Source organism: Oncorhynchus kisutch, linkage group LG5 (assembly GCF_002021735.2).
Source record: "Oncorhynchus kisutch isolate 150728-3 linkage group LG5, Okis_V2, whole genome shotgun sequence".
NCBI classification, from domain to species: domain Eukaryota; kingdom Metazoa; phylum Chordata; class Actinopteri; order Salmoniformes; family Salmonidae; genus Oncorhynchus; species Oncorhynchus kisutch.
In genome coordinates, this window is record NC_034178.2 from 874,527 (window position 1) to 946,615 (window position 72,089).

Below are 72,089 nucleotides of genomic sequence, written 5' to 3' on the forward strand. Positions count from 1 at the left end.
ACACTTAAATCACACCCCGACCTAAACAACATAGAGAATAAAAGCTCTCTCAGGTCAGGGCGTGACAGTACTCCACCCCCCAAAGATGCGGAAACCGCAAAATCTGACTCATTAGGGGAGAGTCTGGGTGGGCATCTACCATCGGGGGCATCTCCGGTGCGGGGCAAAGTACCCACTCCGTTCGTGGACCCGTCATCGGAGGAACCAGACCGTGGCTCGTTGCCGGAAGAACCGGACCATGGGTCATCACCGGATGCTCCTGACCGTGGATCGTCGCCGGGGGCTCTGGGCTGTAGATTGTCGCCGGAGGAACCGGACCGTGAATCGCCGCCAGAAGCTCCGGACCGTGGATCGTCGCCGGAGGCTCCGGACTTGGAACCTCGCAGGAGGCTCCGGACTGAGAACCCCCGCTGGAGGCTCTGGACCGCAGACCGTCGCTGGAGGCTCTGGACCGCAGACTGTCCCTGGAGGCTCTGGACTGTGGAGGCGCACTGGAGGCCTGATGCGTGGTACAGGTGGCACCGGGCTGATGACACACACCTCTGGGCGAGTGCGGGGGAAGAGGAACAGGACGTACTGGACTGTGGAGGCGCACTTGAGGCCTGATGCGTGGGACCGGTACAGGTGGCACCAGGCTGATGACACGCACCCCAGAGCGAGTGTGAGGAGCAGGCAAGGACGTACTGGGCTGTGGAGGCGCACTGGAGGTCTGGAGCGTAGAGCTGGCACAACATGTCCTGGACAGATGACAACCCTCGCACAGCAAGTGCGGGGAGCTAGCACAGGATGCACTGGACTGTGAAGGCGCACTGGGTACACAGCGCGTAGAACCGGCGCAGGATGTACTGGACCCTGGGGCGCACTGTAGACCAGGAGCTGGCACGGCACAACCCGTCCTGGACAGATACCCACTTTAGCGCGACAAGTGCGAGGAGCTGACACAGGACGTACTGGGCTGTGAAGGCGCACTGGAGACCTGGTGCGCATAGTCGGCATCAATTGTACCGGAACTTTAACACACTCATCAGAACAAGTGCGAGGAACTGGCACAGGTGGCATCGGACTGCTAACACGCTCTTCAGGACGAATGCCGTGCATACTACGCCAAACCAACAGCGCTCTCTCTTCACTCTCCTCCAATTTGTCCAACAACTCCTCGAAGGTCTCTAACTCTCCCCTCCGTTCACTCCCCTCCAATTTGTCCAATAACTCCTTGACAGTCTCTGACCCCTCAACTTCGCCGACCACTCCGTGTGTCCCCCCCCCAAAATGTTTTGGGGCTGTCTTTTGGGCTTGCGTCGTGGCCGCGAACCCTGGCCTCATCGCTGTCCTACCCTCGCTGCGTCCGCCTGCTTCCATGGCAGGCTTTCGTCTCCTGCCATTATCTCCTCCCATGTCCAGGATGTCTTCTCCTCCTGGCCACACTGCTTGGTCTGTTTGTGGTGGGATCTTCTGTCACGATCATCATAAGGAGTGGACCAAAATACAGCACGGTATGTTTCCATCCTTTTTATTAGGGTGAGACAACTCAAATAACAAAAACAATAGCGCGAACAAACGAAATGTGAAGCTCAGAGTAGTGCTCACATGCAACTATACCTAGACAAGATCCCACAAAGCACAATGGGAAAATGGCTACCTAAATATGATCCCCAATCAGAGACAACGATAAACAGCTGCCTCTGATTGGGAACCATACTAGGCCAACATAGAAATACAATTCACCTTGATAACCCACCCTTAAATCACACCCCGACCTAACCAACATATAGAATAAAAGCTCTCTCTGGTCAGGGTGTGACATGATGTAAGAAGGGCTTTAAAAATACATTTGATTGATACTGGAATGAATCCAATGCTCTATTCCAAACACTTGCCTAATTACAGATGTCAATTGTCTGCCACAACAATGTTACACATTGTGAATACAATAGACAGATGGACAATTCCGTTTGCTGTTCTGTTCTGATTTCCTCTGTCCTGAAGGGAATAAGCACATTTACTGTCAGAAAGGATAAGTAGCATCTAGTCACCTGGGTCTACCCCCTTGAGCTGCACTGTCCTGCTACAGGTCAGACGAGCTTATTGGCAGCAATGTTCATTACTCACCACCAAATCAGCCTCCCGGGAAGATTGCATGTCTGTGCTGTGGTACAGCAGGTTCCACAAACACTGACCTCTACTGACTCACCTACAGATACAGATGTAATATCTTAATTTGAGCCAGTTTACTACAGCAAGAAAATAATCCTGGAGAAACAGGACATTTTAATTATGTGGATTATAATGAATGGACATTTGTTGTAGAGTTCGATACATTTTAAAGTGGAATTACGAGCTTTAGAAGACTTTTTAAAACTTGAATACACTACAAGTTTGCATTCCCTGCCGTGCGGGAAAATTCTCAGCAACAAAAGAGTGATCAAATTAAGATCCTACATCTGTACTCACCTGAATTTATACTGACCTACCTATACTTACTGCTGTTTGTAATGGCATTGGGCAGAGAGGTTTCAAGATTGCCCTGTTAGACAGAGACAAAGGACACATTCACATACTCTCTCTAGCTTAAATGAAGGCCACAATCAATTTGTGGTGATTTTGAATGCATTTCACATCTGTTGATAATGTCACCGTGAGAATCACATTTCACATTGTGAATCTCTGCAATACTGTAAATATAAAAGGAATGAGTAAGTAATGAATTAATGTAAGCAGACCAAGCCAATAGAATAAGTAGGATAAGTTGTTATTGCATGTTTTGCAGTTGTGAAAATATGCAATTATGTAAAAAAAAAATGACCATCACTATCCCTATTCCCCACATTGGCCAACAGATTATTCACAAGTTAAACAACCATACACGGTTAGACTAAAGTCTTGCAGAGGCACCACTAAAGCTTATCAAATAGGATTAGGAAGCAGAAAGAAATCTCCTGCCAAAGTCCCATCTGCTTACCTGAGTAAGGCTGGGGAGCTGTCTTCAGCACTGTAACCACATCCCGTTACACTGGGGGGATAGCCTAGCCCACGAAGAATAACCAGAGGAATAGCCCTATTTTTACACAATGCTATCAAGTGGATGGACAGTAAACAAAACCCTCTTGTTGATGAACTGAGAAGGATTGAGAAGATTTACTCTAGACTGGGGCTGCATCTTGGATCTTGGTTCGTTGAGAAATGCCGGGGCTAACGAGGAACTGTGTTTTTTGGGTTGTGTCTGCCATCCTTCTGACAGGATACTTTGACACGGGTAGGTACAGTAGAGGATTTAATGATGACTGTTTGACTTCTGGTCACATGTATAACTGTCTCATGTACTTTTACAGATGCTTTGCATGGGGTTGCTATGGATAGAGGTTTGGTAGTGAAACACTTGAAATCTCAAGACCCCTCTGGGATTTCAAGACAACTGGAGTCAGATGAAGGTCTGGAGGCCTTGACCCACAAGACATACAAAGGAAAGGGTGCTATTTCTAGACAAAAGCGGAATATTCTTTTCCCCAGTGGAGTGAAGCTTTGTTCTCAAGAGACTGTAGACCAGGCGATAGAAAACCATCTGAAGTACTTTCACCAGCGAGGTAAGCTTTTTCACTACTGTATCTCATGGGCCCTGGGGATTCATTATGACCTGGAGTCTATTCATCTACAATCTTTGTTCTTCAGCCAGATTAATTGAATTCCTGTGGTGCATGCACTCTTATGCAAAAGGTTTTCAAAAGGGTTCTTCGGCTGTCCCCATAGAATAACCCTTTTGGTTCCAGGTAAAACCCTTTTGGGTTCCATGTAGAACCCTCTGTGGAAAGGGTTTTACGTGGAACCCAAAAGGGTTCTACCCGGAAACAAAAGGGGTCTACCTGGAACCAAGAAGGGTTCCTCAAAAGGTTCTCCTATGGGGAGAGCCGAAGAACCCTTTTAGCTTCTAGATAGCGCCTTTTTTTCTTAGAGTGTATGTGCCAGAAGGCTAATCTCACTCCTTTTATCATAAGGCCGTCTATGACTTATTACGGATTTAATATGCTTTTATTGTAATAACACAACCATTATATACCATCAAAATGAGTACAACTTTCTGTGATGATCTTATATTTAATTGGGAATGGACAGGTGGGGAAGATAAATATATGTTTGTCATGTAAACGTGTGCTCTTTAATCACCTCCAACATGAACCATGCAGTAACCAGTACTTTTCCAGCCTCTTTATTAAAGCCCTATGGTCATCCACGTGCATGGCTTCAGCCGCTGAAATACAGCCCGGTGTTACCATTCTCTATCAGTCGTTTGTTTGGAACAATGGTTCAGAGCCTTGTTGGAACTCAAGGGAAATTACTAGAAGTCAATCAACGACAGTAACTAATCTATCATGATTCCAGGGCTATAGTTATGGTAGTCAGTCATGGAGGCTGAGAAACGCTCCACGTTTAAGATCAAACGTTCAACCTCATTTTGGTATAGACTGATTGATACTGGTAAGGACCAGATTTCAGGTGAGGCCAGGCAGAGAGCCTGGCACCAGACAGCCTTGCACCAGGGTGCCCTTCTGTCAGGTGCTCCACCTGGTGAAGCTTAGAGAGAAAGCCCCAGTCCTCGGTCTGAACCCTGCCTCGCTACCGAAATAGTAGTCCTCTAGACATTGATCAGATGAGCCATGCTGCCAGGAAAATATGAGAGCCCTCAGGCCTGCTCCTGCTAGCTCCTCTACCAAGGGCTTTCTGGTTGTCCTCAGCCTCCAAACCTGAAATGTAGCCTACAGATGTGGCTGCAGATTGAGAGAAACAGAAAGGGGGTTAACGTTTTTTGCTAGCTTTTTTGTTCCAAAGCAGAGGTACTGGTACATTGTGAAAACCACGTCTTGAGCTGAGAAGTAATTTCAATGTCAGCAGTGGTGGTGAAATGGTGATGCTGTCTGGAACCTGGGAGTATATGTGTGTATGGATCAAAAAATGACCTCACATTTCCCTGATTGCCTTCATTTTTCAAAGCTGTCCATTGGAGAGATTTTTCCTGTCAGGATCGCTGGCTAAATGTCAGCTAAATGTCAATGTTTGTTTTGGTTTCCATATCCTTGTACTACACAGTATTATTTAAATCTAGATTGAATATTCATATACGTAAAGCGGGTCTTCTTCTACATCCATCTGTGTCACAGAGTGTGACCTCTGTGTCACATGTCTCTGTGTCAATCAAGGTTGGGGTCAATTCCATTTCAATTCTGTCCAATCAGGAAGTACACAACAAATTCTGGGTGTGAAAGCTAGTCTCTGACCCAGTCCTGTGTCTGTGTGCTGCCCAGTGTGTCAGGAGACGGTGTGGGAGGCGTTCAAGATCTTCTGGGACCGTCTACCTGAGAGAGATGAGTACCAGGCCTGGGTTAACTTATGTCAGGATGGAACTGTCAGCGTGATGGAGATTGGCAGCAACTTCAGCCGATCAGAGGAGCACGTCTCTCTTGTTAGGGCTGTGAGTGAGAATTTTGTACAATTTGATACGTAAAACATTATGGATATTGATGTGTGTGAGTATGCGTGTGTGTGTCCAAGTGTGTGTAGTTTCTTGGTATGTGATTGAGAAGCTTTATTTATCAATGGATTCTGTTTTAATTTCAGAGAGTGGTGATGACTGCTGCTCCAAATAGGTGAGTTCCAAACGTTCCAATGTCTGAGATACCAGCACTTGCATTCGGTCACAAGGAAAAATACAGTGGGGAGAACAAGTATTTGATACACTGTTGATTTTGCAGGTTTACCTACTTACAAAGCATGTAGAGGTCTGTAATTTTTTATCATAGGTACACTTCAACTGTGACAGACGGAATCTAAAACAAAAATCCAGAAAATCACATTGTATGATTTTTAAGTAATTAATTTGCATTTTCTTGCATGACATAAGTATTTGATCACCTACCAACCAGTAAGAATTCCGGCTCTCACAGACCTGTTAATTTTTCTTGAAGAAGCCCTCCTGTTCTCCACTCATTACCTGTATTAACTGCACCTGTTTTAACTCATTACCTGTATAAAAGACACCTGTCCACACACTCAATAAAACAGACTCCAACCTCTCCACAATGGCCAAGACCAGAGAGCTGTGTCAGGACATCAGGGATAAAATTGTAGACCTGCACAAGGCTGGGATGGGCTACAGAACAATAGGCAAGCAGCTTGGTGGGAAGGCAACAACTGTTGGCGCAAGTTCAAGATAACGGTCAATCACCCTCGGCCTGGGGCTCCATGCAAGATCTCACCTCGTGGGGCATCAATGATCATGAGGAAGGTGAGGGATCAGCCCAGAACTACACGGCAGGACCTGATCAATGACCTGAAGAGAGCTGGGACCACAGTCTCAAAGAAAACCATTAGTAACACACCCCGCCGTCATATATTAAAATCCTGCAGCGCACGCAAGGTCCCCCTGCTCAAGCCAGCGCATGTCCAGGCCAGTCTGTTTGCCAATGACCATCTGGATGATCCAGAGGAGGAACGGGAGAAGGTCATGTGGTCTGATGAGACAAAAATAGAGCTTTGTGGTCTAAACTCCACTTGCCGTGTTTGGAGGAAGAAGAAGGATGAGTACAACCCCTAGAACACCATCCCATGGAGGTGGAAACATGGAAGCATGGAGGTGGAAACATCATTCTTTGGGGATGCTTTTCTGCAAAGGGGACAGGACGACTGCACCGTATTGAGGGGAGGATGGATGGGGCCATGTATCGCGAGATCTTGGCCAACAACCTCCTTCCCTCAGTAAGAGCATTGAAGATGGGTCGTGGCTGGGTCTTCCAGCATGACAACGACCCGAAACACACAGCCAGGGCAACTAAGGAGTGGCTCCGTAAGAAGCATCTCAAGATCCTGGAGTGGCCTAGCCAGTCTCCAGACCTGAACCCAATAGAAAATCTTTGGAGGGAGCTGAAAGTCCGTATTTCCCAGCGACAGCCCCGAAACCTGAAGGATCTGGAGAAGGTCTGTATGGAGGAGTGGGCCAAAATCCCTGCTGCAGTGTGTGCAAACCTGGTTAAGAACTACAGGAAACGTATGATCTCTGTAATTGCAAACGAAGGTTTCTGTACCAAATATTAAGTTCTGCTTTTCTGATGTATCAAATACTTATGTCATGCAATAAAATGCAAATTAATTACTTAAAAATCATACAATGTGATTTTCTGGACTTTTGTGTTAGATTCCGTCTCTCACAGTTGAAGTGTACCTATGATAAAAATTACAGACCTCTACATGCTTTCTAAGTAGGAAAACCTGCAAAATTGGCAGTGTATCAAATACTTGTTCTCCCCACTGTAGGTACATGCCTGTGTCACGTTCAGCAGGTTGCAACGTTACACAACGTTCAGGTCACTTAGAGCAGACGTACAGAATGTTGCATCCCGCTGAACGTCACACACGTTACTCAACCTCAACCCCTCATCAACCACATTGTATTTACACCACTTCCATGTTCTCCTCATCCCCGTCCCATCCACGTCAGCGAGCCCACAAGCTCAGGGTCCAAAGTGTGCAGGTAGGCCTGTTCCCAACACTAAAGCCTACTGTCTTGGTGCCCACACAGCTCTATAGAAACACTGCTGTGTTGTATGCTATCCATAACAGTGATGTAGTCCCGTGTAGCTCAGTTGGTAGAGCATGGCGCTTGCAACACCAGGGTTGTGGGTTCGATTCCTACGAGGACTAGTATAAAAAAAAGTATGAAAATGTATATAAGTCGCTCTGGATAAGAGTCTGCTAAATGATGAAAATGTAACATGTAAATGTGCCTCCGTGCACCACACAGCTCTGCAGCCTGCTCAACCTTTCCCCCCTCGCTTCAACCAAATTCATACAACTACTACATTGTTGTATGATCATAGCCACTGCTGTAGACAGCTTGCGGTGCCTGTAAGCTACACTCATGTAGACACAAACAGGAAAGTATTATAGCAGGTCTACTTTTGTAATACCTGGTAGTTACATACAGGGGTACAGTGTAATATCTGGTAGTTACATACAGGGTTACAGTGTAACAACATGTAATACCTGGTAGTTACATACAGGGGTACAGTGTAATATCTGGTAGTTACATACAGGGTTACAGTGTAACAACATGTAATACCTGGTAGTTACATACAGGGGTACAGTGTAACAACATGTAATACCTGGTCATTACATACAGGGCTACAGTGTAATACCTGGTAGTTACATACAGGGGTACAGTGTAATACCTGGTAGTTACATACAGGGCTACAGTGTAACAACATGTAATACCTGGTAGTTACGTACAGGGCTACAGTGTAACAACATGTAATACCTGGTTTTGATTTACAAAATGTTAAAGATTTGCTAATGACATCACAATAGCATGAAAGCCATTTGAACAGGTATACCAGTTTGAATTACTATGTAATTATTGTAATGACGCTGTACATTCCTGCGTAACTGCCATTTTATTACACAGGTATGAGGGGTGCTTATTGTAAAGTGGGAGCTTTACAACCTAGAATCTTTTGTATCACATGTGGAAGTTACTGATTGATTGTCTTTCTTTCACACAGTCCAACATGTTGAAGTTACTGATTGATTGTCTCTCTTTCACACAGTCCAACTGCGGCAACTCCACCAGAATTGGCCACCACCCAAAAAGGTTGACCTCTTAACCTCAATTCAGTGTCTGGGCAAAATGCATCTGTCTTTTATGCCATATGTTGATCAGTGACAGTATAGCTAGACTATTAGCCCCTGTCTGTAGTCTAGTACTGTCTTGAGGTTATTGTGGGTGCTGCATAGGACTACTGTAGCCTGATCAAGACATCTCCCAGAATAGGCCTTTAATCCTTCTTAATGACACACCACGTTGTCAATGGACAGTGGATAGAGGGACCGCTAGACTTTCCTAAGAGATTGTCTGAACCGCTTGTCTGAACACACTGCTTTTCAATTTTAGTGCCAGACATGTTCAGGAGCAATTCATTGATGTCATGTAGAATGTTTTCTTATATAATTGTATTCTGTGTCACGTATAATAAACCCTCTTTTTATTCATACTTATATATTCTTTGTTTCTGGGTCCCTTCTTGTTTTCTTCTGTAGATAATGAAGTCATTGTCATACAGCCAGACACCTTCCCAACCTTGCGAGGAGATGTTGACATCATTCCTGTCATTACTGCAGAGCCAGTTGAGGAGGTCACAGAGATGGTCCCGCCAGAAACTACTGACTCTGTGACGGAAGATGCTGACATCGACGTCACCTCAGAGACCGACGAGACAATACAGGAGATAGGAGAGGACGCCACTACCGAAGCTGCCTTTGATGTCAACTCCGAAAAAGCAGTTGAAGTCATTGCTGAGACTAGTGATGAGGTTAATATGGCTGCTTTTGAGGAATCATCCGATGCTACCTCAGATGACACTGTGGAGATCACATCTGAACCTATTGTCACTGTCGTCCACGAGCCCATTAATGAGGTAATTGGGAAAATGTATGAGGAAGTAATCTCAGATACCACACACAATACAGTGGAGGAGGCAGAAGAGGCCGCTGCAGAGGTCCCACCAGAAGCTGCCATTGTGATCCCTGCAGAGGTCCCATCAGAGGCTGCCATTGAGATCCCTGCAGAGGTCCCTTCAGAAGCTGCCATCGATATGCCTGTTGGGTCCACAGACAAGGATATCCCAGAACCTGAAATAACATTTATTCCAGAAACTTCTTTGGAGGCCATTTCTGAAACCCCTTCTGAAGCGCCTTCGGAGGCTGCCACAGAAATCACTTCAGATACCATAGACAAGGAGATCACAGAGGGTACTACAGAAATCACTTCAGATACCATAGACAAGGAGATCACAGAGGGTGCCACAGAAATCACTTCAGATACCATAGACAAGGAGATCACAGAGGGTGCCACAGAAATCACTTCAGATACCATAGACAAGGAGATCACAGAGGGTGCCACAGAAATCACTTCAGATACCATAGACAAGGAGATCACAGAGGGTGCTACAGAAATCACATCAGATACCATAGACAAGGAGATCACAGAGGGTACTACAGAAATCACTTCAGACACCATAGACAATGATATCACAGAGGGTGCTACAGAAATCACTTCAGATACCATAGACAAGGAGATCACAGAGGGTACTACCGAAATCACTTCAGATACCATAGACAAGGAGATCACAGGGGGTACTACAGAAATCACTTCAGATACCATAGACAAGGAGATCACAGAGGCTACTACAGAAATCACATCTGATACCATAGACAAGGAGATCACAGAGGGCGCCACAGAAATCACATCAGATACCATAGACAAGGAGATCACAGAGGGTGCCACAGAAATCACTTCAGACACCATAGATGAGGAGATTAAAGAGGCTGCTATAGAGGTCACTTCAGATACCACAGATGAGGAGATCACAGAAGCTGCGGTAGAAGAAAACGTCACTTTGGAGACCACTTCAGACATTGCTACCAAGGCAACGTCAGAAGATACTACAGATGAGGATATTCCAGAGGATGCAGCAGAATTAACTCCAGAGGTTTCTCCAGGGGACACTTCAGAGCCTGAAGCTGCCATGGAGATCCCTTCAGAGGGTTCAGATGGAGGTGTTCAGGAGTTCCCTGTGGAGACCACCTCAGAGGCTACAGTAAATGTTGCCCCAGAAGACACTGAAGAGGAGACCCCTGAGATTTTAGAGGAAGTTATCTCAGTTGCCACAACGCATTTGATACTCGAGGCTACGGAGGAGATCACTCCAGAGACTGTACTAGAGGATACTGTAGCCACGACTACTAATGAAGTGGTAATAGAAATTGGTCCTGAGGAAGAAGTCACTCCAGAAACTTCAGTAAAGGCCATTCCAGAGGATGTAACAGGGATCACTGAAGAAGCAACAATAAAGGCTGAAGTCACTCCTGAGGCTGAAGTAGAGATGAAGGAAGTTACGATGGAGGTCACCTCAGAAGCCACTTTGGAGGTCACTCCTGAAGTTGAAGTAGAGTTAACTCCAGAAACTGCAGTAGAGGACAATCCCGAGGTGGAGATAGAGGTAACTCCAGAGTCTACTGAAGAAGTTCCTGAGGAAGCAGAAGAGGTCCTTTTGGAGACTGCAGTGGAAGACACTCCAGAGGCTGTAGAAGAAATTCCCCCAGAGACTGTAGAGATAACTCTGGAAGCTGCTGAAGAAGACTCAACAGAAACTGTAGAAGAAATAGTTTCAGTGACTCCAGAAGAGATAACACCAGAACCTTCAGAGGAGGAAATTCCAGAACCTTCAGAGGAGGAAACTCCAGAGGCTTCAGAAGAGGTCCCATCTGAGGCAGTAGACGAGATCATTCCAGAAGCTACAGAAGAGGCTTCCAAAAAGACAATTACTGAAACTACAGAAGAAGCTTCCGAAGAGATCATTCTAGAGCCTTCAGAAGCTGCAGCGGAGATAACCACAGAGGCTGCAGGTGAGTCCACTCCAGAGGCGACACAGGAGGCTGATGTGGAGATTACTCATGAGGTTACCACAGAAACTGGAATTTTGACGGACACAGAGGAGAACAATAATGGCGATCGTTATAAGGATGCAGACGAGAACAATAATGGCGATCGTTATATGGATGCAGAGGAGAACAATAACGGTGATCGTTATAGGGTCACCGAAGAATCAAATGATGACTTCCTAGGGATCCAAGATATCATAACAGAGGTGGAAAACACGGTAAGGAAATGACGAGGTTATTATTATTGCAATCAATGAAACACAGAATCAATAATCAAATTGTTACTTCATAAAGGATAGAAGCCTTCTTAAACACACAATAAGAGAGGTGCATCAGCTATAGATTAAAGACACTGTCTACTGAAATGAATGAGAGTGAGGTGATATTGTAATGATGTGATCTGTTTTTGTGTCCTGTGTTTAGCTGGGCAATGAGATCGAGGACATCATGACGAGGCCGTCCACACCCATGAAGGAGCAGGTGGTAGAACTCAGCATCCAGCTGAAGGGAGAGAACTACAACGACGCCCTGAGAGACCCCTCTAGCTTCTACTACCAACGCGTAGCCAAACATTTCACCCATAAGGTACAGTAGAGTTGGTATACTGCTGTCCCCATGCAGGCTCTTGGTAAAAACAATTGTTTGGTCCCGTCCTTTTTGACACCCGCTTTTGTTTTTGTTTCCTTCTTTTCACATACAGGATGTACACTGAATGTACAAAACATTAGGAACACCTTCCTAATATTGAGTTGCACCTCCGTTTGCCCTCAGAACAGCCTCAATTCGTCAGGGCATGGACTTTACAAGGTGTCGAAAGCGTTCCACAGGGATGCTGGCCCATGTTGACTCCAATACTTTCCGGTTGTGTCAAGTTGGCTGGATGTCCTTTGGGTGATGGACAATTCTAGATACACACTGGAAACTGTTGCATTGCAGTTTTTGAAACACTCAAACCGGTGTGCCTGGCACCTGCTTTCATACCCCGTTCAAAGACACTCAAATAATTTGTCTTGCGCATTCACCTTCTGAATGGCACACATACCCACTCCATGTCTCAATTGTCTCTGGGCTTAAAAATCCCGTTTAACCCGTCTTCTCCCCTTCATCTACACTGTCTGAAGTGGATTTAACAGGTGACATCAATAAGGGATCCATCTGTCATGGAAAGCAGGTGTTCCTAATGTTTTGGACAGTGTATTTTACATGATTAACTCTTGCGTGTACAGAGTAGAAACAGAAAGTTCGGAAGAGGTTGAAAGATATCTATATATATTCTACTGTATCTATTTACTGTAAACAGCTTTTGAATGTTGTACTGGTTGTCCGGGCTTGCCAGCTACATGTATTCACTGAAGAACAGGAAGAAAGCTGCCTGTAAAAATCAGAGGTCCACCAGTCAGTGTGACAGCTCTGGAAACATGTCCTCTGCTTGGAACCCACAGGGACGAACGGTGTATTCCCATCGCTGGATGTTGCCACCTCACATTTTGTCCTTTTCTCCGGCAGAGCCAGAGTTTATGTCAGAGCAGAGGCCATTAGTTATAGACGTGTACCAAATGGCCGCCTATTTCCCAATATAGTGCAGTGCTTTTGACCAGGGCCTGATCAGAGCAGAATAGGGTGCCATTTGAGATGCAGCCATACAGAGAGGATGAATAAGTAAACAACAGGACAGAGCCTTACTGCTGCTGGCCAAGAGGGGAAAGAAGGGAGGCTGGCACAGATCCTAGAGGACAGCTTTAGCACACCGACAGCCACTACACCGACTTGGACAGGGGACTGACTTGATTTTTGTCTATACTGCAGTAACTGATCATACTATGTGGTCCTGGACTGAGAATGATATCGCTAACTGGTGGCGTAAGGGATTCACAGTACTGGTGTAGACGCAGGCATGTCTGGCGAACAGGGTGGATCTTTTACATTCTCCTGAGAAAAGCTCCAACTTGACGTGGTAATTAACTAAGTGTGTTTTCTTTTCATCGTTCTCATCTAGATTGAAGATGCATTTGAAAGGTTACCAGGATTCAAGAAGGTCTTTGTAGTTGAATTCAGGTAAGCGTCATTAACAGCTATAAATCCATTGATCTACTACCTATAAAGCATCATATTTAATTGAACAGGCAATATGCTATTTCAATATCAAGTTCTAATATTTCTTTGTCTTTTCCAAATGTGTCCAGGCCTCAGAAGGACCTCCAAAGGTAAGCATGTTTTCTTTCTTCTGACCCAAATAACTGTCTCACAAGGTTTACATCCAATTGGCTACGAATATTCTAAAATCTGCATAAAACCACATGCTTGGTTGTACAAAGTGGGATATCTTCACTTTGCCAAAGCACAGCCCCCACACCACTAGAGGGATATCTTCAACCACCAACTTACCATCCTGAGACAAGGCCGAGTAGAGCCCACAAAGATCTCCGCCACGGCACAACCCAAGGGGGGGCGCCAACCCGGACAGGAAGATCACATCAGTGATTGTTATGGATAATCATTTTTATTTGTCAAATGGCAGCCAGCCAAGCATCGATCATCATGTCACCAGAATAAGACCCTCAATATTTATCAATGTATGCACATGAATGCGTTTCCACCGCCATATCTCTCATAATTAATTCCCACCTTGTCTAGCGGATTTGTTTGTCGACAGATTTACCGACAGATTTGCTGTTCCCATCAGGCCTGTCGTGACATTTTTTATCCAACATGTACTTTACTTTACATAAAAAGGATGGCTGGAAACCTGGTTACTGTTAATGGATTCACATGTCAGGATTTATGGCTCCTAAATCCATGACAACGACCACTGACACACACATTACAGTTGATGACGTCCTGGAGAGTGCTGTAATAACAGGCTAGATACCTGTGTGAAAGTGCACTGGAGCGTGATAAATCCATCTCATTGCAATGCTATCACTCCCAGTTCAACCATTATGACTACACAGTTGAGCTAACCCAAATCCCACTGAGTCTATCTCACATGTATATCTACTAATGGGATATGCATGTGCATCTGTGTCTGGCTGAGCCAACGAACCAAGCCTTTACCGTAACTACTGCATGGTTAGATGTTTTCTGCTTACTTGCCACAGTCTTCAGATCAGTTGTTCCAGCCTATGTTTACCAGCATTACAAGCATACTTCCAATGCCTGTCAATCATTATAGCTCAGTGCATCGGCAGCATTGCAGACACGAAAAGCACAAAAAACGAAGCTAAAACGTGATTCCTTTTGGCTACATGTCACATTGGACTTCTATGTGTTTTCTGTTAGTTGGCGTATTACACGAGTTCTGCAATGCTCCAGTTTACAGTTAATGGCCTTGCAATGGTCAATCACCCCCGAAGTGGGGTAAGCCCCATCGCTCACCCCGCTGGCCATCTGCCAGTCATGATGATGAGATTAAAGGCAGAGTTTTATGACAAGATCACTTTCCTCCTGATTGTCAACCAGTATGGAGGCTCCAGGCCAGATTCCCCCGCGGGTTTAGCCCCTCACTGGTTTCCCCTACAAACTGGCATCGTGGAAAACTAAATGTTGCGAGCACAGTGAGGCCTTTAAACCACCTTCGGCTCTTCACAGTTTGTTCTGCAGGTCATATAAATCCCTGTTAGCATGCAACCTTTAAACGGAGCTGCCAGGGAATTAGAGCTGAATGAGAATTGGGCTGTCTGGGGGGGAGAAAGGGAAGATGGTCATAAACTGACCAGGAACACAGTATCTAGATTAGGATATAGCTTCTCCAAGCTAGGACCACTTTAAAGTTCCAATGCAGCCGTTTTATCTCAATATCAAATCATTTCTGGGTAACAATTAAGTATCTTACTGTCATTGATTTCAGTTAAAATAGTCAACAAGAAACAGAAATATCTTCTTAGCAATGAAAACTTTCTCAAGCGAGAATTTCCCTCGGACTGTCTGGGAGTGGTCTGAGTTAGGAGGGGAAAACTGAAAACTAGCTGGTATTGGCAGAGAGGTTTGAAACTCTCTTTCTAATTGTTGTATTAAATAACTGACCGCATGGTGATGAAAAGGCATAAGCTCCATACCACCAAAACAGGCAGAAGTCTTTTTAAACAGCTCTTTTACTTAAAGGGGATTATCATAGTTTTCACAATTTCACAGTAAAGTTCCAACCTCATTGTGTGGAAATATCTATATAACACAGGAAAATCACGTATTTGACTGCACTGTGCCTAAACTAGGACCTCTTTAAGCTAGGACCTCTGTAATAATTAAGCTAGGACCTCTTTAAGCTAGGACCTCTTTAAGCTAGGACCTCTTTAAGCTAGGACCTCTGTAATAATTAAGCTAGGACCTCTGTCTCTCTCTGTTCCTCAATGTGTCTCTCTGTTCCTCAATGTCTCTCTGTTCCTCAATGTGTCTCTCTGTCCCTCAATGTGTCTCTCTGTTCCTCAATGTGTCTCTCTGTTACTCAATGTGTCTCCCTCGGTTACTCAATGTGTCTCTCTCTGTTCCTCAATGTCTCTCTGTTCCTCAATGTGTCTCTCTCTGTTCCTCAATGTGTGCCTCTGTTCCTCAATGTGTCTCTCTGTTACTCAATGTGTCTCTCTCTGTTCCTCAATGTGTGCCTCTGTTCCTCAATGTGTCTCTCTGTTCCTCAATATGTCTCTCTGTTCCTCAATGTCTCTCTGTTCCTCAATGTATCTCTCTCTGTTCCTCAATATGTCTCTGTTCCTCAATGTGTCTCTCTGTTCCTCAATATGTCTCTCTGTTCCTCATTGTGTCTCTCTGTTCCTCAATGTGTCTCTCTGTTACTCAATGTGTCTCTCTCTGTTCCTCAATGTGTGTCTCTGTTCCTCAATGTGTCTCTGTTCCTCAATGTGTCTCTGTTCCTCAATGTGTCTCTGTTCCTCAATGTGTCTCTGTTCCTCAATGTGTCTCTGTTCCTCAATGTGTCTCTCTGTTCCTCAATATGTCTCTCTGTTCCTCAATGTGTCTCTCTGTTCCTCAATGTGTCTCTCTGTTTCTCAATGTGTCTCTCTGTTACTCAATGTGTCTCTCTCTGTTCCTCAATGTGTGTCTCTGTTCCTCAATGTGTCTCTGTTCCTCAATATGTCTCTCTGTTCCTCAATATGTATCTCTGTTCCTCAATATGTCTCTCTCTGTTCCTCAATGTGTCTCTCTGTTACTCGATGTGTCTCTCTGTCCCTCAATGTGTCTCTCTGTTCCTCAATGTGTCTCTCTGTTCCTCAATATGTTTCTCTCTCTCTATCAAATGAATATTGCTCCTCTAGGGGTATGTTGTCTGTGGTAGTCCATTACGCAGTGACTCTGGAAGTGGACGGGGCAGGCATCAGTAACGAGACCATGGACTACATCAACCTCCAGTCCAACGTGGTGGAGAAGTCTTACCGTGACGCTGTTGAACGCCCCACTGTGGTCTACACCATAACAGACTTCCGAAACTACATCACTGAAGCCCTGCACAAGGAGAACTTCATGAGCAACACCACTCTGGATGTAGACCCTGACTCACTGCAGCTAGAGCGAGGTAGGTCTACAGACCGGCTAAACTGTACAACAGGTGGTCATGAACTCTGGTCCTAGAGAGCTACATTATGAGAAGGCTTTTATTCCAGCCCAGAACTAACACACCTAACCAGACTAATAATAGTATTGAGGATTAGTTGATCTAGTACAATTAAGTGTGTTAGTGCTGACACAAAAGCTTGCTCATTGAGCAGTCCTCCAGGAACAGGGTTGGCGACCACTGCTAAATAAGGGTTTAGTCCTGGGATTTGTGTGACAAGGTAAAACGGTTCTCCAGTTGATTTGTGTACGACTGTTTTATTTTCCAGTTGATAACTTGTTTATGGGAGGGAGACCCACCACCAAACCAGAAGAGTCCAATGACATGATGGTGAGTGAGTGTCAGTTCACTGCTCCACATTGTCCAGAGGAAAATTGTGTATTGCATCCTTTAAGCAATATAGTCAACTGAATATGTAGTTGATGATATTGCTAGTTCAATGTGTGTTGGTGTGTAGGCTACACTAAAATGAATGCAATGAAAGTCATTTGTTGCTAAAGTTGCTTTGGAAAATGGAATTCATACCCAGCTGTCTCAGTTCAGTAAAAGTCTGTAAAAATAGTCAAGTCCATTTTCCACCAAACTATTCTCAAGACGCAAGTCAGCATGCCATATTAAGCAAACAGTTGTGTTCAATCACTAAGAAATATAGAAAGAAATCTGCTTTGAGTGGAAATATGGCAAGAATTTATTACGCCGAATGATTAGCTTTTCTCATAGACGGCACTGTAATTACAAAGACACATTTGACTGGGAACAAATTTAATAATCTCAGAATTTACTCCCTCAATTTTTTCCTATTTTTTCTCATCCCTTTATTAAACTGATTTACAATCTTGTTTAGGCTGAATGGCGTTGTCCAATTCGTCTTGACTACCATGTGTTCTCTCTCATTCTCTCATGTAATGGCAAGCTTCCTAGGGTCTAACACAGGCACAAGGCAGTTACTGGTAGTTAAAGATAAGCACATCTGAAGTCCATTTGTTATTAAATGAGTCCACTTTGACCAAACAGAACTTTATTGTTGTCCTCAGGGCATAACACAACTTTTTGTTTATCCTGTGGTGAAAGACAATGACGCTCTGCTCATTTGTGTGAACACAACCTGGTTTGACGGTCTCTCTGAGTCACATGGCTGTTTGCAGGAAGCCCATTTTCATTGTGGAAGATGAAGTGTGTGTGTGTGTGTGTTTCTCTGTCCCTTGAGCAGGACATACTAATACAGAACATATGTTGAGGTTAAAAGGCCTGTGTTGTTGCATTCATTCATATAGGGCATCCGTTGCTGGGATGTATATGTGAATTTCACTCAGATTTTGTTTATCGTGAGGTATTTTGTGTTTCTGAATATTTACTTTGTGAAGCACACATATCAAGGGCTACATCTGTATCTGTTACAACTCAACCTTGTGAGAGAGAAACACTGCTACAACTCAACCTTGTGAGAGAGAAACACTCTGCTACAACTCAACCTTGTGAGAGAGAAACACTCTGCTACAACTCAACCTTGTGAGAGAGAAACACTCTGCTACAACTCAACCTTGTGAGAGAGAAACACTCTGCTACAACTCAACCTTGTGAGAGAGAAACACTCTGCTACAACTCAACCTTGTGAGAGAGAAACACTCTGCTACAACTCAACCTTGTGAGAGAGAAACACTCTGCTACAACTCAACCTTGTGAGAGAGAAACACTCTGCTACAACTCAACCTTGTGAGAGAGAAACACTCTGCTACAACTCAACCTTGTGAGAGAGAAACACTCTGCTACAACTCAACCTTGTGAGAGAGAAACACTCTGCTACAACTCAACCTTGTGAGAGAGAAACACTCTGCTACAACTCAACCTTGTGAGAGAGAAACACTCTGCTACAACTCAACCTTGTGAGAGAGAAACACTCTGCTACAACTCAACCTTGTGAGAGAGAAACACTCTGCTACAACTCAACCTTGTGAGAGAGAAACACTCTGCTACAACTCAACCTTGTGAGAGAGAAACACTCTGCTACAACTCAACCTTGTGAGAGAGAAACACTCTGCTACAACTCAACCTTGTGAGAGAGAAACACTCTGCTACAACTCAACCTTGTGAGAGAGAAACACTCTGCTACAACTCAACCTTGTGAGAGAGAAACACTGCTACAACTCAACCTTGTGAGAGAGAAACACTCTGCTACAACTCAACCTTGAGAGAGAGAAACACTGCTACAACTCAACCTTGTGAGAGAGAAACACTCTGCTACAACTCAACCTTGTAAGAGAGAAAAACACAACTAATCTGCAGCTGCAGCTAGGGAGGCACAGAGGGCCGGCTTTTGTGTCCAAATGTATCTTCTGCGTGCCAGTGCAATTTCTTTCCATTGAAGTTAGTCTGGATAGAAGGATGAATTTCCACTGTAATTCATTGAAGATGTTGAGGATCATTTCCCCCCCACTTTGACTTCTATAAGGGCTGTTGAATGTATACGTGATCATATCTGTCATCCTATGCATGTGTTTTTTGATCTGTGCATGGGAAAATGTAGGTATTTTTGCATTTATGTATGCATGGGTGGTGTAAGTCTATGTAAGTCTATGTAGTGTAGTTGCGTGTGTCCATCCTTGGGGCATGGCCAGCCCAGGTGTATCGCCCGGGAAACTCCCGTATACATAGAGGAATTAGGATTATCTTTCCTCTAGCCAGCCTAATCTAGGTATATTCTTGGCATTTTCTATGTTTGTCGTGTCTGCCAGCCTCCCGTTTGGGCTACAGGCAGACAACAATACACACGGACGTTCATTTAAGTGTGAGTTACTAGACGTACATTTCTCTAACGTTAGTAGAATGTAAGAATAATGTCAGTGCACTTTTATCAACCTTTGTCTTTTCTTCCTGGTGTGTCAGGACAATGTTCTGGCTGCTGAGAAACCACCAGATGCTCCTGGCCAAGACTTGGATGTCAGCGACATCTTCCTGAAGAAGGATGATTTCCTGTTTCCTGTGGACCCTTTGAAAGGCTCCGGGAGCGTTGTGGCCAGTGAAAATGATGTGTTCGTTCTGGATGAAACCACCTTGCCACCCAGCACCACTGCTGTCCCTGCAGAGAGTGAGCAGTCCTGTTTCTACTTCCTAAATCACAAGACCACATTCACATCACCTTGTATACTGTCAACCACACAGTAACACACAACACAAAAAAACACATTCAAATCTGATTTAATAGAGTTTTGAAACCATTTATCCATTGTTAATATCATGGATTCTCCTCTATTCTGTTTTCACTCTGTTTCCCTTCACTGAAGAGAAGGGAGATTCCATGTTCCAGTAACAAAGCATGTGTTTTCCTGTTTTTCTAGATAATGGAAATATTGAAGAAGAGGGATTTCTTCTCAGCAACACTCAGCAAGACTCTGATACTCCCGATGGGGATGGTGTGGTCGGTGCTGGAGGCTCCTCTACCTCCTCCCCTTCACAACCACAGACCACAGAGGCCCCTGTCCCGGCACCTCCCAGAGTAGACCCAGATTTGGATGCTGGCTCTGGCTCCGGCTTCTCTGGGGATGACCAAGGGGCTGACGTCTTCCCATGGTTTCCCGTGACAACTGAGGAGACAGACTACATAGAGGAGGATGAGGAGGATTATGTGGTGGGGGAGGTGCATTTTCCAGATCCAGAAGTGGAACCAAAGGAGGAAGAGAAGAAGGATGAGGAGAAGGGGGAAGAGATCACCGAATCTGTCCTGACTGAAACTCCAGAGGATATGGGTCCTTTTGAGTCCCATCCAGAATCTGCCCCAGTTGAGGAAGAGCCACAACAGCCTTTCTTGGACAAGCTGCCTGTGACCCAAGACATTAGTACCCGACCTGACTACACGACCACCGCTGAAGTCCCTGTGTTCTGGACCGCAGAGACCCTGACCGTGGAGCTTTCCATACAGACGCTGGAGGCCTCTGGGATTTATGACGATTATTACCCAAGCGAACCATTCACCATCATAGCACCAGTCACTGATTATCCCTATCCTCAGTTTTACACCACTGAGGCCCTGGTGTTGGAAGGGCCAGCAGCTGAGACCCATGGTTGTGTTGAAGAGCTGTCGGAGCCAACTAGTCCAATAGAGGTTGAACTCCCCACAGTTACTGAGTCACCTACCTTCATAGACATGGAGCTGTTCACAGTCAAGGAGTCCATCTTCGATATGATCACCTCCGAACCACCAGAAATCGAAGCCTTCACTGACAGACCTTTACTCTTGGTGCCCGATCCTGAGGATGAAGATGGAGAGGTGGAGATCTTGGAGGAACAGGGGGCGGAGGTCGCAGGGCCCTTGGCCACACTACTCCCAGCCCTTGACATATCAGAGGAGGACCTAGCTGAAGATCAAATCTTTGTTGTGGCTGCAGGTACAGCAGCCCTGGAAGTCATAGAGTCTCATAGCATCTTATCCCCCGAGAAGGAATCTCCCTTCTCTCGTATATCTGACTCTGTACCAGAAGAGGAGGAAGCCACACACCACCCAGCCACCACAGAAATAGCACCACATGGTGACATTGAAATCTCTGAGACACCTGCAATTGCCCCAACAATCCCACCTCCATTCTTCCAGCCCACATTCAGACCCACAGAAAACCTGCTTGAGGCAGCAGAAGAGTCAGATGTTAGCATTGAAGAAGGAGATGTTAGCATGGCGCTAGCACCCCCTTCCCCAGCTCACGACACATACGAACTAGAAGTCGGCACTTCAATCCAAGCGGTTGGAGACTACGCACCAGACTCCCCCATGTCGGAAATTGACCTCACCTTCAACGTGTATGACGGAACGAGTCACATGGACGGGGACAGCAGCGGGTACTCCAGCATCGCCCACGGATCAGACGTGGGCAGCATCGCCATGGCGAAAAGCCCTGGCAAGGATCTGATGGTGTTCTTCAGCCTGAGGGTGACCAACATGATGTTCTCTGAGGATCTCTTCAACAAGAATTCCACAGAGTACAAAGCCCTGGAGCAGAGGTTCCTCGAACTGGTAAAGGATATATGGGATTATCTGCAATAACATTGGGGTATGGGGGCCATGAACGAATGTTCAGTATGCGTAGAGTTGGCCTTCTCAAGTTCATTTGACCATTTTCATTGCTGTGAATGTTGTAATATGTTGCATATAATGGATTCTGTAGTATAACTTTCTAATGAACTGTTTCCATGGTTATTGGATTTGTCACAAGTCATACAGTACCTGTGGAATACAGTATATCTTGGTGTTTTGGGAAGCATAAAGTAACAATGTCTCTTTCTCGTCTGTAGCTCATCCCTTACCTGCAGTCCAACCTCAGCAACTTCCAGAACCTGGAGATCCTGAATTTCCGTAACGGCAGCATCGTGGTGAACAGCAGGATGAAGTTTGGGAAGCCCGTCTCTCGGGGGGTCACCAATACTGTGTACCTTATCCTAGAGGACTTTGCTAACTCAGCCTTCCAAACCATGAACCTCGCCATAGACAAATACTCACTGGATGTGGAATCAGGTAAACCTCAGCTGCAAACAAGTGATTCTTGAGTCTTGAGTGATGTTATTCTGCAGTGAGAGTAGGAAATGTATGAAATCATGTCAACAAGGACTCATTGTTGTGAAGCATTTCCTGACAGTAATGTCCTTTTGGTGGCTGATCTTCTGTAGCTGAGGTTTCATTATTGGATCTTGAAAGATGTGAAAGTCGACAACAGAAGCAATGGCATGCTGACCTAATCCAAACTTCTCACATTAACACATCAGCAGGAGATTGCTGTATTGAGTCATTGAAGTGAGATGACTCTCTAGTTATGAATCAAGTTGTTTTCTCAACACTTTGTAACTCAAAAAGCCCATGAAAATAACATAACGATCTCAATGTGTCAATGGCTTTGATACTGTGGCCCCGGGGATGGTGATCTCATGTGGTTGACACTTCTGTTTGGGCGAGGGTTGCAAAATTCCGGGAACTTTCAATAAGTTCCCTGGATTTACCAAAATCCCGGTTGGAGGATTCCAGGAATCAGGAGGGATTAAGCAGGAAATCCAGAATCCTCCAACCGGGTCTTCTGGAAAACCTGGGAATTTTGCAACCCTCGTCTGGGCAGATGTACAATGTGACCAGCAACAGTACTGTACAGTATGTGTCATAATGAGGATGAGTCACCATGGTGTTATTCTATAAGGCCGGCTGGGTCGTTATAGTATAATCTGTGTTGTAATCTGTCTGAGCCAATCATAATCATCTACTGTAACACTGATGCTTAATCATGTCACATCATGTAAGGTCTCCACAGGGCATTGGATTAGGAAAAGACAAGGTATTTGTTAAGGGTTAAGGTTAGAGGTAGAGAGTTAAGGTTGGAGTCAGAGTTAGGGTTAGAATACTTCGCTCTTTTCTAGAATGTTCCGATAGTGACAACTAAAGTACTCTGGGCACGTCATCATCAGCCAATTTACGACTAAAGTCTGAAACATTCTAAAATATATTTTCTGTGGTGTATTTATGTGTTATTTTAGAATTAGTGGGCTTTAACCACCATCACCAGCACAGTCAAACCCCCATCCCTGAGTCACCAGGTTCTCAGATGGTAGAACTGAGGTCACACAAAACACATTTCTTTATGTTTTCTTTGCCGTTGTCAGGCAACCAGGCAAACCCCTGCAAGTTCCAAGCGTGTAATGAGTATTCGATGTGCACGGTGAACCGCTGGTCCGGGGAGGCGGAGTGTGTGTGTGACGCTGGTTACTTCAGTGTGGATGGACTGCCGTGCCAGAGTATCTGTGACCTGCAGGAGGACTTCTGTCTCAACGATGGGAAGTGTGATGTCATCCCTGGCAAGGGAGCCATCTGCAGGTGGGTGGGAGTTTAGTTAAGGACACTGACATGATGAATTCACTATAGGGTTGTGTATGTGTATGTGTGTGTTTGAGATGCATATGGTTCTAATGCTGTTCTGTGTGGTTCTAGATGTCGTGTTGGAGAGAATTGGTGGTACCGCGGTGAACACTGTGAGGAGTATGTGTCAGAACCTCTGGTGGTGGGCATCGCCATAGCGTCGGTGGCTGGATTCCTATTGGTGGCCTCTGGGGCAATCTTCTTCCTGGCCAGGACTCTGAGGGACGGTTATGACAAGGAGGATTCAGAGGATCCTCTACGGTAAGCAGCAGACTCATAAACCCAGAGGGAGAAGGAGTAAATCAGATTATTTACCTGTCATGTGTAATGGTTATTTAAGATATCACTGCAGTGTTGCTTGTAGAGTAATGTCATCTGATAATATTTTGGCTTATCTTGCCTAATAACTGCAGTACCAGTCAAAAGTTTGGACACACCTACTTAGTGTTTTTCTTTTCTTTTTTACTATTTTCTACATTGAAGAATAGTAGTGAAGATATCAACACTATGAAATAACACATATGGAATCATGTAGTAACCAAAAAAGTGTTAAACAAATCAAAATATATTTTATATTTGAGATTCTTCAAATAGCCACCCTTTGCCTCGATAACAGCTTTGCACACTCTTGGCATTCTCTCAACCAGCTTCACCTAGAATGCTTTTCCAACAGTCTTGAAGGAGTTCACCACATGTGCTGTGCACTTGTTGGCTGCTTTTCCTTCACTCTGCGGTCCAACTCATCCAAAACCATCTCAATTGGGTTGAGGTTGGGTGATTGTGGAGGCCAGGTCATCTGATGCTGCACTCCATCACTCTCCTTCTGGTCAAATAGCCCTTACACAGCCTGTCGATGTGTTGGGTCATTGTCCTGTTGAAAAACAAATGATAGTCCCACTAAGCGCAAACCAGATGGGATGGCGTATCACTGCAGAATGCTGTGGTAGCCGGTTAAGTCTGCCTTGAATTCGAAATAAATCACTGACAGTGTCACCAGCAAAGCACCCCTACACCATCACACCTCCTCCTCCATGCTTCACGGTGGGAACCACACATGCGGAGATCATCCGTTCACCTACTCTGCGTCTCACGAAGACACGGCGGTTGGAACCAAAAATCTCAAATTTGGACTCATCAGATCTAAGGACAGGTTTCCACCGGTCTAATGTTCATTGCTCGTGCCTCTTCTTATTATTGGTGTCTTTAGTAGTGGTTTCTTTGCAGAAATTCGACCATGAAGGCCTTATTCAGATAGTCTCCTCTGAACAGTTGACGTTGAGATGTGTCTGTTACTTGAAATCTGTGAAGCATTTATTTGGGCTGCAATTTCTGAGGCTGGTAACTCTAATGAACTTATCCTCTGCAGCAGAGGTAACTCTGGGTCTTCCTTTCCTGTGGCGGTCATCATGAGAACCAGTTTCATCATAGCGCTTGATGGTTTTTGCGACTGCACTTGAAGAAACTTTCAAAGTTCTTGAAATGTTGCATTTTGACTGACCTTCATGTCTTATAGTAATGATGGACTGTTGTTTATTGTTGCTTAATTGAGCTGTTCTTGCCATAATATGGACTTGGTCTTTTACCAAATAGGGCTGTCCTATGTATACCAACCCTACCTTGTCACAACACAACTGATTGTCTCAAACACATGATGAATGAAAGAAATTCCACAAATTAACTTTTAAGAAGGCACACCTGTTAATTGAAATGCATTCCAGGTGACTATGTCATGAAGCTGGTTGAGAGAATCCTAAGCGTGTGAAAAGCTATCATCAATTCAAAGGGTGGCTACTTTGAAGAACCTCAAATATAAAATATATTTTGATTTATTTAAAAACGTTTTTTGGTTACTACATGATCCCATAGGTGTTATTTCAAAGTTTTGATGTCTTCACTATTATTCTACAATGTTGAAAATAGTACAAATAAAGAAAAACCTTTGAATGAGTAGGTGTGTCCAAACTTTTGACTGGTACTGTATGTAGTAGTACAGTTAAGAAGGTTAAGAAATACTATACTGGTGTGTAGACAGACAATAAATGTAGATGGTTGTCCTAAAATGTTTTGGTTAATTGAAGCTTTGTGCATTGTTAACGGGGTGCTTGACCGAGAATCTCTCCGAGAGAAAGAACTATGAGAGCGTGATTAGCGTCTCAGACTTCCTTGGCAGCCATGTTGTTTTTGATTAACCAATCAGGACATGTTTATTGAGAAGTATCAAAACAGTGCTGATTGTATTTAGAAGCCCTGAGTTGCAGGATCAACAGTATACAGTGGGGCAAAAAAGTATTTAGTCAGCCACCAATTGTGCAAGTTCTCCCACTTAAAGAGATGAGAGAGGCCTGTAATTTTCATCATAGGTACACTTCAACTATGACAGACAAAATGAAGGGAAAAAATCCAGAAAATCACATTGTAGGATTTTTAATGAACTTATTTGCAAATTATGGTGGAAAATAAGTATTTGGTCAATAACAAAAGTTTATCTCAGTACTTTGTTATATACCCTTTGTTGGCAATGACAGAGGATAAATGTTTTCTATAAGTCTTCACAAGGTTTTCACACACTTTTGCTGGTATTTTGGCCCATTCCTCCATGCAGATCTCCTCTAGAGCAGTGATGTTTTGGGGCTGTTGCTGGGCAACACGGATTTTCAACTCCCTCCAAAGATTTTCTATGGGGTTGAGATCTGGAGACTGGCTAGGCCACTCTGGGACCTTGAAATGCTTCTTACGAAGCCACTCCTTCGTTGCCCGGGCGGTGTGTTTGGGATCATTGTCATGCTGAAAGACCCAGCCATGTTTCATCTTCAATGCCCTTGCTGATGGTAGGCTTTGTTACTTTGGTCCCAGCTCTCTGAAGGTCATTCACTAGGTCCCCCCGTGTGGTTCTGTGATTTTTGCTCACCGTTCTTGTGATCATTTTGACCCCACGGGGTGAGATCTTGGGTGGAGCCCCAGATCGAGGGAGATTATCAGTGGTCTTGTATGTCTTCCATTTCCTAATAATTACTCCCACAGTTGATTTCTTCAAACCAAGCTGCTTACCTATTGCAGATTCAGTCTTCCCAGTCTGGTACAGGTCTACAATTCTGTTTCTAGTGTCCTTTGACAGCTCTTTGGTCTTGGCCATAGTGGAGTTTGGAGTGTGACTGTTTGAGGTTGTGGACAGGTGTCTTTTATACTGATAGCAAGTTCAAACAGGTGCTATTAATACAGGTAACGAGTGGAGGACAGAGGAGCCTCTTAAAGAAGAAGTTAATCTTGCTTGTTTGTAGGTGACCAAATACTTATTTTCCACCATAATTTGCTAATAAATTCATAAAAAATCCTACAATGTGATTTTCTGGATTTCTTCCCCCTCATTTTTTCTGTCATCGTTGAAGTGTACCTATGATGAAAATTACAGGCCTCTCTCATCTTTTTAAGTGGGAGAACTTGCACAATTGGTGGCTGACTAAATACTTTTGTGCCCCACTGTATGTGTGTGTGTGTGTGTGTGTGTGTGCGTGCATGTGTGCATGCATCCATGTGTAGGCGTGTGTGAATGTGTGTGTGATTGTTTTATGAATCAGTGTGTGCCTCGGCAGCTGCCCTGAGTTTAGCCTGCCTGCTTCTAGTGACACAAGGCCTGGCCTCGACAGATAGACCTTGGGCCAATGCCCATGTTAGCACCATGGGCCCTTCTAACAGTCCCGCCCTGCAGTCTCCCACTGTTACCAATAAACTGTCCACAGACTGCTAGATTGGACTCCTGACCAGTTCAGTGTGTTTCTCATATGAGTGTTTAGCTCATGGAACATGGCGTACTGTATAATGTAAAGACTGTATCTGATGGAGCTGCAGTCCACAACACTTCCTGTTCAAAGGTTGGAATGTATAGTTAACAAAACATTTCCAAAGGGGAAATTACATTCGTTTGTGCCGAAGGTTTTTTATTTAGTACAGCGTAGCTTGTCAGATGTTGTTTATTACAGATATGGAGCAGCAGCTGGAGCTACAGGCAGCGGGGAACTCACAATGAAACTTAATCTGTGGTAGGAATGGGAGAGAGGGAGAGAGAAATACAGAGAAATAAAGAGAGAAAGGGAGGGAGAGAGAAATACAGAGAAATAAAGACAGAGAGAAATAAAGAGAGAGGGAGAGAAAGAGAGAAAGGGAGAGAGGGAGAGAGAAATAAAGAGAAATAAAGACAGAGAGAAATAAAGTGAGAGAGGGAGAAATAAAGAGAAATAAAGAGAGAGAGAAATAAAGAGAGAGAGAGAGAAATAAAGAGAGAGGGAGAGAAAAAAATATATAGAGAGAAATGAAGAGAGAGGGAGAGAAATAGAGAGAGAGTGGGAGAGAGAGAGAAAGAGAGAGAGTGGGAGAGAGAGAGATAAAGAGAGAAAGGGAGAGAGAGAAATTAAGAGAGAGGGAGAGAAATAGAGAGAGAGTGGGAGAGAGAGAAATAAAGAGAGAGGGAGAGAAATAGAGAGAGAGTGGGAGAGAGAGAGAAATAAAGAGAGAGGGAGAGAAATAGAGAGAGAGTGGGAGAGAGTGAAATAAAGAGAGAGGGAGAGAAATAGAGAGAGAGAGAGAGAGAGAAATAAAGAGAGAGGGAGAGAAATAGAGAGAGAGAGAGAGAGAAATAAAGACAGAGGGAGAGAAATAAAGACAGAGGGAGAGAAATAGAGAGTGGGAGAGAGAGAGAAATAAATAGAGAGAGAGAAATAAATAGAGAGAGAGAGAAATAAAGAGAGAGGGAGAGAAATAAAGAGAGAGTGGGAGAGAGAGAGAAATAAAGAGAGAAAGGGAGAGAGAGAGAGAAAGAAAGAGAGAGGGAGCGAAATAGAGAGAGTGGGAGAGAGAGAAATAAAGAGAGAGGGAGAGAAATAGAGAGAGAGTGGGAGAGAGAGAGAAATAAAGAGAGGGAGAGAAATAGAGAGAGAGTGGGAGAGAGAGAGAAATAAAGACAGAGGGTTGAGAGAAAGAGAGAGGGAAAGAGAGGGAAATAAAGAGGGAGAGAGAGATAAATAAAGAGACACCGAGAGAGAGAGAAATAAAGAGAGAGAGAGAGAAAAAGAAAGATAGAGAGAAATAAAGAGAGAGGGAGAGAGACATATAGAGAAATAAAGAGAGAAAGGGAAATAAAGAGAGAGAGAAATAAAGAGAGAGAGAGAGAAATAAAGAGAGAGAGAGAGAAATAAAGAGAGGGAGGAAGAAATAGAGAGAGGGAGAGAGAAATAGAGAGAGAGAAATAAAGAGAGAGAGAGAGAAATAAAGAGAGAGAGAAATAAAGAGAGAGAAATCAAGAGAGAGAGAGAGAGAAATAAAGAGAGAGGGAGAGAGAAATAAAGAGAGAGGGAGAGAGAAATAAAGAGAGAGGGAGAGAGAAATAAAGAGAGAGAGAAATAAAGAGAGAGAGAAATAAAGAGAGAGAGAAATAAAGAGAGAGGGAGACAGAAAGAAAGAAAGAGCGCAAGGGAGAGAAAGAGAGAGTCCAAGACAGAGGGTGAATGAGTGAGAGAGCGAGAGAGAGAGAGAGCGATGTCATTAGGTACAGGCCAGTACAACAAAATAACATCATGTGTCTGTGTGTTGCATGCCAACGTAGGTTGATATCAGGTTGACATCCTGTTTAGAGTGGACAGGACACAATGTCACTTTCCACCCACATGCATAGGTCATCACGTATCATGCCAACCCCATACGGCTGTGGGTGTGTTTGTGTTTGTATGTGTGCCTCACTTGGCCGCACCGCACGTACAGGCTGAAATGTTATTGCTCATCATTATTACAGGTAAGTAGACAGAACACATCATTCTCAGTGGTGTGACATCAGCCACCTTTCTATTGCACCAGAAAAAATGTTCCTGCTTCCATCGTTTTCAACAAACATTTTTTTAAATGCATTTTATTTCACCTTTATTTAACCAGGTAGGCCAGTTGAGAACAAGTTCTCATTTACAACTACGACCTGGCCAAGACCTGGCCAAGATAAAGCAGTGTGACAAAAACAACAACGCAGTGCTAAACATGGGAAAAACAAACGTGCAGTCAATAACACAATAGAAAAATCTGTATACAGTGTGTGGAAATGTAGTAAGGTTATAAGACAATAAATAGGCCAATAGAGGCGAAGTAATTACAATTTAGCAATTTACACTGGAATGATAAATGTGCAGATGAGGATCTGCAAGTAGAAATACTAGTGTGCAAAAGAGCAGATAAACACAAATATGGGGATGAGGTAGGTAGTTGGGCTATGTACAGCTGCAGCGATCGTTAAGCTGCTCTGACAGCCGATACTTGAAGTTAGTGAGGGAGATATAAGTCTCCAACTTCAGTGATTTGTTCAATTCATTCCAGTCATTGGCAGCAGAGAACTGGAAGGAAAAGCGGCCAAAGGAGATGTTGGCTTTGGGGAAGACCAGTGAAATATACCTGCTGGAGCGCATGCTACTATGGTGACCAGTGAGCTGAGACAAGGCGGAGCTTTACCTAGCAAAGACTTATAGATGATCTGGAGCCAGTGGGTTTGGTGACGAATATGTAGCGAGGACCAGCTAACGAGAGCATACAGGTCACAATGATGGGCAGATATGGGGCTTTGGTGACAAAACGGATGGCACTGTGATAGACTGCATCCAATTTGCTTAGTAGAGTTTTGGAGGCCGGATAGTCAGTTTTACGAGGGTATGTTTGGCAGCATGAGTGAAGGAGGCTTTGTTGCAAAATAGGGAGTCGATTCTAGATTTAATTTTGGATTGGAGATGCTTAATATGAGTCTGGAAGGAGAATTTAGTCTTGCCAGACACTTAGGTATTTATAGTTGTCCACATATTCTAAGTCAGAACCGTCCAGAATAGTGATGCTAGGCAGGCGGGCAGGTGCGGGCAGCGATCGGTTGAAGAGTATGCATTTAGTTTTACTAGAGTTTAAGAGCAGTTGGAGGCCACGGAAGGAGTGCTGAATGGCATTGAAGCTCATTTGGAGGTTTGTTAACACAGTGTCAAAAGAAGGGCCAGATGTATACAGAATGGTGTCGTCTGCATAGAGGTGGATCAAAGAATCACCCGCAGCAAGAGCGACATCACTGATATACAGTGCCTTGCGAAAGTATTCGGCCCCCTTGAACTTTGCGACCTTTTGCCACATTTCAGGCTTCAAACATAAAGATATAAAACTGTATTTTTTTGTGAAGAATCAACAACAAGTGGGACACAATCTTGAAGTGGAACGACATTTATTGGATATTTCAAACTTTTTTAACAAATCAAAAACTGAAAAATTGGGCGTGCAAAATTATTCAGCCCCTTTACTTTCAGTGCAGCAAACTCTCTCCAGAAGTTCAGTGAGGATCTCTGAATGATCCAATGTTGACCTAAATGACTAATGATGATAAATACAATCCACCTTTGTGTAATCAAGTCTCCGTATAAATGCACCTGCACTGTGATAGTCTCAGAGGTCCGTTAAAAGCGCAGAGAGCATCATGAAGAACAAGGAACACACCAGGCAGGTCCGAGATACTGTTGTGAAGAAGTTTAAAGCCGGATTTGGATACAAAAAGATTTCCCAAGCTTTAAACATCCCAAGGAGCACTGTGCAAGCGATAATATTGAAATGGAAGCAGTATCAGACCACTGCAAATCTACCAAGACCTGGCCGTCCCTCTAAACTTTCAGCTCATACAAGGAGAAGACTGATCAGAGATGCAGCCAAGAGGCCCATGATCACTCTGGATGAACTGCAGAGATCTACAGCTGAGGTGGGAGACTCTGTCCATAGGACAACAATCAGTCGTATATTGCACAAATCTGGCCTTTATGGAAGAGTGGCAAGAAGAAAGCCATTTCTTAAAGATATCCATAAAAAGTGTCGTTTAAAGTTTGCCACAAGCCACCTGGGAGGCACACCAAACATGTGGAAGAAGGTGCTCTGGTCAGATGAAACCAAAATTGAACTTTTTGGCAACAATGCAAAACGTTATGTTTGGCGTAAAAGCAACACAGCTCATCACCCTGAACACACCATCCCCACTGTCAAACATGGTGGTGGCAGCATCATGGTTTGGGCCTGCTTTTCTTCAGCAAGGACAGGGAAGATGGTTAAAATTGATGGGAAGATGGATGTAGCCAAATACATTCTGGAAGAAAACCTGATGGAGTCTGCAAAAGACCTGAGACTGGGACGGAGATTTGTCTTCCAACAAGACAATGATCCAAAACATAAAGCAAAATCTACAATGGAATGGTTCAAAAATAAACATATCCAGGTGTTAGAATGGCCAAGTCAAAGTCCAGACCTGAATCCAATCGAGAATCTGTGGAAAGAACTGAAAACTGCTGTTCACAAATGCTCTCCATCCAACCTCACTGAGCTCGAGCTGTTTTGCAAGGATGAATGGGAAAACATTTCAGTCTCTCGATGTGCAAAACTGATAGAGACATACCCCAAGCGACTTACAGCTGTAATCGCAGCAAAAGGTGGCGCTACAAAGTATTAACTTAAGGGGGCTGAATAATTTTGCACGCCCAATTTTTCAGTTTTTGATTTGTTAAAAAAGTTTGAAATATCCAATAAATGTCGTTCCACTTCATGATTGTGTCCCACTTGTTGTTGATTCTTCACAAAAAAATACAGTTTTATATCTTCATGTTTGAAGCCTGAAATGTGGCAAAAGGTCGCAAAGTTCAAGGGGGCCGAATACTTTCGCAAGGCACTGTATACAGAGAAAAGAGTCAGCCTGAGAATTGAACCCTGTGGCACCACCATAGAGACTGCCAGAGGTCCAGACAACAGGACCTCCGATTTGATACACTCAACTCTATCTGAGAAGTAGTTAGTGAACCAGATGAGGCAATCATTAGAGAAAACAAGGCTGTTGAGTCTGCATATCGTGGGGACTATTCGAAGCTAGTGCAGTGCACCACAGGATGTTTTTGTGCTGATCAAGGGCAGTCAAGTCGGGAGTGAACCAAGGGCTATATCTGTTCTTATTTCTACATTTTTTGAAAGGGGCCTTCTTATTAATAACGTTGCCCCTCTCCTACCTGTTTCACAGAGATCAGGACAGTGTGCCATCCTTAGAGAGAGCCACCAAGTTCAACCCCATGTATGAGAGTGATGTGGCCACGGCAGAGTACTACAGACGGTACGAAGACGACGTGCCGCACCACAGTACGGGCAGCGCAGACCCCTCTGTGGACTTCTGCAGTGACGAGATACTCCAAATCTACGACAACTCCGAGCTCACCAGAGAGGTACGTAGAGGCTGTCTGAGTGGTTGACTGCTGGGAGGACTGTAAGAGAGAGACAGACAGTTTGCAACAGACTGGCTCTCTGGGGGATTTCTATGGAGATCATTCCAGGGATCTTAACGTTGTTAAAGATGTTTTTCAAGTAAATGCTACCAGAGAGCTTTATCAACAATCAACTTTAGGTCTAAATAAGGCACCGTAACACGTGTGTATGAGATTCTATTTTCACCCTGAGTCTTTAGCTTCAGTGCTTATGGTGGAAGAGGAGTGCTCGTCCAGACACCAGCATTGGGCAGGCAGTACGGAAACCAACACAAATCCATCGGCCTTACATCAACCCCTAATGTTACATAACCGTCTCTCTCTCTCTCTCTCTCTCTCTCTCTCTCTTACCCCTCTCTCTCTCTCTCTCCCCTCTCTCTCTTTCACTCTCTCTCTTACCTCTCTCTCACACCCCTCTCTCCTCTCTCTCTTTCACTCTCTCTTTCCCCCCACATTATTCTCTCTCTCTACCCCCACATCTCGCTCTCTCCCTCTTTCTTTCTCTTCTTTCTTTCTTTCTTTCTCTCTCATTGTCTGTCTCTGTCTCACAGCAAATTCAGGACCGCCTAAGGATAATTGAGCTGTGTGCCAAAGACCGTCAGTTTGCAGACTTTGTACGGCAGCATCAAGTGTGAGTTAATGATGCTGTATTCTTACTGTCTGTCTGTGTGCATTCATACTGTCTGTCTGTCTGTCTGTCTGTCTGTCTGTCTGTCTGTCAATTTAAGTGTGTATAGCCAGACTACAGTAGGCTGGCCCACCTGATACACTAAACCTCCTGCTAGCTGGAGATGATGTACTTTCAGTGTAGTGCTGAGCGGTGAGCCAGGGTTCAGACTGTCAAATCTCTCCTTACCTTGGGGCTGGGAGGAGACAGGACACACGTCCTCTGTATGGTCATGGTCACCCCAGACCTTGGAAAGGGAACAGAGCAGACTACAGGAGGCCTTTCTGTCTGGCCTGGCCTGTCTGTTTGCCAGTGGTATGACTGGAGCCGGATACACACTTCACACAGTATGAGAACCTCTATACAGGAAACGTCTCCAGTCCAGACTACCTGTTCCAAAACCATTAGTGGAGCTATTTAGACATTCAGTTGTAGTGTTTCTGTTTCACTGGCCTTGTGTCAGCTCACTTATGGTCTGCATCCCATATGGCACACTGTCCCTACAAAGTGCACTATTTTTGAACAGAGCCCTATGAACCCCAGTCTATAGTGGTGCACTTTATAAGGAATAGGGTGCTATTTGAGATGCAGTCCATAGTCTGTCTCTTTCTATGGAATGTTCTAGAGTATGGAAGGTTCTAGAGTATGGATGTTCTAGAGTATGGACGATTCTAGAGTATGGATGTTCTAGAGTATGGACGGTTCTAGAGTATGGACGGTTCTAGAGCGCTCAGTAAGTCAGACAGAGACACAAGCAGCTGGGGCCGTGGGGGCGTCAGTCATTCACCTGTTCCAGGTATTAAGTTCCAGACAAAAACACCCCTGCAGGATGGCCAAATACTCAAGTCAAATCACATTTTATTTGTCACATACACATGTTTAGCAGATGTTATTGCGGGTGTAGCGAAATGCTTGTGTTTCTAGCTTCCAACAGTGCAGTAGTATCTAACAATTAACAACAATACACACAAATCTAAAAGTAAAAGAATGGAATTAAAGGAATATATAAATATTAGGATGAGCAATGGCAGAGTGACATTGACTAAAACACAGTAGAATAGAATACAGCATATGAGATGAGTAAAGCAAAAATATGTAAACATTATTAAGTGACTAGTGTTCCATTATTAAAGTGGCCAGTAATTTCTATGTCTAAGTCTATGTATATGGGGCAGCAGCCTCTAAGGTGCGGGGTTACGTAACCAGGTGGAAGCCGCCTAGTGATGGCGATTTAACAGTCTGATGTGCTTGAGATAGAAACTGTTTTTCAGTCTCTCGGTCCCAGCTTTGATACTGGTTAAGTTCCTTCCCAGCTGTAAACAGTGGAAAAGGAGAAGAGTTGTGCCAGTCAGAACCGGGATAGCTAGGACGGTCAGTTCAGGTACACTTCTGATCTAGAGATACTACGGCCAGTCTGCTGTACAAAGAGAATAGAGTCTTTGTGAAAGGCAGATGGAAGGAAACCCAGTAAGGATAATAGTCTTTGGGCCTGTGTAGAGCCAGTCAGAGGAGGCAAACAGACCAAGAGAAGGGAGGGGGTTGGAGACGGTTCATAGGCCGCATCAAGCATTCCTCTTCGAGGCAGAAAAATAACATTTTAAAGTTGACAGGCATCCCCAGGGTTTAAGTGTTGTGTACGGTAGTGTGGTTTGTGTGCAATTTTGAGCCACTTCGGTCACTGTCAAAAGCCTCAATCTAATCTACTCCTGTTGTGTGTGTGCTGACAGAGCGCTGGACAGAAGAGCGAGCTCTGAAACATAGGAATGCTGGAGAGCCAGCTGATCACTGTGAACCTCAAGGTACTATCTATTTGATTGCTGAAATGTCTAGAATGGTCATAGAATAGGCCTAACCTTAGCTTGTCTTAAATATACTTTTGTACTATATTGTCATTGATTCCGATAGGCAATGTGTAGTTCTTGCGATATTGTCTGTAGATGGTAGTAAGCCACAGTGTGCTGTCGTAGCTGGGTTTAATAGCTACAAACTATATACATTTAAACTGTAAACCTCACTTCTGATAGTTTGTAATCTATCTACATTTAAACTGTAAACCTCCCTTCTGATAGATTAAACTATTTACATTTAAACTGTAAACCTCCCTTCTGATAGATTAAACTATCTACATTTAAACTGTAAACCTCCCTTCTGATAGATTAAACTATTTACATTTAAACTGTAAACCTCCCTTCTGATAGATTAAACTATTTACATTTAAACTGTAAAACTCCCTTCTGATAGATTAAACTATCTACATTTAAACTGTAAAACACCCTTCTGATAGATTAAACTATTTACATTTAAACTGTAAAACTCCCTTCTGATAGATTAAACTATCTACATTTAAACTGTAAAACACCCTTCTGATAGATTAAACTATTTACATTTAAACTGTAAAACACCCTTCTGATAGATTAAACTATTTACATTTAAACTGTAAAACACCCTTCTGATAGATTAAACTATTTACATTTAAACTGTAAAACTCCCTTCTGATAGTTTGTAATCTATCTACATTTAAACTGTAAAACTCCCTTCTGATAGTTTGTAATCTATCTACATTTAAACTGTAAAACTCCCTTCTGATAGTTTGTAATCTATCTACATTTAAACTGTAAAACTCCCTTCTGATAGTTTGTAATCTATCTACATTTAAACTGTAAAACTCCCTTCTGATAGTTTGTAATCTATCTACATTTAAACTGTAAAACTCCCTTCTGATAGTTTGTAATCTATCTACATTTAAACTGTAAAACTCCCTTCTGATAGATTAAACTATTTACATTTAAACTGTAAAACTCCCTTCTGATAGATTACAAACTATCTACATTTAAACTGTAAAACACCCTTCTGATAGATTAAACTATTTACATTTAAACTGTAAAACTCCCTTCTGATAGATTACAAACTATCTACATTTAAACTGTAAAACACCTTTCTGATAGATTACAAACTATCTACATTTAAACTGTAAAACTCCCTTCTGATAAATTACAAACTATCTACATTTAAACTGTAAAACTCCCTTCTGATAAATTACAAACTATCTACATTTAAACTGTAAAACTCCCTTCTGATAAATTACAAACTATCTACATTTAAACTGTAAAACACCTTTCTGATAGATTACAAACTATCTACATTTAAACTGTAAAACTCCCTTCTGATAAATTACAAACTATCTACATTTAAACTGTAAAACTCCCTTCTGATAAATTACAAACTATCTACATTTAAACTGTAAAACTCCCTTCTGATAAATTACAAACTATCTACATTTAAACTGTAAAACACCTTTCTGATAGATTACAAACTATCTACATTTAAACTGTAAAACACCTTTCTGATAGATTACAAACTATCTACATTTAAACTGTAAAACTCCCTTCTCTCTTTCCTTTCAGAAACATGCCTTTGTCTTTGACTTGAGAAAGAGGAAAGTGTCTTCTGTTGCCATGGTGCTTCTGATGGACTCTGCAGGATGACCAGATGAAGAGGATGGATATTTAAAAGAACATCTTCTCTATGAGGCATGATGTCTTGTGCTGTTGCAACGTGTCACTGACTCTGTTTCTATGACCTGATCTTTTTCTAAAGGGGGAGTGCACTGTAAATACTTTTATTTTTGTTGTTTCATTTTTTCCTTCGGTTATCACAGCCATCACCTTATCCTATGAGCTAGCCTCCTGCTCAGCTAGCCATCAAACATCTAGATACAGTTACTGTCAAAAGGGTTTGCTGCATTGCACCTCTTACTTGCACTAATCTGTGAACAAACAAACAGACTTCAATTGTTGTGTCCTTAGTTAGTTTGGACGTGTGGGTCCCTTCCTGCTCTGTTCTCCCTAATCATGGTCTTCTTCAGTGCCTTCACTTGGTTTCAGTTAGCATTGTGGGGTGTTGTGTCCTGAAATGTAAAGCGGCTGCTGGCAGGACCCTTGAAGTTCACTGGATGTCACTGGAAGGCTACTGTCCTGCATGGAAAATAACTACTGGTTTAATCTATTTTGTTTCCACATAATTTCAACCCAAAAATTCAATGTGATGAAGTTGACTGTTTGGAGTAGAAAAGAGAAATCAACGTAAGAGAATTTAATAATTTTTTCACCTAACTTTTAACCTAAATCCAATGACTTGGTGACATTTTTTGTTGATTCCACGTTGAATTCACGTTAGTTGACAACTCAACCAAATGTAAATCAAAACTATACATAGAACTGACATCTGTGCCCAGTGGGTACTGACTGGATGGCACAGGCTAACGCTATATAGCTTCCACTGAAGTGATCAAATATCCTGGTTGCTGTACTTGAACATGATTTTGGCAAAAAGTTGTAGATAATCAATTGTGTAGACATACATTCATTGTGTATTTAACTGTTGAATATAGATTGATACTGGAATTGTGATTGTTAGTAACCCCTTTTGGTCATAGCCCATGAAAACATGTTTCTCTGAGTTCTCATTTCTCAAATCTGACATCTGCTGCTTTGGGTTAGTCCACGTATCCATGACGATCCCAAGTAACCATGAGGATCCCAAGCCTTTGTATATATCAGGAGTCGACTGTATTCATCCACATGTTTTGATGAACCAAATGTCCTCGACCCATTGAAAAAGGGGTTAAATGTGTACGTTGTCTCTGTTGATGTGTTTTCTATGTTTTCTCATAGTTCAGCGATTAACAAGACAATGGGGTTATGATCTGTGTTGTGTATGTTAGACTTACTGGTTGAAAGCCAACAGGCACTTTTTGTAATAAAATGTCAATATTTTTTACAATATTATAATGCATATGTCATTTTATCAAGCAAATCTATATTTATCAAGCCTTGATATCATTGTACACTGAGTATACCAAACATTAGGAACACCTTCCTAATATTGAGTTGCTGTACAGTATTGGTTTGTTCTGGGATGAAAGTAAAGTGGCCAACGTCAATAACATTCCTTTGCTTTTGCTTTGTATATTTGAGGTGCAAACATTCTTGGCACACAGATCGCTCCATGCTGAATGAAGTTGACATTTAGGTCATCTTTGAGATTGGCAGTCTGCCTGCGTTGGACACAGCCAGTAGCTCACTTAAATACAGAGTGACAAGTAACCTTACCACACAGTTAAGGTCACACTTAAGAAAGATATTAGCTCAGTGTAGAGGCTTACAATGATTTAAAGTAACAATGACTGACAGTGATTAAAGTCCAACGTTGTTGGTGTTGGTGGACAAAACATGTCCACACCCTTGCATGGAACACCCATATCCCCTCAGATGTTTCAGTGGTTTTACTCCACCCCCTGGAAACAAGGATAACCCTCTGATTTCTTCTTCCCTGTACAACTCCACTATTGGGTGTCAACTTCTTGTCTAGATGATTTATGGAACCATCAAACAAGTGATCCCATGTGTGGACAGGAAAATTATGGCATAGTCAATGGACTCCCCAATGACATAGAAAATGACTTCCACTGGATGATATTGTTGTGTCTTTGGCTATGCCGGATTAAGTGATATGACATGCTATTCTATAAAATAATTTCTCCGTAATTAATATTACCTGATTGAGCTAATCATGTAAATGTCATTAACTAGAAAGTCGGGTACCACAAAATAATATTTATAGAGCTGTTATCTTCCGAATCAACTCTTAAAGGCCTAGTAATATTTTACATCAATAACAGTCAATATTAATCGTCACCTTAATTCAGTCTCATCTGAAAGTTGTAAATTCTAGTTATCTTCACGAACCCTGGCTAACAAGTTGAATCAGCAATACAAAATTGGGTTAATTATTTATTTACTAAATACCTAACTAATCACACAGAATTACACATACACATAATTAATCATAACTTGATTACAAATGACGTCATAAAGGAAAACGTCCCTGGCGGGCAGAACAGATATGACAGCTTGTTACACAAAAGAAAAGGGGCTGGGTTTGAATGAACGAGCGGGAAGACTGAGTAACAAAGGAAGAAGCTGTGCTATCGTAAATACAGTATCTTATACATTCTAAATAACCGCCCATTTGGAAAAGGAAAATGCAATAAATATTTACTCTGAGCCGTGCTTCAGTAGGTTGGTGGTAGATGGAAGGCCGTGTTGCCAAACCGAGTCCTTTATCCTTTGAAGAATGTCTCTGGTGGTCAATTGGATACGTTGTGCTACCTTCTTCCGGCGCCGACAGAGATGGCCGCCTCGCTTCGCGTTCCTAGGAAACTATGAAGTATTTTTTTTTTTTACGTGTTATTTCTTACATTGGTACCCCAGGTAATCTTAGGTTTCATTACATACAGTCGGGAAGAACTACTGAATATAAGAGCAACGTCAACTCACCATCAGTACGACCAGGAATATGACTTTCCCGAAGCGGACCCTGTGTTCTGCCTTCCACCCAGGACGACGGAATCGGAGCAGCCAGCTGGTTTCTTCACGCAGAAACAAACATCTTTCTGGTAAGAAGAGGGGCGGGGGCATATGCCTTATGATTAACGAGACGTGGTGTGATCACAACAACATACAGGAACACAAGTCCTTCTGTTCACCTGACTTAGAATTCCTCACAATCAAATGTCGACCGCATTATCTACCAAGGGAATTCTCTTCGATTATAATCACAGCCGTATATATTCCCCCCCAAGCAGGCACATCGATGGCCCTGAACTAACTTTATTTGACTCTTTGCAAACTGGAAACCACATATCCTGAGGCTGCATTCATTGTAGCTGGGGATTTTAACAAGGCTAATCTGAAAACAAGACTCCCTAAATTGTATCAGCACATCGATTGCGCAACCAGGGCTGGTAAAACCTTGGATCATTGCTATTCTAACTTCCGCGACGCATATAAGGCCCTCCCCCGCCCTCCTTTCGGAAAAGCTGACCACGACTCCATTTTGTTGCTCCCTGCCTACAGACAGAAACTAAAACAAGAAGCTCCCGCTCTCGGGTCTGTTCAACGCTGGTCCGACCAATATGATTCCACGCTTCAAGACTGCTTTGGTCACGTGGACTGGGATATGTTCCGCATTGCTTCCAACAACTGTAAGGGTTTTCTTTAGGTGAAGTAGAGGCGGACCAAAATGCAGCGTGGTTGTTATTCATTGTACTTTAATAAAGAAACTGTACACGAATAAACTAACAAAACAACAAACGTGCAAAAACCTAAAACAGTCCTATCTGGTACAAAACACAGAGACAGGAACAATCACCCATGAAACACTCAAAGAATATGGCTGCCTAAATATGGTTCCCAATCAGAGACAACGAGAATCACCTGCCTCTGATTGAGAACCACCTCAGGCAACCATAGACTTTACTAGACAACCCTACTAAGCCCCAATCCCAATACCTACTAAAACCCCAATACAAAAACACACCACAAAATAAACCCATGTCACACCCTGGCCTGACCAAATAAATATAGAAAACACAAAATACTAAGACCAGGGCGTGACAACAACAATATTGACGAATACGCTGATTCGGTGAGCGAGTTCATTAGAAAGTGCATTGACTACGTCGTTCCCATAGCAACGATTAAAACATTCCCAAACCAGAAACCGTGGTTTGATGGCAGCATTCGCGTGAAACTGAAAGCGCGAACCACTGCTTTTAACCAGGGAAAGGTGACCGGAAACATGACCGAATACAAACAGTGTAGCTATTCCCTCCGCAAGGCAATCAAACAAGCTAAGTGTCAGTATAGAGACAAAGTAGAGTCACAATTCAACAGCCCAGACACAAGAGGTATGTGGCAGGGTCTACAGTCAATCACGGATTACAAAAAGAAAACCAGCCCCGTCACGGACCAGGATGTCTTGCTCGCAGGCAGACTAAATAACTTTTTTTGCCAGCTTTGAGGACAATACAGTGCCACTGACACGGCCCGCAACCAAAACATGCAGACTCTCCTTCACTGCAGCCGACCTGAGTAAAACATTTAAACATGTTAACCCTCGCAAGGCTGCATACCCAGACGGAGTCCCCAGCCGCATCCTCAGAGCATGAGCAGACCAGCTGGCTGGTGTGTTTACGGACATATTCAATCAATCCTTATCCCAGGCTGCTGTTCCCACATGTTTCAAGAGGGCCACCATTGTCCCTGTTCCCAAGAAAGCTAAGGTAACTGAGCTAAACGACTAGCACTCACTTCCGTCATCATGAAGTGCATTGAGAGACTAGTCAAGGACCATATCACCTCCCCCTACCTGACACCCTAGACCCACTCCAATTTGCTTACCGCCCAAATAGGTCCACAGACGATGCAATCTCAATCTCAACCACACTGCACACTGCCCTAACCCATTTGGACAAGAGGAATACTTATGTGAGAATGCTGTTCATCGACTACAGCTCAGCATTTAACATCATAGTACCCTCCAAACTCATTATCAAGCCCGAGACCCTGGGTCTCGACCCCGCCCTGTGCAACTGGGTACTGGACTTCCTTACGGGCCGCCCCCAGGTGGTGAGGGTAGGTAACAACATCTCCACCCCGCTGATCCTCAACACTGGGGCCCCACAAGGGTGCATTCTGAGCCCTCTCCTGTACTCCCTGTTCACCCACGACTGCGTGGCCATGCACGCCTCCAACTCAATCATGAAGTTTGCGGACGACACTACAGTGTAGGCTTGATTACCAACAACGACGAGACGGCCTACAGGGAGGAGGTGAGGGCCCTCGGAGTGTGGTGTCAGGAAAATAACCTCACACTCAACGTCAACAAAACAAAGGAGATGATTGTGGACTTCAGGAAACAGCAGAGGGAGCACCCCCCTATCCACATCGATGGGACAGTAGGGGAGAGGGTAGTAAGTTTTAAGTTCCTCGGCGTACACATCACGTACAAACTGAATTGGTCCACCCACACAGACAGCGTCGTGAAGAAGGCGCAGCAGCGCCTCTTCAACGCTGAATCAAATCAAATCACATCAAATGTATTTATATAGCCCTTCGTACATCAGCTGATATCTCAAAGTGCTGTACAGAAACCCAGCCTAAAACCCCAAACAGCAATGCAGGTGTAGAAGCACGGTGGCTAGGAAAAACTCCCTAGAAAGGCCAAGAAACCTAGAGAGGAACCAGGCTATGTGGGGTGGCCAGTCCTCTTCTGGCTGTGCCGGGTGGAGATTATAACAGAACATGGCCAAGATGTTCAAATGTTCATAAATGACCAGCATGGTCCAATAATAATAAGGCAGAAATTCGGCTTGTCACCAAACGCACTCACAAACTTCTACAGATGCACAAATGAGAGCGTCCTGTCGGGCTGTATCACCGCCTGGCAAGGCAACTGTTCCGCCCACAACCGTAAGGCTCTCCAGAGGGTAGTGAGGTCTGCACCGGGGGCAAACTACATGCCCTCCAGGACACCTACACCACCCGATGTCACAGGAAGGCCATAAAGATCATCAAGGACAACAACCACCCGAGCCACTGCCTGTTCACCCCGCTATCATCCAGAAGGCGAGGTCAGTACAGGTGCATCAAAGCAGGGACCGAGAGACTGAAAAACAGCTTCTATCTCAAGGCCATCAGACTGTTAAACAGCCACCACTAACATTGAGTGGCTGCTGCCAACACACTGACTCAACTCCAGCCACTTTAATAATGGGAATTGATGGAAATTGATGTAAAATATATCACTAGCCACTTTAAACATTGCTACTTAATATAATGTTTACATACCCTACATTACTCATCACATATGTATATGTATATACTGTACTCTATATCATCTACTGCATCTTTATGTAATACATGTATCACTAGCCACTTTAAACTATGCCACTTTGTTTACATACCCTACATTACTCATCTCATATGTATATACTGTACTCTATACCATCTACTGCATCTTGCCTATGCCGTTCTGTACCATCACTCATTCATGTATCTTTATGTACATATTCTTTATCCCTTTACACTGTGTATATAAGGTAGTAGTTTTGGAATTGTTAGTTAGATTACACGTTGGTTATTACTGCATTGTCGGGAACTAGAAGCACAAGCATTTCGCTACACTCGCATTAACATCTGCTAACCATGTGTATGTCAAATACATTTGATTTGATTTGTAGTAACATCGTTGTGTGATAGACGGGATACTCTGGCTGTTCTTTCCTAACCCTTGTTTGCAGCTGCTGTTGCTAACTCAACGGCTAGGAGGTATCACGTCTGTAGTGAATAAGAGTTCAAAGTTCAAACCATTCACAACCAAAGCTCACGCTGATGTTGGCTTCGTTCTGTAGTTATTATCTGAACCATTCTGACATCTTACCGTCGTCCTCACATCCTCGGACAGGAGGTTACATTTTTGTCAAGGCTTTATATAGTGGAGCGAGAAGGGTGTGTCTGAAAAGTTTTATAATCCATGTCTCTTCACAGGGGCGGGCCACTGATTGAGCAGAGCCTTAACCTTATGAAAACCAAATTCTCACATTTTAGAAGCTAAAATCACATTTCATCCCATCACGAATAATTTCATATTCAAACATTTAAATTGAACAACAATTCCATGTGAATCCGATAACTCTGATGTGTAGACTTTCCACTGTAGAGTTTATGTCATCTTATCATTGATGAGAATGTCTCAGATGACAACCGAACTGACATCATATTCATTAAGTACCACTGCATATGTTCAATTGGTCGGATTACCGGAATATAGTTCATTTCCCCCCACCTTCTGATGTTCCCAGAATCTCTATGTTAACCAAGGGGTTTTCAAATGTAACATCAGTAGGGTAGAGAGAGGAAAAAGGGGGGAGAGGTATTTATGACTGTCATAAACCTAACCCCCAGGCCAACGTCATGACAATATGCTAGCTATGCCATTCTACTTCCAAAACCACAATGGCTTTAATAACAGCTCTCCACCATGCATAGTCTCTAAGTATCCATAGCACCGATAGAAAACAGTGCTATCAAGTCTTACTAAGGGGTCCCAGTTGGGACACAGTCGAGTCACTGAACTACATGCACGTCAGTTGTGTTACCATGCAAAGAGGAGATTTATCAACCAGCTGTGCATTTGCTTGGGATTCAGGACTAATGGAAAGGTCATCGGGTGTAGCTCAAATCTGATCATGTAGTACTTCTCCAATGATGTGAATGCCATGACGCCAATAGCTAAGTGAATCATCCCTTTGATGGGCCAGATCACTTCCTGTTTTCTTCTCCTTGTGTTTTGAAACACAGGACGACATAGTGTAGTGACTAGAGTTCTTTATAATAAGGAAGTGTTAGCTTAAAGTTGCACTATGCAGAAATCATTCCACCATTTCCTGGTTGTTAAAGTTCTAAAAGTTTGCCTAATTTCAGTTTGTGACAAAACAAGTAAGTATAGCGTAGAGAATCATTGTACCATCTAAACCGCTGTTGAAATATATTTTCCATAAACAAAAATATTGTTTTTTCACCTGTTTGAAGGTGGTGTGCAAAACCGAAAGTAAAAGATGCAAAACCAAAACTTAAGAATAGGAAGCATAGAAATAGCACAAACAGAACAGATCTACCACTTCTCAGACTTTCTTTCAATGAGAATGACGGATCTATAACTCATTTATATGTGAATTTGGTTGTGTCGCCCACAAACCTACATATTTCAGCTTTAAGTGTCTCACTCCCTTGAAAAATCGCCATACCTTTAATTTAAAGCAATATCCTGATGACCTTGGCCACGTAAAAAGTGTTCCCTTGGTTCATTATGACCCAATTCCCTTTTTGCTTGTCCTACCCAAAGTGATATTGAGTGGTGTAACATCCTTGCTTGGACGGTGCTGAGGTTTAAGAGTGGATCAGTGTTAGAAGCACCGCTCAGAGCCTCTATCCATTTAATTTTTTTACATTTTACTAGGCAAGTTAGTTAAGAACAAATTCTTATTTTCAATGACGGCCTAGGAACAGTGGGTTAACTGCCTGTTCAGGGGCAGAACGCTCAGGGATTCGAACTTGCAACCTTTCGGTTACTAGTCCAACGCTCTAACCACTAGGCTACCCTGTGCGCCCCATGGCTAATCACATCCTGGCTCTAGGCCTGCCCAACACCATCATCAAAGTTCACCATGTCCATAAAAGTTGTACACACGCACAGACACACAATGTAAAGACAAGTCCTTGCAGTGAATTTCAAAAAAGCACACTCAGAGAGGAACATTTATTATTTATTTATTAAGGATAACATAAAGCACACTTAGGGAGGAATGTTTATTATAAATTTATTAAGGATAACATAAAGCACACTTAGAGAGGGATAACATAAAGCACACTTAGAGAGGGATAACATAAAGCACACTTAGAGAGGGATAACATAAAGCACACTTAGAGAGGGATAACATAAAGCACACTTAGAGAGGGATAACATAAAGCACACTTAGGGAGGAATGTTTATTATTAATTTATTAAGGATAACATAAAGCACACTTAGAGAGGGATAACATCCCGTACAAATCAGCTGGGCTTGACAATCTGGACCCTCTATTCCTGAAACTATCCGCCGCCATTGTCGCAACCCCTATTACCAGCCTGTTCAACCTCTCTTTCATATCGTCTGAGATCCCCAAGGATTGGAAAGCTGCCGCAGTCATCCCCCTCTTCAAAGGGGGAGACACCCTGGACCCAAACTGTTACAGACCTATATCCATCCTGCCCTGCCTATCTAAGGTCTTCGAAAGCCAAGTCAACAAACAGGTCACTGACCATCTCGAATCCCACCGTACCTTCTCCGCTGTGCAATCTGGTTTCCGAGCTGGTCACGGGTGCACCTCAGCCACGCTCAAGGTACTAAACGATATCATAACCGCCATCGATAAAAGACAGTACTGTGCAGCCGTCTTCATCGACCTTGCCAAGGCTTTCGACTCTGTCAATCACCATATTCTTATCGGCAGACTCAGTAGCCTCGGTTTTTCTGATGACTGCCGTGCCTGGTTCACCAACTACTTTGCAGACAGAGTTCAGTGTGTCAAATCGGAGGGCATGCTGTCCGGTCCTCTGGCAGTCTCTATGGGGGTGCCACAGGGTTCAATTCTCGGGCTGAATCTTTTCTCTGTATATATCAATGATGTTGCTCTTGCTGCGGGCGATTCCCTGATCCACCTCTACGCAGGCGACACCATTCTATATACTTCCGGCCCGTCCTTGGACACTGTGCTATCTAACCTCCAAACGAGCTTCAATGCCATACAACACTCCTTCCGAGGCCTCCAACTGCTCTTAAACGCTAGTAAAACCAAATGCATGCTTTTCAACCGCTCGCTTGCCTGCACCCGCACGCCTGACTAGCATCACCACCCTGGATAGTTCCGACCTTGAATATGTGGACATCTATAAGTACCTAGGTGTCTGGCTAGACTGTAAACTCTCCTTCCAGACTCATATCAAACATCTCCAATTGAAAATCAAATCTAGAGTCGGCTTTCTATTCCGCAACAAAGCCTCCTTCACTCACGCCGCCAAACTTACCCTAGTAAAACTGACTATCCTACCGATCCTCGACTTCGGCGATGTCATCTACAAAATAGCTTCCAATACTCTACTCAGCAAACTGGATGCAGTTTATCACAGTGCCATCCGTTTTGTCACTAAAGCACCTTATACCACCCACCACTGCGACCTGTATGCTCTAGTCGGCTGGCCCTCGCTACATATTCGTTGCCAGACCCACTGGCTCCAGGTCATCTATAAGTCCAGCCTTATCTCAGTTCACTAGTCACGATGGCAACACCCACCCGTAGCACGCGCTCCAGCAGGTGTATCTCACAGATCATCCCAGGACCTCATTTGGCCGCCTTTCGTTCCAGTTCTCTGCTGCCTGTGACTGGAACGAATTGCAAAAATCGCTGAAGTTGGAGACTTTTATCTCCCTCACCAACTTCAAACATCTGCTATCTGAGCAGCTAACCGATCGCTGCAGCTGTACATAGTCTATCGGTAAACAGCCCACCCATTTTTACCTACCTCATCCCCATACTGTTTTTATATATTTACTTTTCTGCTCTTTTGCACACCAATATCTCTACCTGTACATGACCATCTGATCATTTATCACTCCTGTGTTAATCTGCAAAATTGTAATTATTCGCCTACCTCCTCATGCCTTTTGCACACAATGTATATAGACTATTTCTTTTCTACTGTGTTATTGACTTGTTAATTGTTTACTCCATGTGTAACTCTGTGTTGTCTGCTCACACTGCTATGCTTTATCTTGGCCAGGTGGCAGTTGCAAATGAGAACTTGTTCTCAACTAGCCTACCTGGTTAAATAAAGGTGAAATAAAAAATAAAATAAAATAAATGTATTAAGGATAACATAAAGCACACTTAGGGAGGAATGTTTATTATTCATTTATTAAGGATAACATAAAGCACACTTAGAGAGGGATGTGTATTATTCATTTATTAAGGATAACATAAAGCACACTTAGAGAGGAATGGCTATGTAAATTAGCCTATCTTTGGTGGTGGTTTGACATAAATATGTGCTATGTTTTCGTCGTAAAACATTTTAGAAATCTGACTTGGTGGCTAGATGAACAAGGTGTTTATCTTTCATTTGAGCTATTGGACTTGTTAATGTGTGGAGGTTAAATATTTCGAAGAATATTTTTGCGTTCTGTGCGCCACTGTGTCAGTTGAGCAGTGGGGATGGTACCCCTAGAGGTACGTGTGGGGCCATGTAGTTAAGTATTAATTGTTAACTATTAATATCAAACAAACCAGGTAAATACGCAATGTTTCTATCACACCCATGCTACTTCTTAATCACAAAGATTTGAAAACAAATCTGACCCTGGATGTAGGGTCGTACACTACATGACCAAAAGTATGTGGACACGTGCTCATCAAACATCTCATTCCAAAATCGTGGGCATTAATATGGAGTTGGTCCCCCTTTTGCTGTAATAACAGCCTCCACTCTTCTGGGAAGGCTTTCCATTTGAAGTTGGAACATTGCTGCAGGGACTTCAGCCACAAGAGCATTAGTGAGTTTGAGCACTGATATTTGGTGATTAGGCCTGGCTCGCAGTTGGCATTCCAATTCATCCCAAAGGTGTTCGAGGGAGTTGAGGTCAGGGCTCTGTGCAAGCGAGTCAAGTTCTTCCATACACAGATCTCGACAAACCATTTATATATGGACCTCGCATTGTGCACGGGGACATTGTCATGCTGAAACAGGAAAAGGCCTTCCAAAAACTGTTGCCACAAAGTTGGAAGCACAGAATCATCTAGAATCTCACTGTATGCTGTAGCCTTAAAATGTCCATTCACTGGAACTAAGGGGCCTAGCCAGAACCATGAAAAACAACCCCAGACCAAACTCCTCCACCAAACTTTACAGTTGGCACTATGTATTGGGGCAGGTAGAGTTCTCCTGGCATCCGCCAAACACAGATTCGTCTGTCGAACTGCCAGATGGTGAAGCGTGATTCATCACTCCAGAGAACGCGTTTCCACTGCTCCAATGTCGGTGAGCTTTACACTACTCCAGCCGACACTTGGCATTGCGCATGGTGACCTTAGGCTTGTGTGCGGTTGCTCGGCCTTGGAAACCCATTTCATGAAGCTCCCGATGAACAGTTCTTGCACTGCCGTTGCTTCCAGAGTCAGTTTGGAAATCAAGGACAGACCATTTTCAGCACTCGGTGGTCCCGTTCTGTGAGCTTGTGTGGCCTACCACTTTGTGGTTGAGCCGTTGTTGCTCCTAGACATTTCCACTTCACAATAACAGCACTTACAGTTGAACGGGGCAGCTCTAGCAGGGTAGAAATTTGACAAACTTACTTGTTGGAAAGGTGGCATCCTATGACGGTGCCAAGTTGAAAGTCACTGAGCTCTTCAGTAACGCCCTTCTATTGAAAATCAGTGGCGTGAAGTACTTAAGTAGAAATACTTTGAAGTACAACTAAAGTAATTTTTGGGGGTATTTGTACTTTACTATTTATATTTTTGACAACTTTTACTTCACTATATTCCTGTACTTTTTACTCCATACATTCTCCTTGACACCCAAAAGTACTCATTACATTTTAAATGCTTAACAGGACAGGAAAATGTTCCAATTCACACACTTACAAGAGAATACGTGGTCATCCCTACTGCCGATGATCTGGCGGACTCACTGAACAACAAATGCATCTTTTGTCAATTCTATCTGAGTGTTGGAGTGTGCCCCTGGCTTTCCATAAATGTTCAAACCAGGAAAATACTGCTTTGTTTAATATAAGGAATATGAAATTATTTATACTTTTACTCTTGATACTTACTTTTATTTCACCTTTATTTAACCAGGTAGGCTAGTTGAGAACAAGTTCTCATTTGCAACTGCGACCTGGCCAAGATAAAGCATAGCAGTGTGAGCAGACAACAAAGAGTTACACATGGAGTAAACAATTAACAAGTCAATAACACAGTAGAAACCAAAGGGGGAGTCTATATACAATGTGTGCAAAAGGCATGAGGAGGTAGGCAAATAATTACAATTTTGCAGATTAACACTGGAGTGATGAATGATCAGATGGTCATGTACATGTAGAGATACTGGTGTGCAAAATAGCAGAAAAGTAAATAAATAAAAACAGTATGGGGATGAGGTAGGTGAGAAAGGGTGGGCTATTTACCAATAGACTATGTACAGCTGCAGCGATCGGTTAGCCGCTCAGATAGCTGATGTTTGAAGTTGGTCAGGGAGATAAAAGTCTCCAGCTTCAGCGATTTTTGCAATTAGTTCCAGTCACAGGCAGCAGAGTACTGGAACGAAAGGCGGCCAAATGAGGTGTTGGCTTTAGGGATGATCAGTGAGATACACCTGCTGGAGCGCGTGCTACGGATGGGTGTTGCCATCGTGACCAGTGAGCTGAGATAAGGCGGAGCTTTACCTAGCATGGACTTGTAGATGACCTGGAGCCAGTGGGTCTGGCGACGAATATGTAGCGAGGGCCAGCCGACTAGAGCATACAAGTCGCAGTGGTGGGTGGTATAAGGTGCTTTAGTGACGAAACGGATGGCACGGATTACATTTACTTTTGATACTTATGTATATTTAGAACCAAATACTTTTAGACTTTTACTCAAGTAGTATTTTACTGGGTAACTTTCACTTTTACTTGAGTAACTTTCTATTAAGGTATCTATACTTTTACTCAAGTATGACAATTGCGTACTTTTTCCACCATTGCTGACAATGTTCGTCGATGGAGATTGCATAGCTGTTGCTCAATTTTATACACCTGTCAGCACTGGGTGTGGTTGAAATAACCAAATCCACTAATTTGAAGGCGTGTCCACATACCTTTGTATATATATAGTGTACCTGTACTAACTCTGGTAGTGTTGATCTCTCTTCCCCTCTCTACCACTAGAGGGCACTTTACCAGTTATACTGAAGAACTGAAGCATGGTGTACAGTAGGCCAGGTATGATTGGACAATACAGTAGACTGGGTGTTAAGAAGTCTCCTCCACAGGAGTACCTGTAGTAGTGTGTCATGATCAGAGAGCACAAACACAGAGACATCTAAATCAGGTTCAGGTTCCAGTCTGCATGGGGATTGGATACAGTACAGAATCAACTCTATGACAGGTGATGATTGGCCTACAGGCCCATTGCTATCAGAGCCCTCTTAATCCACCAATCAGAAGCCAGTAAATTCAACAATCCCCTTGTTTTATACCGATCACTTCCTGCCTACATGGTCTGGGTCTGAACTGTTCAGTGCTCGCTGTCTCCTGCATGGTGTTTCCATGGTAAGGAATGAATGAAGTGCATCTTAAAGTGCTTAGGGGGTTGGCAGTCCCTCTCTGCAGACAGGCAGGTCCCAGCACCCCCTCTTTCATAACATGCATTCCTTCATTGGCTTTTTCCTTGTCTGATATTTATCAGTGAAAAGAAGTATGCTCTGAGAATCAGGCTGCATGTGTCTGGGCTACTGCTATCCTTTTCACTTCACATGTACCGTGAGCAATCAGGGTATGAGCACGATTACTGACTAAACTGACTGTGTATTGGGCAGCGAATGACATTGAGAATGTACAGGTAACTGCCAAAATAAATGTAAACACTTGAGTAAATGAGGGATACAATGTATATTGAAAGCAGGTGCTTCCACCCAGGTGTGGTTCCTGAGTTAATTAAGCAATCCCATAATGCTTAGGGTCATGTATAAAAATACTATGCAGGCCATTGTTTTGGCTACCATGGCTATGCCCCCATAGGATGACAATGCTACCATCCACAGGGCATGAGTGGTCACTGAATGATTTGATGTAAACCATATGCCATGGCCGTCTCAGCCCCCAGATCTTAACCCAATTGAACACTTATGAAAGATTCTTGAGGAGCGCCTGAGACAAAGTTTTCCACCACCATCAACAAAACACCAAATGATGGAATTTCTCATGGAAGAATGATATCACATCCCTCCAATAGAATTCCAGACACTTGTAGAATCTATGCCAAGGTGCTTTGAAGCTGTTCTGGCTTGTTGTGACCCAACGCCCTATTAAGACACTTTATGTTGGAGTTTCCTTTATTTTGGCAGTTACTTGTGTGTCTGTGTGTATGAATGAATTAAGTACATGTGTGTTCTATTGCATGCATATGCACATGTGTGTGTTTTATGTGTGTGTATACTGTACATTGTGTGTGTATGTACACACAGAGAGCATGGTTTCCGTTGGCACGGTGCCTGGCCTGTCACTCATCTTGGGGTATCTCTCAACACGTTGGCTGTGCCGGCAACGAGGACAGAAGAAAGGCTGAAACAACAGCTTCCTTCCTTCTGCCATAATCCCAGTGCTGAGAGAGCAACTGTTGTCACCACCACACACTCCAATGAACGTCAAACAAAACCATGTTCTGAACAATTTCACCCTGTCCCATCTTGAGAGAATACACTGCTTAGAGGAAGAATACTGGGGGTGTCATTTGGTTGGTCGGTAATGACAAGAACTGATTGACTTTGCGTAACATTAGGGGAACTGTACTGTACAGATCATTTTGTAACTGTTGGATCCTGATCAGAAGCCTTAAGATGTTTCTGATGTGGTGTGGTCTTCGTAGTGACGTGGAGCTTCCCTATTTTCTGCCAGTTTGGCTCTAGAACAGAGATAATTCAAGGGACTACAGGGACTTTCAAAGCCTGTTTTTATCAAACCGAAGAGAGCCAACTGAATGAGGTCCACCAGGGAATCATAAAACTCAACGACATACAAACTCATGTCAACATTAGGATCCAATGTCATCATTACATTATCATTGTATTGTTTTATGAGGGTATGAACACAGCATAAAAAAACAGACTTTGTTTAGGATGGAAAATGTTACTTCAAGTATCTACTATATTTTTTTACAAACTCTGAGATAATGTGAAACGAATGTCTCTTGTTGAGGCACCCCACTGGCTACAGTAAAGTGACTGCAGATATGGTGCAACCTTTTGAAGTTAGTTTCATTGGGAAACCACATGGAGACTGTGCAGTGATCTGGGTTTCAGAAAGAGTGGTATTGTTGGTGGCGGACATCCAGGCACAGAGAGAGAGGGTGAGAGAGAGAGAGAGAGAGAGAGAGAGAGAGACTTCTAACACTGTTGCTCATTAGCTGCTAGGAAGGGGGTGGCACTGGAGACAAGTGTGTTGATGAAAGCTTTGCCATGTTTAAGCGCTGCAACCTTGCGCCTACTTTGAAACCCTGAGTTTACACAGTCAAACTGTTCATTCAGTCCTGTCAATGTTTTTACAGACTTTTGAATTAGTGGAATGTCAACTCAAAATATGAAGATTTTATTGATTGGATATGCAGAGTGGCTGTAAAGGTACTGATAGAGAATTTGTCTGCGCGTTCCATTGAGTAATATCCACCTTGCTACAGATGGCCTTGGATCTATCTCGCAATTAGAGAGAGAGAGAGAGAGAAGGTATAGCTTATTTTTGATTCAAATCGAGGGTGATGGCTGGAATTTCCCTCCGAAGGGCACATCTGAAAGGCAGCAGGGGAGCATGGGAAAACTGCAAAACAATACAGAACGGAGAGAGAGAGAGAGTGAGAAAGAGAGAACAAGAGAGACAGACGCTGAATTATTGTCAAACTGAAGAGAATAAGTGATGATTCTGAGATCAGCAACTACAGTAAGCGAGGGAGATAAGAGACTGCCAAGGAAAAAGCTGTTGCTTTTTAGGGAACCGTAGATGTATGCTGAAGTAGCTTATCGAAACAAAACACAGACCTTTCAATGGAACAACGCACACTATCAGTATAACATCTTATCAAGCTGCATGTGAGGTGGCCTTAAATGGCCACGTACTCTTGTAATCTCCACTCCGCACAGCCAGAAGAGGACTGGCCACCCCTCAGAACCTGGTTCCTCTCTAGGTTTCTTCCTAGGTTCCTCCCTTTCTATGGAGTTTTTACGAGCAACTGTGCTTCCACATCTGCATTGCTTGCTGTTTGGGGTTTTAGGCTGTGTTTCTGTATAGCACTTTGTGACATCTACTGATGTAAAAAAGGCTTTCTAAATACATGTGATTGATTGAGGTGAGGACAGCGATTCTTAAAACAGTGAACATTTGCAACAATAAATCACTCATGATGACGTCTTTTTTCCTTCTACCTTTTCCAAGGCCCCGTTGTTATTGGAGACAAGGGTGGTGGACCAATCAGGGCTATGGGAGGATTTACCACCTTTTCTTTTAAGGAACATCTCAACCCTTCTGCCAATAGGGAGGCTGCTGCTCCCGTCTTTATCTGGTCACATGGCGTGAGTTATAATTTGGTAACATTTTGGTTTGAGTTAGCTTGGTGTGAGTTTTTTTTGCCTCTGCTAGTGAATATTCCACTGGCCTCACTCTAGGGACAGTGTGTCAGAGTTTGCCATTTCAAACCCCTTCCTAAGGCAACAGGTTTGTTCTCCTTCTCTCTCTCCTGAATTGGATCAAAGAAAAGCCTCAGTCTTCAGATCAGATTCAGAACAGGCCGGGCTGAGATAAGACTTCTAATAGAAACCACATTGAGTTCAGGAGGAGAACACATGACACTGGGCTCTCTCTCTCTCTTTCTCTCTTTCTCTCTCTCTCTCTTTCTCTCTTTCTCTCTCTCTCTTAAAGAGTGATAGGTGACGCTCTGCCCATTGGCAGAGTCACACTTGTAATACCACACTAGCCAGTTAAGGTAACAACACAGCCACTATTACTGCCTCTCAGTGTAAATGTTTATTTCCATAATGATTACATTTCCATACACGGATGGAAAGTTTGTTTCAACCTTTTTAACGAACCCTCGCTGGGTTGTGTCAAATGTGTGAAAAAATGATCCCGGCAGTCCAAGGAATGCAGAGCGGGCTATTTTGGTTTTCCAGCACCAGTCTCTGATTGTTTTGGGGGAAAAGTCAGAGTCTGAAACTGCATGATTTTGATCAAGTTAGTAGTTTTTTTCCTAACCAACATTATGGACACATAGAAAAGTGTTGTTTGACAGAGGTAATAGTTTATTGATACAGTGTAGTGGACGTAAAGGATCCCCTTTCGATTCCTTGACACACTCACCACTTCCTTGTTTGGCCATGTCCTCTCAGCCTTTCTGTACATTTTTGCACTCTTCTAAGGTCAATGAATATGAATGAATTCTCTAAATCACTTGGAAGTGTAATGATGCGCCTGCAGGAATATTGTTCAGAGCCTGATTAAACAAACGGACTGCAGCTGAACTAAAAATACAATGAATGGGTGTTTACAAAGACATTTTGTCTGGCCAAGTTTGAAGTTGGTGACACACATTCTCACGAAAACATTAGAAAGGTAGGTTTCTTACCAGCAACACTGGTGGACCATAATACATTGGGCCTGTATGAATGTGTCCCCTAATGCATTTCCAAATGGTTTTAGCCACTGAGGATAACCCGGAGAAAAGACAAAAGCTCAAAAATCTCATCATTATGCTAGTGTCAACATTACCCATGCCATTGTGACTCCTACGTTGTAATATGCACAGAATTAAAAACACCTACTGTATCTCTATGGTAACAGAAACTGTGGAACCGTATTCTCTTGAATCCCTGATGATGTTCATCCTGTCTTTTTCGGAAGTCTAGAAGAGAATGGATAGGCCACGTTATGCAATTCAACATTTAGCCTTTAGGTTATTTCATGCACCATTAACTACTTTATTATGACCCATTAGTATGACATAATCCTTCTCTGATATATTACCTTGGAGACCTGGAAGAGTTTAATTTCATGTCCAGGCTTGGAAAATGTCTGCTAAATGCTTATAATATCAGCTTTAGGGTCATTCATTCAATGGATTGTTTAGGCAGAAGGAAATCTACACCATCCACTCACATGTCTTAACCACAGAGCTTTAAGGATCTTCAGCTTAAAGACCAAAATCATGGAGGGAAATGTCTTATGTAGAACTGTTTTGTTGTTGTTGCCAACTGTGACTTAGATATTTACTGGGGCAGAAAGCCTATACTTTCTGCTTGATGTAGATTACTGTAAGTCTATGGGGCTACGGTTTTCAGCAACGATATCATTATGTTGTATGTTATCAGAGAGACTGCTTCTCGTACTCTGTTTTTGTTATGTTGTTGTGTTGGTCCTTGTGTCTCTCAGGTGTCAGTCAACCCTCTCTGATGAAAAAGTACTGGTCCAAAGCCTCTTTTTCTTTTCCCTTAGTGAACTCAACCCTGGGTCTGTCCGTCTGTCCGTCTGTCCGTCTGTCCGTCTGTCTGTCTGTCTGTCTGTCTGTCTGTCTGTCTGTCTGTCTGTCTCTGTCCGTCCTTGATGGTGAGTGGTCCCATTGCTCTCCATGTGAGGACAGAGTGGATGGTTTAGGGCCTGTTGTGACAGCCATAGCCCCTAGAGTGCTGCTCACAATACTCAGTGGAAAACAGAAACACCCTGGGATAGGGTTGCGGGCAGCTGCTGCAGAACAAACAGCTCAGGAAGAAGAGTAACACTCCACTGTGTCTTGGCTACGCAGGATGACAGGACACAGAGAGAGAGAGAGAGAGAGAGAGAGAGAGAGAGAGAGAGAGAGAGAGAGAGAGAGAGAGAGAGAGAGAGAGAAAGAGAGAGCCCCCGAACTCTAACTCCCGGGTTTGACATTGAATCAGTCAGAAGCTTCTGTGCGTTCTCTCTGTGTGCTTCGTTCCTCTCTTTATGGATGGCTATTAGGATTGATTGATGTTGAACCTGACCTGTGGAATTCCTATGCACCTGTTTCTATGACTTCTTGCAGAGGAAGTTAGTGAAGCTTTCACTTAGGCGGGCTTTGGGTGCCAGTTTTTGACTAATGTCGTCAGTTATTGATGGCATTGTTCTAAGAACTCCTTTGACTTTGTAAAATGTGGTCGTGGTATTTTCTGTGACTTTGGTGACCTTGAGACACAGTATGACAACTCTAGAAACTCTCTAGCTAACATTTCATAAAATAAACTTTCCTGTGTCGACATAGTTTATGGAATTCATTTGTGGACCTGAAACATATTTTCTGTAAATATTACACAAATCTTGCCTGTTATGGCTGTTTTTCTTGGCAGCGACTCCATCTGATACTGAGGGAGGGAGGGAGGGAGGGAGGGGGAGAGAGAGAGAGAGAGAGAGAGCGAGAGAGAGAGAAGCATTTGGGAAACACATGATTGGATAAGACACGTCTTCAACTTCAGGATTTGGTAGTCCAACTTCACGACTCCAATCCATCATCACGTATTGTAATTTTCTACAGCCTCCCGCTTATCAACGTTTGATAAATACTAACAAGACCACAAATGACAAACCTGATACACGCGGTTTCATCTCACTTGCCAGCGCGGTGCGTGGTCTGCCACAAATATCATTATCTAGTCTCTTGATTACGTAAACCAAAATAATTGTGGCGATGATATTTCATCTTAATGTTCTCCAAGACTTTGTTTTTGGAACCGCAGAATGAAAACATCGTCTTCATCATTTTTATGCTGCATGATCGGAGACAAGATTGTCAGGTGTTTCCTAGGTTTCCATAACTCGGAATGCTCAGCTCTTATTTTGGGAAGCTTCACCATGGAAACGAACGACACGTTATCCACAGCCCTATGAAGAGAAACTGTTGGTTACATAATGTTGGATTAAGACAAGACTTTAATTCAGTATAAACCGTATGGGATGCTATAGAATCAGTACTTTTCCAGGACTTTCTCTCTGTGCCCAACTGACATTCTTGCTGCTTGGGCTCCACACAATCCTCCCTTGGAAAGGAAGAGGTGAATTGGTGTGCAACCTAATCTCCCTGGATGGTTAATGTTAACAGTGGTGGGCCCACATGCTTTTCATCTGACTCCACTACACTATGGGCCATATTCAATCAAATAAGACTGGGGAGTTTCCGTCTTTTCAGGGTAACTCGTAAAATATGGTTCTTCATGCACAGAATGGAAAGTTGTTTTGTCAAGCATAGATACATAAAAGCAAACATACATTATTGCATCACAAGAACAATCATGTATTTGAGATACATATTCTAGACTCAAGGTTTTATGAACTAGAAAATGTGCACACTGCATACAGAGCCCTACACAATCTGATCCCAGATCTGCCCCAGGCAGATTTCCCATCTAGGGCTCTTTAAAGAGCCCAAACTGAGCACCTCAATGCCTCTCAAAGCCCCATGGCACTGATCTGAGCACAGATCAGCTCCAAAATATTTTATACAAATTTACTCCACACCATAAAACAGGATTGAGGTACACCATTGCATAACCGCCTTTGAACCCCAGAGTTCTGGCGCTGGGCCCGGGGAAGCCAAGGCAGACCTGCTGACTGTAATGGCTCCTACAGGCCTGACTCACTCTCCACTGGAAGGAGGAGCGGCCTGGCCCCTGGAGTTTCTGACGGCCATAAAACCTGCCTGCGCTGGCTACACATCGGCCCTGTCAGGAAACGAAGAAGAGGAAGAAAGAAAGAGAGGAAGAAAAAGGCAAATGAATGAGGATGTTGAGGAGGATAGGAGGCACTAGTTCTGCTCAGTACATAAATGGCAGCCATCTGTTTGTGTGCCAGTATCAAACACATGCCTGTTTGTGAGTTTGACTGAACACCCTCCTGAGACATTCAGCCTGGGCCGGAGTTCGCAGATCTCTTACAAACATGAGACGAGCAAATGTTGTCTGTACAACTACATGAGTTCTCTGAATACGGTTTGTCTGAACATGGGTCCTCGTTGATGAACCGTGATGAAACCCAGCAAAATATGGATGAAGCCACTGGCGAGAATATGGGGGAATACACTGAAGTTGTGTTCAGAACACAGTTGTGCTCTTGATAAGCTATAAATGACCACCTGCAGCCATTTGGTCTCCACCCGATGCAACTCTTCAGAGTAGCACTCATTCGCCTCATAACCAGACCTTTATGAACACTTTAACTATCCAACGAGAGAAAATAAAATAAAATGTAAAGTCAACAGTGGGTAATACCACAGGAAAACCAAAATGATATGACAACAGCGGATTCAGCAGCGGTTGAAATATGACTTATGAGAAGAGAGGAAGGGTCTATGAAATCTAACTCTGTGAAATGCCACTTTTCTGTTCAACATCACTCCCTGGTTAGCTTTTTATTGCGACCTGTTTTCGTTGGCCTTTGCTCCAGTAATATAGTCTTCTGTGGCGAACTGTATTATTGAGGGGAATAGTAATGCTTTCCCAGTTTACTTTAAAAGTCACTCAATATGAAACAGTGGTATCAGAGGCCTCTGTGGACTTTCTATGAGGTATTGCTGGATGTCTATATCATAGGCCCTTGAAAGGCCCTTGAAGGGTTCCAGACATCTACATGTACTGTCAGCGCATTCAGTCATTCATTGGTGACTAAATGGAAAATCAACCAATCCAATGAGCAGGAAAGCAGATTAACTGACTATGTTCCATAATCAAAGAGGGGTCACTGTTCATGGAAGCAAGGGGTTCTTCATTTTCTGTAGAGACTCATTCTCAGAACTTGCACCATCACAGCAATTCAGCGATTCTCATAGACAGCTTGTGTAAGGCTCCGAAACAGCTTGTATTCTTTTTCATGATGGTTTGGTAGAGAACCTTTTTGTGGGACTTTTAGCTGTCTATTCATTCCAGCTGAAGGTCAGTCAGAATGAAATGTGTGTGAGTAAATCTCCCTCTGAGACACCAGCACCTACTGTTCTATCTGGCTGCTGGTGGCACGTTTCTTCTACCTCAACCACCACTATTCCTTGTCACTCATTCAATACTACTTCAGTAAAGTAAAGCACTTCATATTTGCCTAAGCAACTCCCAATTGGTTTATGTTGGAATATAGAGTATGGGACTGTGCTATCATCAAACTGTGTCTTGGAGTTCTTTCACTTCATATGTTTGTCCAAGGCTAAGAGTTTGAGACTATAAAGTTATGTTGTGCATAGTACTGTGAGCCTGATGATGAGGTGGAGAGTGTTTCAGTGTCCTCATAGGAGGTTAGTGAGATGTTTTACAGGTGGTTTGCATGCTCAGATAAGTATTATATGACACATATTAAACGATGAGAAGGAGAGAACCTCCATTTGAATTCTGAGGGCCGGTTTCCCAGATACAGAATAAGCTTAGTCCTGGACTAAGAATGATTTGAATGGAGAATCTCCATTGAGAATGTTTTTTATTTATTTCTGGACAAAGTTTAATCTGGGCTGGGATACCGGCCATAAATGTACTTCTCCCAGTTTGTGAATTAGTTCCGGAATAAACAAAGTTAGACATACAGTAGAAGACCTACTTTATGTTGATGTTCCAGATGTTAATCTGAAGGTTTTAGTAGGACATCGGTTGGTTAGAATCACAGCAGGTTGGTGGCACCTTAACTGGGGAGGACGAGCTCGTGGTAATGACTGGAGTGGAATTAGTGGAATGGTATCAAATTCATCAAACACAGTTTCCATGTGTTCCTTTCTGGCCATTATTATGAGCCGTCCTCCCCTCAGCAGCCTCCTGTGGTTAGGATAGTAGCAATAGCCAATCCTGTGTCACAAGGATATGTGCATGTGTAAACCAATTTTGGGGATTTGATGAGATGCATGATGTCATCATGAATCTGGTATGAGTTGCTCCTGTATTTCACACATCCAGCCATGGATAACATATGGATAACAATCCCTCAGCCCACACAAAGACACTTTTTTGTGTGTTTTTTTGTTGTTGAATTTTACCCCCTTTTTTCATTTCATGGTATCCAATTGTTAGTAGCTACTATCTTGTCTCATCACTACAACTCCCGTACGGGCTCGGGAGAGACGAAGGTTGAAAGTCATGCGTCCTCCAATACACAACCCAACCAAGCCGCACTGCTTCTTAACACAGTGCGCATCCAACCCGGAAGCCAGCCGCATCAATGTGTCGAAGGAAACACCGTCAACCTGGGAACCTCGGTTAGCGTGCACTGCGCCCGGCCCGCCACAGGAGTCGCTGGTGCGCGATGAGACAAGGGTATCCCCAAAGCTGGGACAATTGTGCGTCACCCCACGGACCTCCCGGTCGCGGCCGGTTACGACAGAGCCTGGGCGCGAACCCAGAGTCTCTGGTGGCACAGCCCTTAACCACTGCGCTACCCGGGAGGCCTACACAAAGACACTTTGAGGAAAGGAACAAATGATTGATGTTGACAATTAAATGCTTGTCTATGTCCAACAACATGTTTCTGTGTGAGTTGACACAGATGAACCTTAAACCCCAATCAAAGGTCCAAGAAAGCTCCATTTCTGATTTAGTTTTCCTGTGTGATTCGGCCTGGATGCTTAATAGGACTTGGTACAATGGCCACTCTCCACACATAGGGCAAACAAATACCTCTACTGAGCTTGTGTGAGAAATCAGAAATCTCTTTTACCGAAACAGGTGTTACCCTGAAAGTCCTCTTACAGTGACTGGAAAATATCTTGACTTGGCAAAAATCATTTAATGTGGAACACAGCCGTCCTAAGTAAGAACAAGTGCCCCTTAGATCGTTGCTCCCCTCCTCCAGCCCCAATTAAACGACCGTACTTTGTCAGGATCCTGTCAACAGTGGTTAAGAGAGCCATGGCTTTGGTTGCGTAACCATATCCTCTCAGTCCTGGCTCGCAGGTGGAAATGAAAGACCCAAGGAATCATTCCTGCACTAGGCTACACAATGTCCTGACTCCATCTATAATAAGGTATTACTTTAATGTATCAGTAACTATGGAGATGTCGAGAATATAGTCTGCATAGAAAGCAAATGGGCCTACTTCAAAATAGTGTTTTAAAAAGGTATACTTTCAACAGGTGGAAACTTAATAAAAGAAGAGAGCATATTGTGCTGTACATATAGCGCGCTTATTTCCCATATTCATACTTTCAGATTGTTAAAAATAGATTTTACAAGTTGTAATATAAAGGGTAATTTTACTGTCAGATCCAATTAATTAAAAACTGCTCCAGGAAGAGCACGTGTGAAATATGGCCTTCTTTAGTGCAAAGCCTTCTGGGAAATGAGCTAACAAGTCAAGCTCCCATTTGGATTACACAAAAATGCACAGAAGGACTTGTGAAACAACACAAACTTGGTTGCTAATCTCCCATAATTATTTCCAGTTCTCTTTGGCTGATGATACTGATTACCTACTGGAAACAATTATTGATGACACAGGCAAATATCTGTTGTGATCTTTGGTGTGTCCGCGGTGACGGGTAATGCATTCTGAATGCGAAATATGCACATTTGCAACAATATTACAATGACATGGAGGAAACACCATCCACCTGGCAACCTTGGTATGGATACTTGGCATTTTGTCCCAAGTCCACGTGGTTTGCCACTGTAATCCTTCACTGTAAGCCATGCATTATATATACACCCAGGTACTGACTTTAACAAACGTTAATTATGAAGTGGAAACCAACGTCTTCACATCCAGATGAAGTTAGGCTTGGTTTGAGACGGACTACATGTTCTTTGGTTTTAAAAACAAACACAATCCTGTGAAAAATGAAATGTTATTGGTAATCATGTTTTCTTTCCCTTGTTTCATATAAACGCTTTAATTCTCCTGATTGATTTATTTGCCGTGAGCTTTGATAGTTCTGATTGGCCCATTGCCCCCTGCTCTGCCCTCCGCAGCTCAGAGCATTGTCAGATTATTTTTCCTGTTCAGGTTTATTTGCGTTAAATCACCTACAACTGAAGCCCGGAGGACGCTCCTAACACCAGAGAACAACCTCAGATAAATCAGACTTCTGGGAAAACAAACGGATCAATCTGGAAGTCCTCCAGAAACCACTTGGAGATGACCATCTGTCTTGTAGTTGCTTTTTTTCTGTGTCTCAGCTAAGGTTGTACATTGAGCCTAACAGATGTAGAAGTCATTTCGTATCAGTTGTTTGGATTATTCTAACAGGCATATTTTTTTCACAATATCTTAACGTATATTTTTGTTGTTGATTTCCTTATTGGGCTCTTCTGATATCGTTCTTCGTGTCATCAGAATGCCTCTGGTAAGAGTATCTATCTGGATAACAAGGAGGTCCATGCCAGTTTCAACAGCTGTGTCCACCCATTACGCCAGGAACATCAGGGATAAACCAGACTTTCAAAAGCTCATTTATTTTCAATTGCGTGTTTCCATGTTTATTTAATACTGAAAAACCCATCACGTTAGACCAGGATGTGGCTTACCTCACTGAGTTATGCCCACTAGCAGTATTTGTGCTAGCTCTGGAAACATGGCACCTATTTGTCTAAATTAGGTATGCTTTTGACAAATGTGTCTCTCTCTGGTATCACTGGCATGCCTACATGACACGTATAATCGGAAGGAATTTTTATGTACTGACAAGAATCGACAGCCAATAACCCATTGTTCCTATTGAAACAAACGACACACAGACATATTACAACAGCCAACTTCAATGCTGTGTTCCATTGATGCTTTACCATCCAAGAACCAATCCTGATATGTACATTTTATTCATTTAGCAGACACTCTTAACCAGAGCGACATACAGTAGTGAGTTTAAACATTTTCATATTTTGTTTGTACTGGTCCCCCATGGGAATCAAACCCACAAACCTGGCATTGCAAGTGCCATGCTCTACCATCTAAACCACACGGGACCATAGCCTGTTAATCATCTGAAGTATTCCGAACCGTTACACATGGGACCATAGTCTGTTAATCATCTGAAGTATTCCGAACCGTTACACATGGGACCATAGTCTGTTAATCATCCGAAGTATTCCGAAACGTTACACATGGGACCATAGTCTGTTAATCATCCGAAGTATTCCGAACCGTTACACATGGGACCATAGCCTGTTAATCATCCGAAGTATTCCGAACCGTTACACATGGGACCATAGCCTGTTAATCATCCGAAGTATTCCGAACCGTTACACATGGGACCATAGCCTGTTAATCATCCGAAGTATTCCGAACCGTTACACATGGGACCATAGCCTGTTAATCATCTGAAGTATTCCGAAACGTTACACATGGGACCATAGTCTGTTAATCATCTGAAGTATTCCGAACCGTTACACATGGGACCATAGTCTGTTAATCATCTGAAGTATTCCGAAACGTTACACATGGGAACATAGCCTGTTAATCATCTGAAGTATTCCGAAACGTTACACATGGGACCATAGCCTGTTAATCATCTGAAGTATTCCGAAACGTTACACATGGGACCATAGTCTGTTAATCATCTGAAGTATTCCGAAACGTTACACATGGGACCATAGTCTGTTAATCATCTGAAGTATTCCGAACCGTTACACATGGGACCATAGTCTGTTAATCATCTGAAGTATTCCGAACCGTTACACATGGGACCATAGTCTGTTAATCATCTGAAGTATTCCGAACCGTTACACATGGGACCATAGTCTGTTAATCATCTGAAGTATTCCGAACCGTTACACATGGGACCATAGTCTGTTAATCATCTGAAGTATTCCGAAACGTTACACATGGGACCATAGCCTGTTAATCATCTGAAGTATTCCGAAACGTTACACATGGGAACATTTGCGACAGGGTCTTTGTTATGTGGCTTATCTGAATTAATTTGCTCACAGCTCAACAGACTTTTATTTTGTGCCAAAAGTATAAAATAATAACTTTTTGTCTGAAGCCTATATCTTTGAAGCAGAGTGAAGTTTGTATTTGATTAACTTTAGCTTAATACTTAACAGTATTAGACAGGAGTGGTCACTAAAGTACAAATATCTTCCAGTTAATCTAGCATTTACTGTCCATGTCTTTTAGATTCTGCTGAGCCGGAGATTCTCAGAATGCGTTATTATTCAAATGTTGGAATATCAGTTCTAAGAAAGAAATCTTGAGTATGAATAAAATCATTACATAAAACCTGTCATGTAGGCTTGGAATGATTCACAGGAAAGTCTGACTTTGACAAATCCTCACGTCATAAACAGACTTGAGCCGCATGCTCTGTCTAAATACACAACTCAGCACAATTGTTCAAACAGAGTCTTTGTTACACCCTGCTGTTATACCGTTCAATGTAACCGTTGTGAATTAACACAAGACCTTACTGGCACAACCCTATTGGGTTCGCCTCATTTAACTTTTTATCAGCATTCATCATTTTGTGTTACTGGTAACTTTGGAGTTTTCATAACCATTCATCCAAGAGATTATGTAACGACGGACGTCAGAAAGTGGGACATTGTTTGTCAGAAACTTGTTAAACGGTTCAGCACAATGAACGGCTGCCCAGTGTCTGTTTTACAACTTTAGGCTATGATGTTCTCAGTAACTGTCCTACTGTGTTCTTAGACATATGAGAAAACATTCCAATAACGACCCACATCTCTCGATTCCCCATCCCACACAATGGTAGGCAGGCCAGCTGTCTTATCCTCAGCCGACTGCGCATGGCGATGGATAAGTGTGGAGGTTTAAAACCTTAACAGGAGTGAAACATGAAACTCTCTCACGTTTCTAATAAACGTCACTATCATGACATGAACTGGAGGACATATCCTCCGCTGAGGTCGGGGAGGCTAGGAGTCTTTGTTTACTGGTAGGTTGAGTCAAGGTGGATTTATGGGTAAGACGTGCTGCTCTGAGAGTAGCCTCGCCTTCTGTTGGCTACAGATCACAGGTGAGGCCGCTCTGCCTCTGCGTCTCTTAACGGTGCAACACTCCATCCTGCATGGGGCTTCCTCTTTACTGACTGTACTGAGGGGAGGAGTGTCAATATCTCAGGCAACATTCCATGCATCACTGTCTCAGTGGCGCTGTAATGAAGCTACCTCCTAATGTGGCTTTCTTGTGCTGTTTGTTTTAAAACTCACTGCCAACACGAGTCAATAAAATAAAAAGAGGTCTGGATTCCTGCCTCATCCACAGGAAACAGCTTGTTAGATGAGTGATGAAAGGATGACAAGGTTTACAAGTTTACGATGTGACGGTGTCCAGTACCATATGCAGAATGGACAGCTGCTGTGATATTTCCTTCATGTGTTGTCTAATAATGTTGCCAGTGAGGCCAAAGTTCATGGGTGAATACGTCAATGACTGAATCTCTGCAACCTGTTGAAAAACAACTACATTTGATTCTCTGAGTGTTGACTAGAGTGATGCTTTTCTTACCATAAACTATTGTGATAACACAATAACTCAGGGTTGGATTCAATCCGTGTCGCCGAAGTATTGCGTAAGATCTGCGTTATAGCTCAATTAAACTCTAAAGGCAATGTTCCAGCGTTTGTGGAGACTGCATTAATGGTAAACGCGGCACATGTCCTCTCAATTGGAAATTACCTTTACATTAGAACGCAAATCTTCCGTGATATGGATTGAACCCAGCCCTTAGTCCTCCTGCAGGCGTCCACGAATGAACGGAGACGATTGTACTGAGGGATGGAAAATATCAAATGTTTTTCTTCTCCAACTCGCCAATCATGAGACGATCCAACTGGGGGAATTGACATGGTGTGCCGTTATAAGGGCTGGCCCATGTGGGCCACATCTGCAACCAGTTTCCAAATCACTAAACCTGCTGACCGAAAAAAAAGGCTAAAACTTTCAAATGTTATATATTTTAGGTCCATTTTGCTGGTTCACGAGCCATATTTCCATCGGAATCAAGGTAATCCATCTTGAGAATCACTATGTAAAAGTTCGTAAATCTCTGTGTTGATGACTGTCACCTTGCTCTGCCAATGTCAGGGGCAGGAGGCCAAGGTAGAACCCAGACCTCCATATGGCCAGAGAAAGTGGGATGCTGACGGAAGACGAGTGCAGTGCACATCTGCTTCCATTGGGAAGTGATGGTGTTAGATATGCTGAGGTGTGGTGCGATACTGTGGAGCAGGGGAGCTTCTCCATTAACCCTGGTGAAAGGAGGACAGGCTAAACCTTTAGGGGCTTTACAGGATATACAACTCCTCAATGGTTTTCTCTTCAGCTCCCCAGCAAAAGTCAAATCAAATGTTATTGGTCACATACACATGGTTAGCAGATGTTAATGTGAGTGTAGCGAAATCCTTGTGCTTCTAGTTCTGACTATGCAGTAATATCTAACAAGTAATCTAACAAATTCACAACAACTACCTTATACACACAAATACACAGAAATGTAAAGAGATTAATAGAATATGGCGTGCGGCATAGGCGTTTTTCAGTCTCTCTGTCCCAGCTTTGATTCACCTGTACTGACCTCGCCTTCTAGATGATAGCGGGATGAACAGGCAGTGGTTCGGGTGGTTGTTGTCCTTGATGATCTTTTTGGCCTTCCTGTGACATCGGGTGCTGCTGTAGGTGTCCAGGAGGGAAGGTAGTTTGCCCCCAGTGATACGTTGTGATACGTTTCCTGTAGACCACGATCATCTCTTTTGTTTTGTTGACATTGAGTGTGAGGTTATTTTCCTGACACCACACTCCGAGGGCCCTCACCTCCTCCCTGGAGGCCGTCTAGTCGTTGTTGGTAATAAGGCCTACCACTGTAGTATTGTCTGCAAACTTGATGATGGAGTTGGAAGCGTGGATGACCACGCAGTCATGGGTGAACAGGGAGTACAGGAGAGGGCTGAGAACGCACCCTTGTGGGGCCCCAGGGTTGAGGATCAGCTGGGTGGAGATGTTGTTTCCTACCTTCACCACCTAGGGGAGGCCTGTCAGAAAGTCCTGGGCTCAGTTGCACAGGGCGAGGTCGAGACCCAGGGAGTTTGGAGGGTACTATGGTGTTAAATGCTGAGCTGTAGTCAATGAACAGCATTCTTAAATAGGTAGGCCTCTTGTCCAGATGGGATAGGGCACCGTGCAGAGTGATGGTGATTGCATCGTCAGTGGACCTATTGGGGCGGTAAGCAAATTGGAGTGGTTCTAGGATATCAGGTAGGGTGGAGGTGATATGATCCTTGACTAGTCTCTCAAAGCACTTCATGATGACAGAAGTGAGTGCAATGGGACGATAGTCATTTAGTTCAGCTACCTTAGCTTTCTTGGGAACAGGAACAATGGTGCCCATCTTGAAGCATGTGGGGACTACAGACTAGGATATCGATTGGTTGAATATGTCCGTAAACACACCAGCCAACTGGTCTGAGGATGCGGCTAGGGGTGCTGTCTGGGCCGGCAGCCTTGCGAGGGATAACACGTTTAAATGTTTTACTCACGTTGGCCACGGAGAAGGAGAGCCCACAGGCTTTGGTAGTGGGCCGTGTCAGTGGCACAATATTGTCCTCAAAGCAAGCAAAGGAGTTGTTTAATTTGTCTGGGAGCAAGACGTCGATGTCCGCGATGGGGCTGGTTTTCTTTCTGTAATCCGTGATTGACTGTAGACCCTGTCACATACAGTACGTCTCGTGTTTGAGCTGTTGCATTGTGACTCTACTTTGTCTCTATACTGACGCTTTGCTTGTTTGATTGCCTTGCATAGGGAATAGCTGCACTGTTTGTATTTGGTCATGTTTCCGGTCGCCTTGCCATGATGATTAAAAGCAGTGGTTCTCGCTTTCAGTTTTGTGCGAATGCTGCCATTAATCCACGGTTTCTGGTTAGGGAAGGTTTTAATAGTCACAGCGAATATCTCCGATGCACTTGCTAATAAACTCGCTCACAGAGTCAACGTATACATCAATGTTGTTGTCTGAGGCTATCCGGAATATATCCCAGTCCATGTGATCGAAGCAATCTTGAAGCGTGGAATCCAATTGGTCAGACCAGCATTGTATTGACCTGAGCATGGGCGTTTCCTGTTTTAGGCTGGGAGCAACAAAGTGGATTCACGGTCAGATTTGTCAAAGGCAGGGTGCGGGAGAGCTTTGCATGCATCTCGGAAGCTCGAGTAGCAATGATCCAGAATTCTGCCAGCTCTTGTCGCGCATTCGATATGCAGATAGAATTTAGGGAGTATTGATCTAAGGTTAGCTTTGTTAAAATCCCCAGATACAATAAATGCAGCCTCAGGATGTATGGTTTCCAGTTTACAAAGAGTCCAGTGAAGTTCTTTCAGAGTCGACGAGGTATCTGCTTGGGGGGATATACACGGCTGTGACTATAATCAAAGAGAATTCTCTTGGAAGATAATGCGGAGGATGCGGAGGACATGGAACATGTGGGCCTTCTCCTTGGCCATTTGACTTTCATTGCTGAGTGGGATGCCCAGGGCATTAAGATGTGATAAAACATTGGAAGAGGAACAACTTATCTTGATTACTGAAGCAGAACAAGGAAGAACTTCTGACCCACCTCTGACCCATATAGCCCAATGCTCTACTTTCCCCACAAGAGTAGTAGAAACAGAGGCTCGCCATCCCATGCTGATGGATGAAGGCGGGCTAATCTACGGGTCCTGCAGGATCTGGTTGTAGTCGGTCTCCGTGTGGCCCATTAACCACTGTGGGTTTAACAAGAGACTAGAGATGGAAGAAACAGAGCAGAGACATGGAGAGAGCAGCCAACGCATGGCAATCCATTTACTCCCCATATTCATCAAGTTGAGATATAGAACCTCTCCTGTAGTGTTTTGGAAGTTATTGAGGCCATGGGTGAACACTAAACAGCTGTGGATTGGAGGCCCAGTTTCAGTATACAGTAACAGTGAGTGAACTCCAGAACTGACTAATTCAACACAGAGTGTGGTCATGGCTAGATGGGATACAGTTTATATCAATGTTTAGCATTTGTTTAGCATTTTAGCTAACCCTAAAGGGGTGCCTCAGTTCGGCTTCAGTTCGGCTTGAGGCTAGCTAGTCTTACCTGTGCAGCAGAGGTGTTGGATCCGGCAGCAAGCATTTTGATTGGTCCATGTGAACTGAAGAAGTCCACCAATTGAAGGCTGTCCTCTCCTCACAGTCTCCCAGACCTAGCTGACCTTCGTTGTTTCCACCGGTAGAGTCCACGTTTCCCCGAGCTGTGGACAGGACACATACATTAGGCTAAAGGCTTCAGTTAGGCTGAAAGCTCTCAGACTCCCTTAAAAGACATTCCCTTCCAAAACAAGAAAAAAGTGGTATTAGTACTGTTTGTTCATTTTGAGACTCTGTAGACAGCATACACTTCCTCAAAAAAGTTAACTCAAGATATCTGTCATACATTTTTACGTTTTTCTGCCGAGGAGATTCTAGTCGGGCAATTTTACATCTATGTTTTGTGCAGTATTTCTCAATAAAAAATGTGCATAGAAAGGAGTCGTCCCTCATTGAATGACAACAAAGACTTTATTGAAGAATCCCTACATTTGACCGATCACTGTCTAAGGGGTGTATCTAGAAAATAAATTGTGTTCCCGAACAGCCGAAGTCCAAAATGAAACAAAAATGTCATAATATCTGCACAAACTCTTCCAAACGGATTTGGCTGGGAACCTTGTGGATCCCTTATGAAAAAAAGATTGCAGATAGAGTGCAGTATAACTGCAGAATTGAACCTGGGTCTGTGGTGCCTTAGACCACTGCTCCACTCCGGAGGCCCCTAAACCTTTTTCTAACCTTAATGTAATTCTCCTAATCTGCTACGTTAATTATCCTAACCTGCTGCATAAATTCCCCTGACCTGCTACACAAAGTTAATTCTGGTCAATTCTGACATGAAATGTATCCCATCTAGTCAAAACCACAAATCGTGGATGATGGAACTTCTCAGGCCAAAGTACAGATAGGTGTAATGATGATGAATTGAACCTTGAATGGAGGTTAATCACCAGTAGCAGATTCATACACTCTACACTCCACAGGCTGGCGTGTGGTGCTGAGGGATTTTTAGTGGGGTGCATTCAACACTGGAGTGATTTAACTGGGGGTCGTGGCTTGACGAAGCCCAGGTGGCCATTCATTTCGTTGCAGAGGATTGAGATGGGAAAGGAACAGGGAAGGAAGCACAGTAAGAAAACATCAACACCGCCAGTGACAAACTTTGGAAACAGCAGGAAGCCATCATGAGCAGCAAAGTACTTTCCTCATTGGGGTTGTGAAAGATTACTGAGTCAACTGAGCAAATCTGAAAAGATTTTGAATTTTTTAGGTTTATCTCCTTCTGTGTACTTTAGTATTGTTTATTTCTGTAAAGGAATTCTTCCTCTTGAATACAGACAGGAGTAACAGAAGTCGTTGTATTCTTTATTTCTGTCTTCCCTAACTTTCATCCAGTGACAAAGATACCAGAATGTACATGCTTAGACTGCAGAGTTGTACAGCCTGACTACACGTGTACCTGGGAACCCATTCAGGGCATATGGAAAAGAATACCAGCCAATTCATCCCATAACAACCCCATTAGTGGTCACTCACCTGAGACCCATAGATTTAGTTGTGTTGGAAAGGCAATGTGAGGTAATCCAGCGGTCTGTCTGTCTGTCTGGTCACCTACTCTTCCCAGACATAGGAGAGGGAAACAAAGGGGCCATTGAGGAGAGATGGTTTTCCTTGTAAATAGAGTAGAGAATAGAACAGAGGTTTATTTTTTAAGTTGAGCAACCTTGTCAGTGGATTGGAGAGCAATCCAGTCTCTCCAGTGGTTTCGTCATCATGGTGTTGTGGTGCAGGTGCTGCTCCCACTCTGTACCACTAAACACTGGGATGCTTTGGCTGAAGAAACGCTTCAATTGTTTTAAGAGACTCCCATTCACAACAACAACGGCCCCTATCAATTTGAGCCTGTGGGAACTTGTCCTCAGATTCAAAGAAGGATAATGTTTTTTTTTTCTGTGGTCGAATTCAGTTTGATGCTGTATGGGCATG

General features: G+C 43.4%; 1 protein-coding gene across 1 annotated transcript; it reads left to right on the forward strand.

Moving 5' to 3' along the window:
• The first annotated feature begins 2,961 nt into the window (after positions 1-2,961).
• Positions 2,962-38,662, forward strand: LOC109890331 (interphotoreceptor matrix proteoglycan 2-like). Its single transcript, XM_031823953.1, has 21 exons — positions 2,962-3,253; positions 3,330-3,581; positions 5,295-5,461; positions 5,608-5,636; positions 7,484-7,516; positions 8,589-8,632; positions 9,079-11,699; positions 11,905-12,066; positions 13,478-13,536; positions 13,665-13,685; positions 16,746-17,002; positions 17,310-17,371; positions 19,925-20,126; positions 20,377-22,043; positions 22,322-22,541; positions 23,672-23,882; positions 23,997-24,185; positions 32,974-33,172; positions 33,763-33,842; positions 35,606-35,677; positions 37,283-38,662. Exons 1-20 carry the CDS (start codon positions 3,181-3,183, stop codon positions 35,637-35,639), a joined length of 6,582 nt encoding a protein of 2,193 aa, XP_031679813.1. The 5' UTR covers positions 2,962-3,180; the 3' UTR covers positions 35,640-35,677; positions 37,283-38,662.
• Positions 38,663-72,089: the final 33,427 nt, after the last annotated feature.

Excerpts from the sequence above, each read along its gene's own strand:
- LOC109890331 (XM_031823953.1), top strand. The coding sequence starts at position 3,181 with ATGCCGGGGCTAACGAGGAACTGTGTTTTTTGGGTTGTGTCTGCCATC. Across the intron at positions 13,537-13,664 it reads GTCTTTGTAGTTGAATTCAG|GCCTCAGAAGGACCTCCAAA; the intron begins GTAAGCGTCATT and ends AAATGTGTCCAG. Across the intron at positions 17,372-19,924 it reads AAGAGTCCAATGACATGATG|GACAATGTTCTGGCTGCTGA; the intron begins GTGAGTGAGTGT and ends CTGGTGTGTCAG.